The sequence below is a fragment of the Lissotriton helveticus genome, chromosome 10, assembly GCF_964261635.1.
Source record: "Lissotriton helveticus chromosome 10, aLisHel1.1, whole genome shotgun sequence".
In the NCBI taxonomy this organism is placed as follows: domain Eukaryota; kingdom Metazoa; phylum Chordata; class Amphibia; order Caudata; family Salamandridae; genus Lissotriton; species Lissotriton helveticus.
In genome coordinates this window covers 1,087,729,291-1,087,801,379 of record NC_136071.1, presented here as the reverse complement: position 1 = coordinate 1,087,801,379, position 72,089 = coordinate 1,087,729,291, and the positions used below count along the sequence as shown (strand labels likewise).

The window sequence follows — 72,089 nt, the reverse complement described above, 5'->3', positions numbered from 1 at the left end:
TCGTAGGTCATAACCTGTAAGACAAAAAACATGATGAGAAGGTGTGTCCTGCGCACATCAAAGGACAGAGAGAGAGCTAAGGAGAGAGAGAGAAGAAGAGAGAGAGAAGAAGAGAGGGGAGAGAGAGAGAGAAGAAGAGAGGGGGTGAGAGAGACAGAGAGAGAGAAGAAGAGAGGGGAAGAGAGAGAGAGAGAAGAAGAGAGGGGGAGAGAGAGAGATAAGAAGAAGAGAGGGGGAGAGAGGAAGAGAGGGAGAGAGAGAGAGAGAGAGAGAGAGAGAGAGAGAGAGAAGAAGAGAGGGGGAGAGATAGAGAAGAAGAGAGGGAGAGAGAGAGAGAGAGAAGAAGAAGAGAGGGAGAGAGAGAGAGAAGAGAGGGAGAGACAGAGAAGAAGAGAAGGGGAGGGAGAGAGAAGAAGAGAGGGGGAGAGAGACAGAGAGTGCTGCCCCTGCGCACCCAGGCCACACTGCTCACCTGCTGCCACTGGTGTGTCTCCAACCCCTTGCCGGTAGGTATAGCAGTACACCAGGTCACACATCAGAGTCAGAGCTGTCATCTGAAACAGAGTCCAGATACATAACTGGCACAGTACACACTTGCACAAGACAACATCGCCCGTCGGCCCATGCACATCCAGGCAGAGGCACCCCAGCACCTCCCGCCGCCCATCCGAGCATGCCCATCCATGCACACCCGGGCCTCACTGCTCACATTCCGCCACCGGCGTGTAGACAGGAGGTCCCACCACGTGCCACTGCAAGCCAAAAGCCCGGGCCCACAGACATGGCACCCTCCACACCATGCAGCCACGCAGCGCAGGCCACCAGGTCTCACGTCTGGTGCTAGGTCTTGATTACTCCATGGCGTAGGACATACTAGGGCACCCAGCACCATCGCAGGCTACACACCAGCTCAGCCCAATGGGTGCCATTAACTCTGTGATCCCGGAAGTGAGGCCAAGTGGTGGTAGGCCCGCGCTGCCCACTGGCTTGGCCTACAATGCAGTCCAGCAGGGCACACAAATCCTGAGCAGTCTGGACCCCCGGGATGGGGCATCATCGCAGGCTGCACACCCACTCAGCAGCTCAAGGTGCCAATGACTCAGTGCACCTAAAGTCACCGTCCCGTGGTGGGAGTGGCTGTGACATGCTGCCAACTAGGCCAGAGACCTGCACACCACCAGCGAGTACACCTGCGACGGGTAGCAATGAGTCCCCCCCTCGGAGCATTACCGGAGTGGCCTGACCTGCTGTACGCCGTAACAGTGCAGGGCTTGCATAAATGACTTGTGGGCACTGGGCGTGCTTCAGTCAATGTCCGGACTAGGAAGTGGCAGATGCGTGTGTCCCTGTGGTGGTGTCCATAGGACCCGTTACACGAATTGCTATGTAGCACCCTCTTACTGGCATCCCACAGGATGAGCATCATTGACGCAAGGGAAATCACTGTCCCTACATTCATCCACACATACATACATTAATGATGAAAGACATGACAAAGCCGTGCGTCACTGGATGTTTATTTCGCATCCAGTGCAGTTCTACAGCTGGAGCGGTACGTGCCAATGCAGAGCATACTACTCAATATGGGCCCATGGAGGGCCATCCTGAGTCGATTGGGATAACAATTACTGCGGAAGAGGAAGGGTACAGTCCGCAGTTTGATCACCGTGACATTGGTTATCAAACAGGATGTGGCAGTCCATGTCGTTGTCCAAGTTGAGTGCTTCTGAGTGAATCGGGGGTCAGTGGAAGGTCATGAGGCCATGTGTGGGACCAAGCAGAAACAGGCCAGGTGGTGGAAATGAAGGCTACTGAGTCCTTCTGATCACGGGCACATCTACGTCCTCATTCCCAGATGAGAACTCTGCCCCACCTGTGGGTGTTGCTGGGGTAAATTGTCGGCCGCACTTTGTCCCACTGACACATCAGGTGCCAAAGTGGGGAGGCAAGCCGCACTGGGAGGCAGAGACACACCAGGGGGTGGAGATGTGGATGGTGTGGGGGCAGCAGCATTCATCATCGCCACGCCTTGTGGCAACAATGACATGATGAGGATCTGCAGGGCATGGTAGATCTCAGCTACATTCCCCTGATGTACAACTGTGGCTGCCATCCTTCCCGCCTCCATCCGCACCATGTCCTCCAGTTCCTGGCATGTGTGCCAGCTCACGGCTGATATCGCTGGAGCCACTCTGAGTGGACAGGTGTTCTTCTCTCCGCGTCATAACTCCAGCGATGTCAGTCAGGGCTCGTTGGGGACCATGGAGCGGGCCTACTCACCCATGGATGGCGTCAAGGTGGGTTGCCATGATGCCGAAACCCAACTGCACCTGCTCTGCCGACTCCCTCTGGCACTCCAGTGCACGGCGTTGGAAGGTGTTGTTCTTGGGGGCTTGGGGGAGTGCCGGGGCTGTGGGTGCCTCCTGCTGGGTTCTTTGGGTAGTGAGCGGGGTCTCCTCGATGTGGCTGTGCTGCCCTGATCCTGGAGGTGAGTAGCAGATGGTGTCAATGATGTCTTCGTTGTATTGGGTGTTGATGCAGGTGTTGTCCTCCTCGTCATCAGTGAAGAGTGGCTGGGACTGCTCTGCAGGAGGTGTTGATGGTGCCCCTACAATGTGAAGGGGAGATGGTGTATTACAATGTGTCCACATGTATGTAGACGCATGTTACATGTTGACATTCAGACAGCATGGCATTGTACATTGTGACAGTCTGTGGATCTGGGTGAGGACCCAGAGTCATTGTGGGTGTGCACTGTGCTCTGCTTGATGGTGCATGTGTGCCATTGTGCCCATCTCCACCCGTCCCTCCAGTACCTGGTGGTCACTTACCCTGTTGTGGTTGGGTTATGTCCTGTCGAGCAGTGTGCAATCCTCCGACTTTGGCCACAGTCTCTACACTGATGACTGTCGACACCAGCTCCACCATGTCATTCAGCTCAAGCTGTGGCGCTGGGCCCCCACCTCCAGTCTGCGTTGCTGCCTTCTGGTTGGCGGAGAGTTTCTCCTTGGTCCGCCGCTTGATGCCATTCCATCGCCTCTTGACCTCATCCATTGCCCTCTTGTGCTCTTCGACGGCACCACCTTGTCCACGTTTGGTGCCCAATGACACGTTGGAGGTGATGAACAGTTGTTGATGGTGTTCCATCACCTCCCTGACTATGATCCTGTTTGCCTGCGGACTGAACAACGTCTTCCTCTTCTTCTTGTCCTTTCCTGTCCCTGAGGTCTTGGGCTGGTCCTCCGGGGTGTTTATGGGGTTTCGCTTGTCCACTGCACCTGTTCCAGCTGCCTCCATGGTGCTTGGGTGTTGGTCAGTTTGTGTTTGGGTGTTTTTTCTACTTTTATGGTGATTTTTCCCGCCGCAAAAACACATATTTACAAAAGAGGGTCCTAGGGATAAATTATTTAATGACCCAATAGTCTCCGATCCCCAATTGATACTCAAACAACAAAAGAGGGGACTATCCGTCAAAGAAACCAGAGACAGAGAAGATTAGATGAGGATAACTTGAACCAGAGAGCAATTCGTATTCAGCCTCACTGAATTGAGATGAATCCCATCAGTCCACCTCACTGGCGGAGCATCGTCATCTGGGAGTGGACAGGGTTATACGAATAAGTGCAGTTCCCACCTCTCAAAGCGGACCCAAACTGCACTCAATCCGCAACCAGTGATCAGGCCAGCCAAGATAAAATCTCGAACAGTGGTGCTGATGATTTGCAGTGCAAGGAAAAGTGAGAAGTTAAAAATTACTACTTGGACACACAATTGAATTTAATGAAAGCTATCCTAGTGTCAGGATTAAAAACAAGCTAATAGTTTGAAAAAATAACTATCTATAGCAATAGGACAAGGGTCGACATGTTTCAGCTTTATAGGGAGTACTAACCTAGCTTTCGTCAGGACCAAGAGAAATTAACGCTACTGAAATAATTGTTACAAATTTAAGTGAGAAAACAAGAGAAAAAGGGGGCAGCGATTTTTACGCTACACTTTACCAGAACCTGTAAAATACAGAGACATATTAGTGTTCTGTTTTCACCGGAAATGTATTGTTCTTCCCAGCTTTACGTGGGAGTACGCCTCACCTCACCCGGCAACTGCTCGGTAAATGAGGCCTCGCTCTCTCTGTCGGTACCTCCAGCAGCAATCGAGCCGAAGGGGAGGTGTTGCAGGCCTGGCGCTGCTTATCACTGATATACTCATCGCGCTTTGGCCCATCGCATTTTTTTTGGTGTTGTGGTTTGTGTTTTTGTCTCCTTCGAGGTGGTTGTATCTCTGACATTGTCCACTGTTTCGGCAGACTATCGCATGCTACCGCCACGTTGTGAATTCCATGTTGACACTGGGTTATTTTCCCGCGATAGGCTGCGATGTTGAAAGTTGTGTTACGCTAATGTTGCAGTAGTTATCACACGTGCTTGTGAATATACCCCCAAGTTTTCTGCCGTGGCAAAGCATCTTGCAAGGTCAAGGGGTCAAAAGTTCTCCTGTTTGAAGTTGTGGGACGAGCCAAACTTCCAGAAGTTTGTTTAAAAACGTTGCTAACTTTTTGTGGACAAAGTTTTCGAAATACATGTATAATGGTACTTTTGTGAGAGCATTTCCTGCAACAAAAAGTATTGGCTCTAAACAACTCTTTTTGAAACTGTCTTTGCCGGAAGATGTGTTACCCATCTAGCGTTTCCAGGATTGCACAGCCTTGGCACCTTATCCTAGTACAAACATTGTGCATTTCTTCGGTTCTAGGAAACTGCAACTTTGCACAACCCATATTTAGTGTATAATTGTGCACGTTATAAATGTAGTTCAATCATTTCCTTTCTATTCATTTTATTTATTAATATATGTATTTATGTCTGAATGTATGCATGTCTGTATGGACGTATGTATGTATATATTTATTCATTTAGTTTAGGTGTTTTTAGGTAAGTGGTTTACAGAGAACATGTTCAGATGCAAATAACACAAAGCAATTGAAACAAGGGTTTGCGAAGGTGAAGGAGGGGGTTCGACTGATAGAATAAAGGGGCATTTCGGCTTCATGCACTTTAATGAATTAGCATATTACATGTTGATTCCTTGATATGAATGGCTTGATTACTCTTTGAAGATTAGAAATTCTTTCTATTTGATACTGAGGGGGGAGAGGCCAAAGAAATGTGCATGATGTTTGCGCGAAAAACAGCCCTCGTTGAAGAAAAAATACATACATTTGCGCCCAGGGTTCGACGCACTCGTTTGAATTTAGATGTACCATGTTTCAAAGTCCGCAAATGTGTAACTGCCGCAGTTTTCTAGGTATTTTAATGGACAATGTCTCTGAATTAATATTTCCTCGCTGACGGAATCATGGCCGCTCGCACCATTATTCACGGAGAATACCCTGTGTGAAATTCACAGGGACATATTTTTGCCCTGTGTAGATACCTTAACCTTATCCCATACTCCACCAAGAGTTTGGTGGTGTACCCTTTTGTTTCACACCTAAAAAGGGATTTAGTCCTGCCCTTATTCGAAATCAATTTCTAACTCTTTCTGTGGTCAGAATGTTCTGGAAAGAAGTTCACAAGTATCCGTAAACATCTGAGTTCGTGAGTGTTCACAGACGCAAAAAGCTTTCCATGCCTGGAACACCCGCTCCCCGTCACAAAGTCATATCTAATCGCACACAACTATTTGTGCGAGCAAATGCACTTAGGAGTGCAGAAGTGACTTTCGAGAATTTCAGAAATAGTTTCGTTTTTAAAAATCCCTTTTGCATGCATAAACCAGGCGTAGACACAATAATAGCTATGGAAAGCGAGCCCGGTGAGTTAAAGCCGTTCTGAAACCTTATCATAAAAACCCAAAGAGAGTGGGATGGGGAGTATGGGGAAGTTAAATAAAGCTACTAACAGAAAAGTTGATGGTATCTATAAAAAGATAAACTTGCTCTCAGTGCACCTACTTTCATTTGTTATACTATCTCATATATTCGTCCTTTTCAGGGCTTTTTTCCTATTTGAGTTAGACATTCTAAATGTTTTAATGAAATAAAACGTTGAATTGTCAGCCCACTCTGAACAGTATTAAAGAATATTATAAAGTTAAAAAGAAATACATACTGTCAGCTTCAGAGTGATAGAACCACCGCAATGAAGCCTGGCGCGCTCTTGAACATTGATATGCCTATATTGCATGTCTCCCTTCACTTACAGGGCTACGCTGTGCCACGGACCATTGAAAGTAATAAAGTGAGATTGCCCATGCAATTCTGTTCAATTCATTGAGTCAATTGAAAGTCTTTTTTTATACCCTTAGAGAAATTAGAAAGATATGGATTTCATATAGCATCCTGAGACAATCAAGATGGCTCGCGGCACCTCCAGGAGACGAGATGAAAGCCTATCTGTGCGCCTGGGTTAACCTCTCGCGTTCAGCTTTGAGAGCAGAAATCCGGTAGTGAAACATATCCCATGGAGAATTTGTCTGAAGAGAATGGGCCGCAGTAATTGTGCCAGACAATCCCCGGCACCTATGCTAGTGGAAGCCCTTTCAATTTCGGACAATGAAAGCAATCAAGGAAGGACTTCCATTTCGGAAGTCCTAGGAAGCCACATTTTTCTCCTAGAACTGGGGTCAGGCTTTGAAGAAGACTTGATCCGATATTGACAAACATTGCAAAAACAAGTTTTAGGCTAGGTAAAGAATCAAGCAAAGCCAATCAAGTAGCACATGGAAAACTATTAAAAAAGAAATTACTGTAATAATAAATGTCAACTCGTTCTTACCAAGTGTGCAGATCAGAATCTCATTTCTTTTGTTAAAAAGTTCAGTGTTTTTTTTAATTCAGTTGCACATAAACTCATTCAGAATATTAGAAACATCCAAAATTACAAGGCAAAACATGACTATATTCTAAACACGTGTTTTAAGGACATATACAGGCTATTAGATTTGTTTTGAATGAAAAGTCTGCCTGTGCTGCATCGTTTTTTCAATGCTTCTTTTTTATTTTTGCACTTTTAATCTGGGAATTGTCAAGCAGAGCTTGTCTGGGTGCTGTCATCTTGTCAAGATCATGCAGTGAAAGTCAGCTACATTTTATATCACGAAATGAAATGCCATTGCATTTTCGCAAAGTCAGTGATAAACAGGCCTCTACAAAGTGAGAAAGACAAGTACTAAAATCTAGGGCCTGATTCCAGTTCCATAAACAAAACACTGATAAAAGCTCACTATATATATATGGAAAAGATTTGAAAATCTATCATTGCATTCCCTGTCTTTATCGAGTGTGGAGGTTACACAATGAGCTTCTCATCTGCAAATCAAGGCTTATTGTGATTTCTAGCGATGGGTGAAATTGTTTCTAATCTACAGTAAGTAGATGAGAAACTATAGGAAAAGTTGTAGTTTAAGCATCTGCCCCCCGATTGAAACAAGCATTGGCATAGCCAATAGGGCCTGCCTCTGGGACCTTGTAAGTGTTTAGCCAGAGCTATTGGCTTTGCCAGTGTTTTTAGCTATGCTGTAGGGCATTGTGGCTGTTGTGCAGCATGTTGAAAAGTTATATTAAAAAGTGTAATAAGCATTTTTATTGTCTTTTATATAATCAAAAAGACATTGTGTATACCTGAACGACCCAATTAAAAAAGAATAACTTTGAAAGATGTATTGTAGTTATTTTGTCCTTGCAATGCTGGAAACTTCTTCCTGTCTGTTCTAATGTTGAGTTGGTGCTAGTGATGCTGAGGTGGTGTTGAGTGTTTTTGTGATGGTTCTGAGTGATGCTGTGGTTGTGCTGAGTGATGCTGTGGTAGTGTTTAGGTGGTGCTAAGGTGGTGCGCTTTTCAGTTGGTGTTGTGTTGTGGTGACGCTTGTTTGATCCTGAGGGGATGTTGCACTGTAGGATATATTTTTTAAGAGATTGTATGAATTAGTCAATATATCATTTAAGCGCCGAAAGGCAAGCTCAAAAGAAAGCACCTTCTCCTCCTAAACCCTCTGTCTTGCAGAAAAACAGAAATGATTCTGAAAAACCTTAAAACGAATTTGCTTGCAAAACACCTATTTTTCGCTCAAGATCAACAACCCATAAAACATGCGATTTAAGCATGCTCGCTCAAAACAAACAGCATAACATTACAGGAAATAACGGGACAACTGTAGCTCTCTTCTTACTATGAAAGACTTCTATCCTATGCACCTATTCAACGCTCCCCTTCAAAAAATGTGTGGCGTTTTTCCCTTAGTTTTTCTGACAGTTTAGACAAGAACGTCATTTCTTTTAACCCCTTTGCCGCGGCCGCAATTTCGCGGCAGTGAGTCACTTCTGCAAAATGGGCGGGGCTGCGTCGGTCGTTGGCCGATGACAGCACTAGCAAGGTAGTGCTCCCATCGGCCAACAGCCGACGGCAGCACACAAGGGGTTAATATGGGTTTTTGTTGGCTGACCCATGCTACGCTCTGTGGTGTGGGGAAGGGGGTCATAAATGTGAATGAAACACTGCAGACCAATGAATGAAGAGACTGGGCAGAAAGACCCTATTACACTAATTAAAATCAAAAGGTTTGGTTAATGCCAGACCTAAAAACGAGGCAGGGAAGGTGGCTGTTGTCATTTCTAATTGCTTGCTCTATAGTTGTTAACATGAAAGAAAGACTACTCGAGGCAACCGTTAGTGCCATTGCTGCGTGCAATGAGGACCAACAAGTATCTCCTGTTGACAGATAGCAGAGCAACAGCTGCTTTAATGGCAAGGAAGGACCACCTTTAAACAAAATGGATGTTTCTGTATCCATTCACTGCAAGGGTAACACTCTTTTGGCAAAACACTTATATTTGATGTATACAGCTACTTCCTTCCAAAATGTTTCTTGAGAGATACACTTCAATGGTTTGCCCTACAAGGTGCTGAAGATCTAATATACAAAAGTGTTTATAAATAAAATAATCCTGAAAATGCATCCTCCTATTGATATCAGACTGGTTTATAAACTATGGATATCAAGAAAGGATCTTTTAGTTTATCCCTTCTACTTCTGAGGTCAGTATGACACACTCTTTACCACACAAACATTCAGATTGAACATGAAATCCAAGCTGCCTACTACACTCATATATCTTCCACTTAATGCCACAAGTAAGCTGTTGTTTGCTTATTATATCAAAATGTGGGAGTGTTACTTGTCAATCCAGGGGAAATTCTGAGGGACTTCAGCCAATGCACTATGGAATGCCATTTTTCAAACAATGGTAGTGTTAGATCTGGGGGTCTCTAGTTGGCAGAGGTGGGTACCAATGTCCAAATAGGGACCCTTGCTTATATTCAGGGTAAGGGGGATACACTCTTTAGATGACTCCTGCTTACCCCCTTGGTAGCTTGGCATGAGCAGACAGGCTTATCAAAAGCAATGTGTAAAGTATTTGTACCAACACTCACAGTAACACAGTGAAAACACCACAAATGGACTCAACACCAGTTTAGCAAAATATAGTTTCTTTATCTAAACTACACAAGACGAAATCGACAAAAATCCAACATACACTGTTCCAAAATAAGTCTTTGAAAAGAGTTCAAAGGTTGCACAAAAATAGTCCACAGTTGCGTCACTTTTTAGTCCAAAGTACCTGTAGATGCGCCAAAAGTTCCTAGCGGCAACTGCAGCGTCGAAAACAAGCGAGGCGTCACTCCTGAGACCCTGGGGAGGCGATGCAACAGCCCGCTGCACGCAGCGGGCGTGTTGCGATTAATCCGGTCTATATGGGGAGGGATGTGATACCTTGTATGGATTCCGAGGCGCAGGTTTCTCCGGTAGAAGCATCTCGCAAAGGCACGATGCGACGATCTTTGGGACGACAATGATCTTTGGTGAGGCGGCGATGCGCGGTGCAGCGTCGATCTTCTCTCTCGTGGCCCCTGGGTGCGTTGACTCTGCAATGAAGTTCGCAGCTACGGGATGCGGTCCGCAAGCAAACGGTGCACTGGTTTCTCACAGCGACGGCAGGCTCTGCGACGATACTCGCAGCAACAGGAATCTTACCGCACGGGGCGATGCGCTCCACAAGCGAACGGTGCGTCGGTTCTTGCAGCGGCAACAGGTGCTGCGACGATCTTTGTGGCAACGGGAAGTTTCTTGCACTGTTGACGATGCGCTCCGCAAGCGAGCGATGTGTGCAAATTGTAGATCTTCTTTTTTTCTTCTTGTCCAGCTCCCCAAACAGCAGGCAACAACTTCCAGAGGCCCCACAAATGGATCAAGCACTCTAGGAAGGGCAGAACTCATACAGCAGAGTTCAGGGGGAAGCTGGGGGTGAAGTCCTTTTGTTCCTGGTACTTCTTAACAGGAGGCCAGCTCTTCTCAGGCCCTTGGAGATCTATTCAATCAAGGGGACACAGCAATAGCAACCTCCTTCCCCTCTCCTTGGCAGCAAAGCAGCTGCAGGTCAGCCTCACACAGGTCAGTCCTTCTTCTTCAGTCTTCCAGCTTTCTCCTTGGCAGAGGTTCCTTCTTGATTCCAGGATGATCTAATTTTCTGAAGTCTGGGTAGTCCTTTTTATACCAGTTTTCCCTTTGTTCTCTGAGGGCAGAGAGCCCTTGGCGTAGTCAGAACCAATTTCTGTTCAGTCCTGGAGCACTTTGTTTACTTGACTTCTTTTTTCCTTTGAGAAGGAGAGGCAGGGTAGTCAGCCGCCCAGCAGGAGGTGGAGTCAGCATTGTGGAAGGCAGGCACATCCCTATTCAGGACCAGGTGCTATCCCCTCCCACCACTCAAGATACAGATGGAGCCATTCAGCCTAGGGATGACTCACTCTGCCTCTGGGAGCCACCCCAGCCCCTGTCTCTCACAAACCAGATAGTCAATTCACAAACAGGCCAAGGCACACAGACAAGAAAACAGTCACTTTCTAAAAGTGCTGTTTTCAAACACAGGATTTAAACAACATCCTTCCTAAAAGATGTGTTATTAAATTCTGAGTTCAGGGATACCAGACTTTAATTTTCCATCTTGGTCCTATGGGAAGATGTGCAGGTAAACATTATACACAGCATTCCTCATTATAGCCTATGGGCAAGATAGCCTTTCAATAGTGAAAAACGAAAATGGCCTTCCATAGGGGTGTCCAATGTGTACAGAAAGGGCAGGGTTAGGCCTGGCTAGTGTGGACACTGGTCAGGTCAGCATGGCAGTTAGCAGCTGCTCACAGGCACTTCAGTGGCAGGCCTGAAACAACATTTTAGGGTTACTCCTGTGGGTGGCACAATCAGTGCTGCAACTGGTTTGGACAGGGGTGAGTGCCCCTGAACACAAAGACTTCAACGACATTTAGGGGTATAACTATGAGAGCTGACGCCCCTGAATGTTGAAATGGATTAATCAAGACTGAAAAGGATTGAAACTACTTTGTGGTCAAGAGGAACCTCTGCCAAGGAAGAAACAGATGAAGAAACTGAAGGAAAGGACTGACCCTTGCTGTGTGCTCTGGGGCTGGCCTGCAGTTTGCTGCTGTAACCAAGGAGAGGCTAAAGGGACTTTGATGTGTGCTGTATCTCCCTGCTTGAAAGGACTTTGCTGTGTGCCGTGTCCTGAAGTAATTTATCCCCAAGGACCCGCGGAGAGCTGGCTCCCTGTTGTGGAAACTCAGGAACACAAAAGTTTCCAGGTGTGTCTGAGCGACATTGTGCGTGTGTGCTTTTTGCAGCCTGAGATCCTCGTTAGAATTGCTCTGTGATCATGGGCACCAGGAATCCAAGTGAGTCTCAGCGACACTGTGTGCGTGTGCTTTGTGCAGCCTGAGATCTTTGTGTGGATCATCCTTTGATCGCGCGCACCCGGAATCCAAGTGAGTCTCAGTGACGCTGTGTGCCCGTGCTTTGTGAAGCCTGAGACCTTCGTGAGGATTGCCCTGTGATTGTGTGCATCCGGAATGGTAAAACACCTTTACAACGCAACTCTAATTCCGTATACCTTGATTCCGCATACCATTACAACGAAAGTACCATTACTCCGCAATACTATTTTAACGCATGCCATTACATCTTATATGCTTTTACCACACATGCTTTTACAACGAAATTCGCTGTAAAAGCATGAATGGTAAAAGCATATGTTTTTAATATTTAGGTTTAAGGTAAGTATATGGTTTTAGTTTGGGGGTGTTCGGGTATATACTTTAGGGGTTCAGGAATATTTATGGGGTGGGTTTGGGTTATGGGATACAGGGGTATTTTTAGGGTTCAGGGATAGGTTTGGGTTTTTGGGTACAGGGGTATTTTAAGGGTTCAGGGATGGGTTTGGGTTTATGGGCACAGGGGTATTTTAAGGGTTCGGGGCTAGTTTTGGGATAAAGGGGTATTTTTAGAGTTAAGGGACAGATTTGGGTTTTGGGGAACAGGGGTATTTTTAGGGTTCAGGGCTAGAATTGGGTTTTAGGGTACAGGGGTATTTTTAGGGTTCAGAACTAGGTTTGGGTTTTGGGGTACAGGGGTATTTTTAGGGTTCAGTGCTAGGTTTGGGGTTTGGGGTACAGGGGTATTTTTAGGGTACAGGGCTAGGTTTGGGTTTTGGGGTACAATGGTATTTTTAGGGTTCAGGGCTAGGTTTGTGTTTTGGGGTACAGGGGTATTTTTAGGGTTCAGGGCTAGGTTTGTGTTTTGGGGTACAGGGGTATTTTTAGGGTTCAGGGCTAGGTTTGGGTTTTGGGGTATGGGGTATTTTTTGGGTTCAGGGCTTGGTTTGGGTTTTGGGGTACAGGGGTATTTTTAGGGTTCAGGGCTAAGTTTGGGTTTTGGGGTACAGGGGTATTTTTAGGGTTCAGGGCTAAGTTTGGGTTTTGGGGTACAGGGGTATTTTTAGGGTTCCGGGCTTGGTTTGGGTTTTGGGGTACAGGGTATTTTTAGGGTTCAGTGCTAGGTTTGGGTTTTGGGATACAGGGGTATTTTTAGGGTTCAGGGCTAGGTTTGGGTTTTGGGGTACAGGGGTATTTTTAGGGTTCCGTGCTTGGTTTGGGTTTTGGGGTACAGGGTATTTTTAGGGTTCAGGGCTAGGGTTGGGTTTTGGGATACAGGGGTATTTTTAGGGTTCAGGGCTAGGTTTGGGTTTTGAGGTCCAGGGGTATTTTTAGGGTTCAGGACTAGGTTTGGGTTATGGGGTACAGGGAGATTTTTAGGGTTAAGGGCTAGGTTTGAATTTTGGGGTACAGGGGGATTTTTAGGGTCAAGATGGGTTAGTGTTTAAGGGTGCGGTGGTATTTTAAGGAGTAAGGATGGGTTATGATTATCGGGTGCAGGGGTATTTAAAAGGACTAGGGTGGTATTAGTTTTTAGGGTGTAAAGGGAAATAAAAAAATTCAATAAATTAAATATATATACAAATATATATAGGTAATATTAATATATATATACATATAAATAGTACAATTTAAACAGTTTATTTTAACAATATATATGTATTACCTACTGGCAATAGCCAGTAGGTATATATAGTTAGGATTATTTTCCATAGGGAAATCGCAACATTCTATTGGGAATAACTTTGGCGCCGGTTGAGGAATCTTCCTGAAATTTTCCTTAACTTTGCCTCGCGGCGCTCCGCTCCTTCCCTGAAAGTTTGGGGGGATTCGTCAAGCGGAGGCCGAGATAAAAGGGGGGTCCCAAAACGTGTTTTCCCCATGTTAATTTCCATAGGGCGGTTGGACTCACTTTTAGCCCGAACGGCAGAATGGTTTTCCACCAAACTTGGCAAAATTGTAGGGACTGGTAGCCCGAGGTGCCTTTGCTATGTCTCAAGAAATGTGCTCCAGTGGTTTTTACGAAAATTAACTTTGAAAAGATATATATTGGGCTACATTGGGCTATATATATGTTAGAGCCCAAATGTAGCCCAATGTAGCCCAATGTAGCCCAAAGAGGGCCACCAGAGACAAAAAAAACAAATGTAGCCCAAATATCAGCCAGATGTAGCCCAACTATAGCCCAATGACAGAATGTCCCAGAGTGTTCTAAAGAACAACTAGAGCGCTAACAGTCTTACTTATCACAAAAGTATGGCACACCTGAAGTCATCTTGATTGGAATAAAGTGTTAACACTTAAAACATTTAATTTGCAAAGGAACAAAATGAGGGGGTTCATTTTGCCATAGAAATTATGATTAGTGCTGAAGAAAGAAAAATTAGGGCACATTTTGAGTGACTTCTCAAATCCTCTTATATTTCATTAAAACATTCTGATATGCAGTCTCCCAAGATGGCCACCAGAGACAAAAGAGCCCAAATGTAGTCCAAATATCAGCCAGATGTAGCCCAACTATAGCCCAATGACAGAATGTCCCAGAGTGTTCTAAAGAACAACTAGAACGCTAACAGTCTTACTTATGACAAAAGTATGGCACACCTGAAGTCATCTTGATTGGAATAAAGTGGTAACACTTAATACATTTAATTTGAAAAGGAACAAAATGAGGGGTTTCATTTTGCGATAGAAATTTTATATATATATATATTCACTGAAAAAACCATAGGTTACACACCAGTTATAGTTAGGCATTAGCATTTAAAAAACCTTTGAAATTCACTAAAAAAAACATAGGTTTCACACCAGTTATAGTTAGCTGGAAATTTTACTCGCATGAAACCATTGAAATTCCCACGTTATAGTTAGTTGGATTCACTATAACTTGCACATCTGCAATGCACTGCTGATGACATTACATATTACATCACTCATGCATATATTTAAATATTTAAACATTACTCGCTAATATATGTATTCACTAAGATACACTTAATAAGCCAGTTGACCAATCAATTTTTTTTTAAAAACACTGAAAAAACCATAGGTTTCAGGCCTTATATAGTTAGGAATTAGCATTTAAAAAACCTTTGAAATTCACTGAAAAAAACATAGGTTTCAGGCCTTATATAGTTAGGAATTAGCATTTAAAAAACCTTTGAAATTCAATGAAACAACCATAGGTTTCAGGCCTTATATAGTTAGGAACCAGCATTTAAAAAACCTTTGAAATTCACTGAAAAAACCAAAGGTTTCAGGCCTTATATAGTTAGGAATTAGTATTTAAAAAAACCTTTGAAATTCACTGAAAAAAACATAGGTTTCAGGAGTTATATAGTTAGGAATTAGTTTTTAAAAAACCTTTGAAATTCACTCAAAAAACTATAAGTTTTAGTGGTGTTATAGTTAGCTGGACATTTTACTCTTACAAAACCAATGAAATTGCTCCTATATAGTTAGTTGTACTAACTATATTTCGCGCACCCGCAATCCACTGCTGATGATGTCACATATTAGATCATTCATGACATGGTCAGTGACATCACTGATGACATCTCAAATGACATCACTGATGACATCACTGATGACATCATCCACGTGACAATCACATACACCTTTTCATACACTATTACAATTTTTCATCACTGTTTGTAAAATACAGAGTATCATATTTAAATCCATTGTCATAGCAATACAAGTATCTAAAAATCCACTCAGTGATTCATAGATGTATACACACATCTAATCACTTACCTATGGATTCACTCATACATGCTGTCAATGAACAATAGAACACTATCAAAAATACTTATACATCTATATCGACATTAAACAACAGCACGCATCCTATTCACATATGAAGTCATCCTACTCACTTATGCAAACAATGGATCATACTTACATATTTACTTAGCAAAACACTTATACAAACACCACTTCTTCTATTCATTTAGATAGTAAGTATACAGTTATCCATACAGTCACTCACACAATCATTGTGTCTTATGTATACTTATTTATATACAACAACTGACACATACACTGCCTTTTATTTTTCTAGTTTGTTGGACCTGTACCTTTGAGAAATATATTTGCTCATCACCACACCCATAAAGAGATTCCCTCACCCAAACTGTTAGAACATGTAGTTTTAACTTCATATATCTACTGAATCAACTATTCACACATCTTTGGACAGTCACACACCCCCCACCGAACCACACACACTTTCACACTCCCATACAAATACTCAGTTAACTAATCAATAAATAATATAGACTTTCACATAGCTAGTAACCAACTGTAGAATCAGTTTACACAACAACTGACAAAGTGATACAGATATTCACACAGTTTAGTCACTATCCACTATATTTAGTGAGACATTATAAATTGGTCAAGTAAACAGTCAATTACACTGCTACTAAATCCTCCATCCAAATATTTATTTATATATATCCACTCATTCTTCAATGTAAATTGCTATATATATAATGCATATTTAAATAACGAAGCAAACCACATTCACTGGATGATGTAATCAGTGATGTCATCAGTGATGTCATTTGAGATGTCATCAGTGATGTCACTGACCATGTCATGAATGATCTAATATGTGACATCATCAGCAGTGGATTGCGGGTGCGCGAAATATAGTTAGTACAACTAACTATATAGGAGCAATTTCATTGGTTTTGTAAGAGTAAAATGTCCTGCTAACTATAACACCACTAAAACTTATAGTTTTTTGAGTGAATTTCAAAGGTTTTTTAAAAACTAATTCCTAACTCTATAACTCCTGAAACCTATGGTTTTTTCAGTGAATATATATATATATATATATATATATATATATATATTCACTGAAAAAACCATAGGTTATAGACCATATATAGTTAGGAATTAGCATTTACAAAACCTTGAAAATTCACTGAAAAAACCATAGGTTATAGACCATATATAGTTAGGAATTAGCATTTAAAAAACCTTATTTTACTCACACAAAACCATTGAAATTCCATATATAGTTAGTTGCACTAACTATATATCGCGCACCTGCAATCCACTGCTGATGATGTCACATATTACATCATTCATGACATGGTCAGTGACATCACTGATGACATCACTGATGACATCTCAAATGACATCACTGATGACATCACTGATGACAACATCCAGTGACTGTATGTTTCTGTAAAGTTAAAATGTGTCTTACATATTGAAGAATGAGTGGAAGTATAAGTGTCTGGACAAAGGATTTAGTAGGTGCATGACTGAATGCATGAGTGAGTGATTAAATGTGTCTCACTGAGTGCATGGGTTAGTGACTAAAGTGTCTTAATTTGTGCATCATTATGTCTGTTGTTCTGTAAACTGCTGCATGTTTTGATCAGTAGCTATATGATTAACTATATGGGTTACTGATTGATTGTCCAAGTATTTGTATGGGAGACTGAGTGTGTGTGTGGCTGGCTGGGAGGTGTGTGACTCTGTGCAGATCAATGTGTACTTGTATCAATGATTGTATAACAAGGTAAGTATGTGTTAGTATATGTTTGAAAATGTAAGGTGCTCTATGTTTAACTGTATAGACAAGAAAATGGAAGTGTCATTGATTCTTTACAGGACTGACTAGGTGTGTGAGTAACTCCATGGATGAGTGGCAGACTGTGAGTGTCTGTATAGGTGTATGAGTGCATATGATAGTGTTGTAAAGATGAGTGATTGTATGTATGAATGATAGTATGGGTGAATGAGTGAAGGTGTGTGTAGACGTAGGAATCAGTGAGTGCGTATGTAGTAACTAGTATTGGTGTGTCAATGGTTTCAAAAATTATATTCTGTATTTAACACTGGGTGAAACAGAGGTTATATTAAAATGTGAGGAGATGCATTGTATTGTCACATGAATGATATCATCAGTGATGTGGTCATTGATGTCAAATGAGATGTCATCAGTGATGTCATCAGTGATGTCATTTGAGATGTCATCAGTGATGTCATCAGTGATGTCACTGACCATGTCATGAATGATGTAATATGTGACATCATCAGCAGTGGATTGCAGGTGCGCGATATATAGTTAGTGCAACTAACTATATATGGAATTTCAATGGTTTTGTGTGAGTAAAATAAGGTTTTTTAAATGCTAATTCCTAACTATATATGGTCTATAACCTATGGTTTTTTCAGTGAATTTTCAAGGTTTTGTAAATGCTAATTCCTAACTATATATGGTCTATAACCTATGGTTTTTTCAGTGAATTTCAATGGTTTTTTAATAGCAAATATCATAAGCTGTCGAATGTCAAGTACGTGGTAAGTGAAAACATTTTCGTGTTTATGCACACTGATCTGCTTTGAATGGTGCCCCCCCCCCTCATTTCTATTAGGAGTACTCTCTCTTTGCAGATAGTGAAAGGTAGTTAACGCAGGTCTTTGCCCCCATTGTAATCCGTCGTGCCTGCTTCTCTCTCCATTTGATTCATTGTTATCCAAGTATTTACTGTTTTAGAATTAGTTCTCTTTGGTTCATTCTCTATTTACAAACAAACACAGAGTCGCAATACTCTGTTTAGTCTTTGCAGATAACGAAAAATCGTGTAAAAAAAAAGAAAAGGAATCGAGCAAAATCAGTAGGCCACTAATGGGATCTCTTTTTGACCTCGCTAAAATAGAAACATTAGGAACAACCCCTCATGACAAATACAAAACTAGTGAGATGAACTGAACTCCACACAATGATGGCTGCAAAACAGCTCTGCTCCGCCACCCACCCCGCCCAAAATAACGATAAAGAACGGCTGCCATGATTGGTTGCGGAATGACCACGACGGAGCTACGAAATGGTGCTGCTCTCATGCTAACCCCAGCTTCAGTCTGAAACATCCAGAAACACTGTAGACTACCAATTCGATCAGTTCCGGTAGCGCCCCAATGTAACCCGGTAGAGAAGAACTAGCCCTCCCCTCTTTGACTGATGGTTCTTGTTGCCTGTCCCTTCTGTTGTCATTTAACAGAACTATTTAGCCTGCTGAAAGGGGTTGTGTTCCGACCGCTGGTTGGTGGAGACATTTTGACTATATTCTGTACCTGCGTTGTCGCGTAATGCGTCATATGACGCGCCGCGTTAGCGCATCCGGAAGTCATCCGGGGCGCGCAGCGCGTAACGTAAGCATAACAAGTCATGTGACTTGTTAATAAAACTTTTCATTGGTTCATTTTACTTTTCTTATTGTAATGATGAAAGGCTTGGTCATATGACCTAAAAATTACGCTTTTCATTACTTCCGAACATTATTTTTTCTTAAATATATGTTATAATGTTCCAGGCTAATGTACTTTCCCGGAAATTTTACAACTGTCCTGCAAGTAAAATATATTCTTTTTTCGAGAAAAAGAGCGTTTCTTCGTCCCATGACGGAGCCGTTGAGCAAAAGAGGGTCGACCTGCTGTCTTAGTCGCCGATACGCCTGAATATGAGATTCTTATCGATCACTTTATGTTGCAGGAATAGAAAACACAACAGCCCTTGACCATTTATCTTTACTGCGTTCCTTCGTATTATACCTTTTACCCTTCATGTAATTGGTCTGCTTTATTTCACTTGCCTTTTAATGATTCTAAAACAGTGACTATTATTAAAAACTTTACCAATGTATATACTACTACCATGTTTTCTTTTAAAAACCTTTATTGTGAAAATTTCATTATACAAATACGAGCCTATAACCACGTGGGCCGGCCACGGAGCAAACTGTAATCGTATATGATGAATAGACATTTACACTGTAGAGGAACGTAACGGGCGGGCCATTAGGTTGCAAGAACTAAGGTGTCTAACAGTTACGGAATCGGTGGACGTACATTTTATAATTAAAATACGACAGGGCCAGTTACAATAAAATTATCTAGATATACATTTGCGGGCAAGTACCATGGGTGACGTTAATTCGAACTTTCAACAGTACAGTAATCAATAACACATCAGAACTTAATATCAATAGGGATGTCGAAATATTCAATCAATTCTCGTCCCCGCCCGCCATGTGCTTCAAAACTGCATACGTATCTCGTGATTTCAAGGTTCTGCAACCAGTACACAACAAGGAGTTACGAGTCCCATTTATTCTGGCGCCATTTTGGGCGAGGACGGGCAGGTCCAGGATATAGTCAAAATGTCTCTACCAACCATCGACTATGATGATGTTCATATGCTGTATTTATTAGAGTAACACTCATCTGTCCACATGAAATAAATTTGCCACAATCTAAACATGTCATTTTAATCTTTCCAAAGTTCTTCTAAATATTTGGGACCGTTTCCCTTGCCTCTGAAGCTCTCAGTGCCACTTCTTTGATGAATGTACTAGCAGGTCAGGGGTTCTCCTCCAAATCTCTCTTTTATGCAGCACTATAATTAATTGGTGCCACCTCTCCATATGACGATGCATGGTATAGTTACCACAACTATATTTTTTTTCGGTTCCTCTAGAGAGTTCATCGTGGCAGATGAAGCGTGTAACGTACCGGGCATTTACCTTTTTTTGCATGTACAGGAAAGGAAAAAAAAATCGAGCGTCCGAGTTCTAAGGTGTCCCAGGGCCATTTTAGTGGACCAGGCCCAAATCCAAAGAACAGGCCGCCATTTTGAGAGTCCTGTTGCAGCCGCCTGTCGCTGTAGCATCAAGAGCAGCCGAAACTCAGCTGAATGGCAACTGAAACGGTAAAGGGGCGCCCCACTACAGCAGACGAGCCAGGCCCAAATCCAAAGAACTGCTATCTCACAGGCTAATGGGGCGACCCACGCCGAGTTTCAGCATTGTAGGATGACCACACAAGTACAGCAACTTGCTAGACATCACCTCGGTGCCATCCGGATCTCGGCGCCCCACTGCAGATGAAGTGCCTCTCAACTATGAAACCACCACGGTGACATCCGGATCTTGGCGCGTTGTGCTGCCTTCGGCCTATTCGCACATCGGTCCGCTACTGACGCCATCTCACAGGCTAATGGGGCGACCCACGCCGAGTTTCAGCATTGTAGGATGACCACACCAGTACAGCAACTTGCTAGACATCACCTCGGTGCCATCCGGATCTCGGCGCCCCACTGCAGATGAAGTGCCTCTCAACTATGAAACCACCACGGTGACATCCGGATCTTGGCGCGTTGTGCTGCCTTCGGCCTATTCGCACATCGGTCCGCTACTGACGCCATCTCACAGGCTAATGGGGCGACCCACGCCGAGTTTCAGCATTGTAGGATGACCACACCAGTACAGCAACTTGCTAGACATCACCTCGGTGCCATCCGGATCTCGGCGCCCCACTGCAGATGAAGTGCCTCTCAACTATGAAACCACCACGGTGACATCCGGATCTTGGCGCGTTGTGCTGCCTTCGGCCTATTCGCACATCGGTCCGCTACTGACGCCATCTCACAGGCTAATGGGGTGACCCACGCCGAGTTTCAGCATTGTAGGATGACCACACCAACTTGCTAGACATCACCTCAGTGCCATCCGAATCTTGGCATCTCAACGCCTAGTGGTATCTTCCATACAAAAAATATTGTTACGCTGCCTTTGGCCCCATTCGCACATCAGTCCGCAACTTAGACATCACCTCGGTGCCATCCGGATCTTGGCATCTCAGCGCCTTGTGGTGTCAGTCAGAAAATATTGTTGTGCTGCCTTCGGCCTATTCGCACATCGGTCCGCTACTGACGCCATCTCACAGGCCAACGGGGCGCCCCACGCCGACTTTCAGCATTGTAGGATGGCCACACCAGTGCGGCAACTTGCTACACACCACCTCGGTGCCATCCGGATCTTGGCATCTCAGCGCCTTGTGGTCTCTTCTACACCGGAAATATAGTAGAAAATATTGTTGCGCTGCCTTTGGCCCCATTCACACATCAGTCCGCTACTGACACCATCTCACAGGCCAACGGGGCGCCCCACGCCGACTTTCAACATTGTAGGATGGCCACAGAAGTGCGACAACTTACTAGACACCACCTCGGTGCCATCCGGATCTTGGCGCGTTGTGCTGCCTTCGGCCTATTCGCACATCGGTCCGCTACTGACGCAAACTCACAGGCCAACGGGGCGCCCCACGCCGACTTTCAGCATTGTAGGATGGCCACACCAGTGCGGCAACTTCCTACACACCACCTCGGTGCCATCCGGATCTTGGCGCGTAGTGAAGCTGCAGCAGCTGCAAATAAGCTTCAGACAGTGTTACAACCGCTGCTCAGAACTCTCAACTATGACACCACCTCGATGCCATCCGGATCTTGGCGCGTTGTATTGCCTTCGGCCTATTCGCACATCGGTCCGCTACTGACGCCGCCTCACGTGCCAACGTATTTTCTCCGCATTTTATACCCTATGCCGCATAACAGGTCATGTGACTTGTTTATAAAACTTTTCATTGGTTCATTTTACTTTTGGTTTCCTAATGATGGAAGGCTTGATCATATGACCTAAAAACAACACTTTTCATTGGATGAAAACTTTTTTTCCCCCCCAAACGATGAAAGCCCCACCTTGTTTCTGGATGTTTCAGACTGAAGCTGGCGTCACCATGAGAGCACCACCATCTCGTAGCTCCGTCGTGGTCATTCCGCGAGCAATCATGGCAGCCGCTCCCCACCAGAAGCCTGCAGGAGTCGGGGCCCCCAAAACTTTTGATGAATTCTCAAGGCGGAGGGGACGCTTTCGAGAATGGGGTCCAAGACCTAGCAGACAAGCGTCCGATTTCCAAGGTGTCCCAGGGCCATTTCAGTGGACCAGGCCCAAAAAGGAAACAGCCTGCCGCCATTTTGAGAGTCCTGTGACAGCCGCCTATCGCTGCACCGCAAGAGTGGGCGCAACTCAGCTGAATGGCGGATTTTGACACAGTGGACCAAAAGCGGACGGAATGGCAACTGAAACGGTAAAGGGGCGCCCCACTACAACAGACGAGACTCCACCTGGAGAGGCCCGTTCACGCCGCCTCCCCCGGGGCGCTCCACGCCGTTATTCGGAGCAGCATTGTAGGATACCAAAACCAGTGCGGCAACTTACTGGACATCACCTTGGTGCCATCGTTCTGCTGCCTTGGAACTATTCGCACAACAGTTTGCTACTGATGACCCACCCCCCGCGACGCCCCACGCCGTTATTTGCTGGGTGGCAACTTACTAGACATCACTTTTGTGTCATCTAGATTTCGGCGCGTTCTGCTGCCTTGGAACTATTCGCACAACAGTTTGCTACTGATCACCCACCCCCCGCGACGCCCCACGCCGGAAATCTGGACGTTGTGCTGCGTTGGGACTATTCGCACAGCCGACCGCTACTTCGTTGTTTTTCTCTAAAAATGTTTATATGTTATTACTATTTTTGTTTTCTTGTATATATTTATAAATTATTAAAGTTTTATAATCTTACTACTTTGTCGGAGTGCTATATATTTTTAATGTGACACATAATTGTAAAAACTTTGATGTACAAAGAGTCATCCCTGGAATCTTCCGCTTCACGCTCGGTCCCCTCCCCAATCACAATACAGAATGGTTTTCAGATAATAGCAACGCTTCTGCTGTGACGGATCTCATCGAGTGTGGGCCTTGATCTACTATAACTCCTTTGAAGACGGGTGATTCTTTACAGCTGTGGCCATAAACTACATCTGCAGGGCTAGCTGATAGCCTAGGACCGGCCTGGACAATCGGACACAGAGGAAAAGGAGTGTCAGAGGGTGCGGTAGTGAATAGGGCGAAAGGGAGGTGTCGGGCGGGCACAGGGTGTGATTCTCAGGGAAGAACAGCGCAGATGGGGGGAGGTTTATTACCCATGCATAAAACAGAGAGCGGGGGTGACCACTGCCTGGGGGAGATGCTTGCGAGGGTGGGGAGCCATGGTAAGGATCGACAGCGTTCACAGAGTGGATCTGGTCAAGGCATCTAAAATGGCTGCCGTGCACGACAAAAGTGTGGCATTTGAAAAAAGACAAGATGGCGCACACAATGTTTTTCAACAATTCCTGATTTCCTTCGAATCGAACGTTAACAGACGTTGGGGCATATTACCAAAGTTAAGCGATATTTATCCCTAACGATGCATTGCAAAGATTTTTTTACCGTCAGAAATTATCGCAGATAAACCTTGCTATTATCAAGGTTTATCGCAAATACGATAAAAAACGAGCGCAATGCATTAATGTCGCTGAAAACTCCGCGATATTCATGCATTACCGAGCTAATGCTCTTAGCCATGTTATCCACCTCCCATTGGATAACATGGCTAAGAACTGCTCAGGGCAGCTGTTACTTTTTGGAGATATTCGCGCTTATCTCGAATATTTCCAAAAGTTGATAATAGGAGATAGCGATGTTAGCGACTGTTTCCAGTCGCTAACATCTTGGCATGCCCACTTTGCATGTCATTAGTGATAAATATCACTCACATGCAAAGTGGGACCCAAGATGGTCGCTATCTCCTACTAGCCGTCGCTAACTGGTGTTAGCAACAGCTAGGTAATACACATATAATTTTATCTCCGCGAAGCGGAGCGCTGTTACAGATATATATCTTGTTTTTGAACGTTAATTTCTCAAAATGCACTGAAGCACATATATTGAGACATAGCAAAGGCACATCGGGCTACCAGTCCCTAATATTTTACCAAGTTTCGTGCAAATCCATTCAGCCGTTCGATTATTATTATTATTATTTTTTTTTGCCCCGCGGGGCCCTTTTAAAACCTCCACATCAAACCTAGGGGGTCAGCGAGGATCTACTATGCCCCCTTATGGTCATCAGCCGTTCGATTATTATTATTATTTTTTTTTTTGCCCCGCGGGGCCCTTTTAAAACCTCCACATCAAACCTAGGGGGTCAGCGAGGATCTACTATGCCCCCTTATGGTCATTTGCCCCTTCGCTTTGGCCTCCTCTTGTCTCTCGATCCTACCGAGAGACAAGATGGCGGCCGCTACGTACTGTTTGGAATGTTTACAGACACCGGAGAGCCAATCAGCTTCGCTTCGCAAAGCTCCGTAACGCGAAAAGTACGCGAAGCGGTGCGCTGTTACAGATATATATCTTTTTTTGAACGTTAATTTCTCAAAATCCACTGAAGCACATATATTGAGACCTAGCAAAGGCACATCGGGCTACCAGTCCCTACAATTTTGCCAAGTTTCGTGCAAATCCATTCAGCCGTTCGATTATTATTATTATTATTTTTTTTTGCCCCGCGGGGCCCTTTTAAAACCTCCACATCAAACCTAGGGGGTCAGCGAGGATCTACTATGCCCCCTTATAGTTATTTCCCCCTTTGTTTTGACCTCCTCTTGTCTCTCGATCCTACCGAGAGACAAGATGGCGGCCGCTACGGACTGTTTGGAATGTTGACAGACGCCGGAGAACCAATCAGCTTCGCTTCACAAAGCTCCGTTGCGCGAAAAGTACGCGTCCTGGAGCGCTGCCCGGTCCGCTGTTACAGATATATATCTTTTTTTAAACGTTAATTTCTCAAAATCCACTGTAGCACATATATTGAGACCTACAAAAGGCACATCGGGCTACCAGTCCCTACAATTTTGCCAAGTTTCGTGCAAATCCATTCAGCCGTTCGGGCTAAAAGTGAGGCCAACCGCCCTATGGAAAACTCAATGTTAAAAACACGTTTTGGGACCCCCCTTTTTTCTCGGCCCCCACTGGACGAACCCCCCCCAAATTTTCAAGGGCTGCTCAGAAACAAAATGTGCCATTTTCCTGAAATTTCAGCCGATTCCGTCCACAAACGCCAAAGTTATTAGACATAGAATTTTCAAAAATCCCATAGAGAAAAAATCCTAACTATATATACCTACTGGCGACCGCCAGTAGGTAATATATATATATATATATATATATATATATATATATATATATATATATATATATATATATATATATATATATATATATATATGTATAGGATCCAACTTGCCTCTAGAGTGCCTCGTGCACAGACAGGTACGCAGACAGCAATAATGACAAAATCGCCAGAGTCAGACTTCTTCTTTGAAGATGCTTTTATTTATGCATTAGAGTGGTGCATATCGTCAGACGCGTTTCGGGCACGTCCGTGCCCTTGCTCACTGATCATATATATATATATATATATATCCACAAACCTCCTGGTAATAACTCCTTACGTTGAGAAAAACCAGAGCCGAGGCCTCTATTAGTGCTCAGTGTATTTTATTGACACAAAAGGGAAACACCCTACGCGTTTCGAAGTTTCCTAACTTCTTTTTCACGGGTGAGGTTTACTTTGCGGCCATTCTTTTTTTAAAGGTACAGACATGTCATGACGTGCACGTGATCAACAAACATAAAAGAGTTAGACTGTTGCGTTGCCTGTTCGTCGTTACATTTTCAATAAAGATTGAGGTATTAATCATTTCAAAAGGTGCAATACTGAATGAAAATAATTTCAACATGTTTGTAAATCTCACCAACTTAAATACGAGCGAAACACCTTTTGTTTTCTTGTTTCAGAGAAATTATATATGCCACTGCATCATTTCCAAAATATTTCTCTATTCAACAAAAAAGCCCAAGTGGGCATAATGCCAGAACAAAATGAAATTTTATCGCAACCAAATAAAAACCAACAATTAGGCCCCAGTGGGCATATTCTACACAACGTGTCTTTTGTTATTATTTACAGTGCTACACCGAGCTATTTATTGCTGCAGATTTTATGAACTGTCGCCCAAGTGGGCAATCATCTTCTGCGGTAAATACATCTTTCTTTCTTCATATCTAGAAATAGAAAAAAGGGGCAACATTTTAATACATACATCATTTTCAGTGCTACTAACAATAAAAAACATTTAAAATCAAAGCATGTAATTCCTTGAACAGAGACAGCCTTCACCATATTACATCCATGTTCAGGTGCTTTACAGGTGAACTGAAAGCTCCTCATCCAAATTCAGACCAAATGGATGTGTGGTGTTATATTTAATAATAAATTTGGATTCAAGTTTTCTCAACTCCAACATTCTGTTGCCCCCCCTTTTCCTGTGTGGAATACAGTCAAGTACATAGAATTGTAACATATTTGGATTTTGATTGTGGGTAACTGCAAAGTGGCGTGCAATCGGATATTGTTGGTTTAGATTTTTGATTGCCCTCAAATGTTCAAGTGCTCTAAGTTTAGCCTTTTTTATTGTGCTGCCTATATAAAACTTATTACATGGGCATTTCAGTGCATAAACAGCATACTCTGTGTTGCACCCCTCGTGTTTCAATATTTTGTGTGGTGCTAGATCTGCTGATAATTTTAAGCTCTTGCAGTTTGCGCTGTTCTTGCAAGCTTTGCACTTGTTGCACATAAAAATCCCTTAATCTGATTAGTTGTTGCCTTCTCTTTGATCAGGCAGGTACTCAGTGTATCCTTCAGTGATCTCGCTTTCCTAAAGGTCGGAGAGGGACTTTCCCTACCAATTCTGTAAAATCTTTATCCATTGTATGGATACTCCAAAATTTCTTTAAACTCCTCCTCACTTCCCATGATTGACAACTATAATCTGTGATGAATCTAATCTGATCTTTGTGTTCTCTCTGTTTAGGAATCAACAGGTCATTCCTTATCAACTGCTCTACTTTCAACTCTGCCTGTTTAATCACATTTTTGCTGTATCCTCTTTCGAGATATCTTTGTGTCATTACTTTCTTTTCAGTTTCATACCCTAATTGTGAACTACAGTTTCTTTTCGCTCTTATGCGTTCACCAAAGGGAATGCTGCGGATTAAATTAGCCGGATGGCAACTGCCTGTATGCAACAGGCTATTGCGTGCAGTTTCCTTACGGAACAAAACACTTGTCAATTTATTATCTAATATAGTCAATCTGAGATCAAGGAAGTCTAGGCTTTTCCTATCCATGTGACTCATAAACTGTAAATTCAGTGAGTTATCATTGAGAAGGTTTTCAAATTCCCTCGCTTGCTCTTCTGTACCGTTCCAGATGCAGAAAATGTCGTCAATGTAGCGAACCCAGAGGACGACGTGGTCATTGAAGTGGGAGATGTCATTCACCACTTGCTTTTCCCACCAGCCCAGATATAAACCTGCGAAACTGGGGTCAAAGCAAGTTCCCATCGCCGTCCCCTGGGTGTGCCTGTACAGTAGACTGTTGAAGATGAAAAAAATATTCCTAAAACAGATCAAGATCATGTCTAGAATCATATTAGTATGCATCAGGAATGAAAGAGATCTGCTCTTCAGAAAATATTTACACATATTAGCACATATGAATTTTATCTTTTATCCTATGATGGAAATGTATCTACTTTTATGATACATTTTTATCGAATAAAGTATTACAACAGCATTACGAACTCCATAGCATTGCATTAGGACTGCATTGGATCATCTAGAATTGCTCATTAATACTGCAAGAACCTACAAGGGTTTGCTGGCCTAATAACCGGCAAGGGAAATTATTACAAATATGCATATGTTGGACTTTTATCGTGTGGTCTCATCGTATATCCTTTTATATAAACATACACTTGGTTTTTTTTTAAACTAGTGTGGAGTCCATTTGTGGTGTCATCATTGGGTTACTGAGAGCGGGGCTGCAAATACTTTACACACTTGCCTTGGAGATAAGCCTGGCTGCTCGTGCCAAGCTACCGCGAGGGTGAGCAGGGGCTATCTGAGAAGGTGTCCTTCGATTTCCCTGACTTAGAAGCAAGGGTCCCTATTTGGCCAAAGGTACCTATCTCAGCCAACTAGAGACCCCCAGTTCTAACAGTATACATTTCCCATATGGGAAATCAAAACATACCGATGAGACACCCTTGCCTGGTAAGACTGTAGAAAATAGAAACCTTCTCAGGGGTCCTACTGATACTTGGTCCTTTTAAACCAACAAAGAAGAAATTGGCACAGAAGCTGAAATATAAAAAGAATACATTTATTCACCTCAGATGAGGGAGACTACATCACACAGAAGCCTTAGCAACCAAATGAGGCAGTCTAAGGAGTACAGAAAACAGGGGCCTTATATATGCTTAAGGTTACAGAGTCAGCATAAGACCAAGGGGCAGTCCTGGCTCATGTAAGCATGCAAAAATGACTAATATGGGCATGCAAGATCTGCTTGCTCAACAAAGTGGGAGGAGAGTTACTTCTCCATACATCAGCAAAAATAGCCTGACAGTTATACTAGAGAAGCAGGTGCATTCTACTAGCTAGGCCCTTCTGAGCATGTGCGAAGGTGGAAGATGCTAAATATAGTTCATTTCTAGGCAGATTACAAGAGCAGTCAACACTGAGGGAGGACAGAGAACATGGTGAGCATGTGGCAGCACATGGCAAACAAGATGGCTGCCAGAAATACAAAATGGCTTTCAGCTCCTGCTAACAAATCCCTCCAATATTTAACAAGACTACTAAAAGTTTCACTTTTCTCTCTGCCACTGCATGCCATGACTGCATGCCATGACTGAGTAGAGAAGTGTGGCTCAATGGTTAGAGCGGCAGACCCTGATGCAGAGGTCTAGCCCGGGACCAGGGTTCAATTCCCGCCTCGTCGGGTCTTGGGCTCAACTTCCTTGGACCTGATAATTCTCGCCTCGGTGCCTATTCTAATCATGGGTCCCACCCTGCAACTCTGGGCAATAGCTTGCTTAATCTCCACAACGGCCCTAACAAAGCTAGGATGCCTGGCTTCACCTTGGGGGTGCCCAGGAGTGGGCACTTCACAGGGAAAGGCCAGGAAGGGTTCCTCAGCTGTATTTGTACAAGCGCCGAGATGCCTCATGGGTGATTCGTGCGCTATACAAGTACCACTACATTTGCATTTACATTTACTGCAAGAAGAACAACATTCCTCAAGTGTGACATGACTTTAAGTGAAATTGTTGCATGTGTACAATTTTACAATTGTATATAGGGTTACTTACTGTAAATCAGACATCCTTGCATACCAACTTAAAGTAAAGAATTTCTTTTCATCTGCCCTTTTGCATGAAATGATTAAAAAAATAATGCATCTTACAAAAGTATTAACACACTTCACATATGTAGCCTGAATTGTAAATGATGAATTATAGTACCTTCTACGCTCAGCATCTTGAGGGTCAGTCCCTAGTAAACTGGTGGTGAAAAAAGATGGAGCACCAACATCATATAGCTTCACTGTTTTCAGACATATGTGGACTTTCACCAAGACACCATGCACCAAGTTGGCAACCAGTCCCAGAAGAGGCTGCAAGATCTCCGGGAAAAATGTGGCAAAAGCAAAGTGGCCAGACTTGTCTCTTTGACCCCGCCCGTGACTTTCATAGAAACGCAGGTACACCCAATTTGACAGTGCCCCAATTCAGTAGGATACCGGCAGATTTCTCTCAATCAAAGTAGTTACTCGCAAGATAACCAGTATCAACAGTAGGAGCATTGGAACTACTTTCCTGCAAACATGTGGGGACTTCAGGGCGATGCTATCACCCATGGTTTGTTTGAGAGCCACCCTGACCCCTGCGAGAAACACCAGGACACCATGGATTTGGATATTAAACAGGTATGCCAGATTGAAAGTGACTATCTATGTTAGAAGGTATGAAAAAGCGCCCAAAATGGCCACAGATATTTTGACTACTGCAAAAAAAACAACTTAACAGTTCCAATGCTGCCCCCTGAGAGGTACCAGGATCTGGCTGGCTACCACCACTTTGTCCAGGCTCACATTTACATCCCAGATGTGCATTTCCACCACGCCATGTGTAATAAGTGTTTATATCCAGCAGTTGGGTGAGAAAAGGAATCTAGGGTAACCCTTAGTGTGGATACAGTGTCTACCCTGAAGGTGATCAAGTACAATAGAAGGACAGTAGCACAGATAAACTTTACCACTACACTTGTGATGGCCAGTACATCCAGGAAGTGCTGCTGAGCGATGGGGAGACATTGGTTCTTTGTTTTTCTTCTTAAAAATCAATGTACAAAAAAGGGTAAATGTAATTCGCTACAGCCAGCTTGGCAACTCTTAAAAAGTTCTAACAGACGGAGGTAGGATTTCTGGTGTTTTATCCTCTCACATGAATTACTGCCCCAATCCACGTTTTTGTATTACTCCACAATGAGGTTGTGTCTTCAGCTAGTTGCACACCTTCTCGGCCAAGTAAGATTGATTCTGTTTGGAGCGACCGCTGAGCCTGTAACCAGGCGAGGTCGCCCCCACACACCGCTGCTACCTGCCTGTACGTTTGCCGCTCCTGCCTCGCTTTTGCCGCTAGAGCCGCCGGACGCCCCAGCCACCGCTGAGCCGCCAACTTTCCCGCCGCCTACTTTCCTGCCGCTGCCTCCCTGCGGCCCGCCCCCCTCCAGCCCATTCGCCACCCCGCTCCCGCCACCCAGCTGCTCCTCCCTCCCGGCTCCTTACTTAAGGGGACCGCGTAGTGGTGCAGGGAGCGACTGCTGAGCCTGTAACCAGGCGAGGTCGCCCCCACACACCGCTGCTACCTGCCTGTACTTTTGCCGCTCCTGCCTCGCTTTTGCCGCTCCAGCCGCCGGACGCCCCAGCCGCCGCTGAGCCACCTACTTTCCCACCGCCTACTTTCCCACCGCTGCCTCCCTGCGGCCCGCCCCCCTCCATCCCATTCGCCACCCCGCTCCCGCCACCCAGCTGCTCCTCCCTCCCGGCTCCTACTTATGACGCGTACACGCAGCGGCCACGCGCAACGGCCACACGCAGCGGACGCGCCGATTGTGCGCCAAAGGCGTGCCAAAGGCAAGCCCGTCTGCGCCCGTCCACGCCTGGACCACGCCCAGCGCCAGGACCCCTGGTCCCCGCCGATGCAAGACCACCCGACGGACATGCGACGCCGTGGCCCTCAGCTCACTCAATGCCGCCGGAACCCCGTCTGCTACCGAGCCACCCCGAAATGCACCCACGGACCCTTCACCTGCAAAGCCTGCCGATTCACCTGCCTCCGAACCTGCACGCACCTGCCAAGACGAGCACCAGCAACAACCACCTCAAGTGCATCCTGCTCAACACCTGCTCCGTCCACAGACACGCCGTGGAACTCTGCAACCTCCTCGACACAACTTCACCAGACGTCGCTTTCCTCACGGAAACCTGGATGAACGCCTCCTCAGCCCCCGACATCGCCATCCCGGACGGATACAAGATCACCCGGAAGGACCGCGTCAACCTGACTGGAGGAGGCATCGCCATCGTACACAAGAACACCATCAGCATCACGACCAACTCCGACGACACCCTCACCGCCGCCGAACACCTCCACTTCCAGATACACACCGACCCCAAGATGACCCTCAGAGGCACCCTCATCTACAGACCCCCGGGACCACGCACACAATTCAGCGAAGACATCGCCGACTTCATCAGCCCGCACGCCCTCCCCTCCGCTGACTACATCCTCCTAGGGGACTTCAACTTCCACCTGGAGTACAACAACGACACCAACACCAACACCCTGCTGGACAACCTCGCCAACCTCGGACTCAAGCAACTGGTGAACACCCCCACCCCCTACGCCGGCCACACGCTTGACCCCGTCTTCTCCTCCAGCAAGCACATCTCCTTCAGCCACTCCACCGGACTTCATTGGACGGACCACAGCTGCGTCCACTTCAGCTTCAGAAGAACCATGACCCACCACCACCCGCAACAGGTTCCTCGCAGGAGCTGGAACAAGATCACCGCTGACCAGCTCACCACCTCCCTCAGCCAGAACCCTCCCGCCAGCACAACGGACCCCAACGAAGCAGCCAGCAACCTCACACAGTGGATCACCAACTGCGCTGACAACCTCGCACCACTGAAGACCCCTCCCAGCAGACCCGGCAGCAAGAAAGCCTCCTGTTTCACCGATGAACTCAAGAATTCCAAGAAGAACTGCCGTACCCTTGAGAAAGCCTGGAGCAACAACCAGACCACAGACAACATGACTGCCCTCAAGCACGCCACCCGCAAACACCACCAGCTGATCCGCACCACAAATAAGACAGCATTTAAGGAACAACTGGACAACAGCGCCCACAACAGCAAGGAACTCTTCAGCATCATCAAAGAGCTCACCAACCCCAGCGCTGGAAACAACAACATCACTCCCTCGCAAGACCTCTGCGACTCATTTGCCTCGTTCTTTCAAAGCAAGATCGCCGACATACACAACAGCTTCGGCGCACAGACCACGCACCCAACCACCGAGCCAATGCTCCCCACCACCATCCTCCGCGCCTGTACCCCGGTCAGCACCGAAGACACCACCCGCGTGATGAACACCATCCACTCCAGATCACCAACCGACCCCTGCCCCCACCACGTCTTCAACAAAGCCGACTCCATCATCGCACCCCAACTCCGGGACATCATCAACACCTCCTTCAACACCGCCACCTTCCCGGAGAGCTGGAAGCACGCCGAGCTCAGCGCCCTCCTGAAGAAACCTACAGCGGACCCCACCGACCTCAAGAACTCCCGTCCCATCTCGCTCCTCCCTTTTCCTGCCAAGGTCATCGAGAAGACCGTCAACAGACAGCTTGCCGCCTTCCTCGAGACGAATGGATCCCTCGACCAAGCATGGGTGCCTGTAAGGATGAGATAATGTCACATGTGAGAAGGATAAGGAGCTGTGAGGAAATATATGTCGTATCCTGGGAGGGCATCAACTATGTGTGGAATGTCAGATGGAATACCTAACAGCTTAGCAAGGGTGAAGTTCAGACTTACGAGACAGGTTACGGAAGGGCAGGTATTTGGATACATTTACAGAGTTGGGCTCTATGGGAAGGAATGCTTAAAGCCTGGGATCAGTACTTATGAGAAATATGCACATACTTTGAAGAGGTGTGGAAACGTCTGAGTAAAGTTGTAAAAAAACACCTGTGACGAAAAGTCAATAGAGCAGAAGGCTAGGGCAAGGGTCATTTATAAGACCAGCTGAAGCAGCCCAACATGCTACAGGGAAGTGCCAGTTAGAGCCCGAAGGAGGGGGTGTGTGAAACTCTGCCGCCTCCACCCTCCCAGATAGAGATGTGCGACTCAGAACCGTCACTCCCCCCTTGGTAGGGTTCACAGTCCATGCCCCGGTCCTTGGCATCACCTACCCCGAGAGCGCTAGCTGGGGTATGACAAGGCAGCTCACTGAAGAGGAGCATGTGAGGAGCAGTGCTAACTACCACAGGTGTCACAAATTCCCAAACAACACACAAAAACCCCTGGGTCACATGATACACCCTGCGCAAGCCAGCCAACTGTCACACGGTTCCAATCATCCCCAGGGGGTTGGTCCAGCCGTTCCCCTTGCGTGAAAAGGATGCATCTCTGTTGTGCAGCTGCATCTTCGGCTCACACAGAGAGGAGCTTTCTATAACATACCTTGCCTGGCAGTGACAGGCTCCCTTGTCCCAATCTGGCCACCTCCGCTGCAGCCTTATCTTGGTGCCTTCCGCTCTCTTAAATAACACATTTGAAGAGAACCAGAAAGAACCCTGAGGCTGCAATGGCAATACGGGAAGCGGGCCTGTTAGAACTTGGGGTCTCTAGTTGGCAGGGGTAGGTACCACTGTCCAAATAGGGACCCTTGCTTCTAGTCAGGGTAAGGAGGAAACCCTCTGAGATAACCCCTGCTCACCCTCTAGTTAGCTTGACACGAGCAGTCTAGGCTAACCAGAGGCAATGTGTAAAGTATTTGTACCAACACTCACAGTAACACAGTGAAAACACCACAAACTGACTCCACAACAGTTTAGTAAAATAAAGGTATTTAATCTAAACTACACAAGACCAAAACGACAAAAATCCAACATACACAGTTCAAGAATATGGTTTCAAAAAAGTTCTTAAGTTTAGCGATAAAAGTTCTTAAGGTTGCGATAGAATAATCCAGAGATGCGTGAAAAGTTCACAGTTGCGTCAAGTTTACTCACAGTACCTTTTAGTTGCGACAAAGTTCCAAAAGCAGAAGCTGGTGCGGTGGAAAACAAGCGATGCGTTGCACCTGAGACCCTGGGGAGCCGTTTGTGACAGCCCCGCTGCAGCAGCGGGCGTGTTGCGCCGAATCCGGTCTGTATGGGGAGGAAGGCAACTTGTATGGATTCCGGTGTGAAGGTTCCGTAGGAAGTTTGTTCTCGCAAAAGGCACGATGCGACGATCTCGTAGGGGCTGCGACGATCTCCGGGGCGACGATGCGCGGTCCAGCGGTGATCCTCTCTCTCGCAGCTCCTCGATGCGATGGTTCTGTGACGATGCTCGCAGCGACGTTATGCGGTCCGCAAACAAGCGGTGCGACGATCTCACCCAGCGACGACAGGCTCTGCGACAACACTCGCAGCGATGTTCGACTTTCCCGCACCGGTCTGGTGCGTCCCGCAAACGAAGGATGCGACGGCTCTGGCAGCGGCGTCAGGCGCTGCGACAATCTCGACCTCCGTAGCGGCGGGAAACTTCTCGCACTGTCGGGGTTGCGCTACGCAAGCGAGCGATGTGACACTTTTCGATTGCAAAAGTCTCTCAAGCTTAGTTTCAAGCTTCCCAGCTCAGGTACAACTTCCAGAGGCCCCACAACTGGATCAAGCACTCTAGGAAGTTCAGGGAAGCTGGGGGTGAAGTCCCTTTGTTCCTGGGACTTCGGAACAGGGAGCCAGCTCTTTTCAGGCCCTTCGAGATTCCTTCAAGACAGGGGACACAGCACACTAGCAAAGTCCTTCCCCTCTCCTTGGCAGCAAAGCAACAGCAGGTCAGTCAAGCAGAGCAACAGCAGGACAGTCTTCCTTCTTCAGTTTCAGCTTTTTCCTTGGCAGAGGTCCCTTGTTGATTCCAGGATGATCTATTTTTCTGTTGTCAGGGGTCCTGTACTTATACCCCTAAAAGTCTTTGTTCTCTTTGTGCAAGTGGGCCCTGAGCCCGGTCTGAACCAGTTCTGGGTGTCTCCTGAGTACTTTGTTTTCCTGGCTTCGCCTTTCCTTTCAGAGTGAGGGGCAGGGTCGTCAGCCGCCCAGCAGGAGGTGGAGCCAGCATTGTGGAGGGAAAGCACAGCCCTGGAGCGCTTTGTTGACATGATTCCTTCTCTCCTTTCATACTGCAGGGCAGAGACATCAGACGCACCACAGGGGGTGGAGCCAGCACTGTGGGGTGCGGGCACAGTCCTATTCAGGCCCAGGTGCTAACTCCTTCCACCACTCAAGTTGCAAATGTAGTCATTCAGCCTAGGGCTGACTCAGCCAGCCTCCTGGGGAATCCCCAGCCCCTGTCACTCTCAAACCAGACAGTCAATACACAAACAAGCCAAGGCACACAGAAGGGTCAGACAAGAGAACAGCAACTTTCTAAAAGTGCTGTTCTCAAACAAAGGATTTAAAAACAACCTTTCCTAAAAGATGTGTTATTAGATTCTGAGTTCAGGGATACTAGATACTTATGTCCCATCTTGTTCCTATGAGAAGAAATGCTGGAAGCCAGTGTTGCCAGCATCCCCCATGTTAATCAATGGAGCAAGATAGCCTTACAATTGTGAAAAACGAAAATGGCTGCCATTCACTATCAGAGCATGTCACCTGCACTAGTACATGCCATACCTTTTACATACACTGCACCCTGCCCAGGGGGGGGTACCTTGGGCCTTCCATAGGGGTGACTGATGTGCACAAAAAGGGAAGGGTTAGACCTGGTCAGTGGGAACACTGACCAGGAGGACATGGCAGTTTCTAAACTGCACACAGGCACTGCAGTGTCAGGCCTGAGACATCATTTTAGGGCTACTCCTGTGGGTGGCACAATCAGTGCTGCAGGCCCACTAGTAGTACAGAAAGGAGGGTCCCAGTGAACCGTTGTGTATTTTAGTTATTTTAATTCACAATAAAAATCCATCAAAGCACATTGCTAATTGATCACAATGGGCTAAACCAATTTCACATTAGAAAAACAATAATAATAATTTCGTCATAGTGCCCCAAGGAGAAAGAGAAGGGTAACGTGAAGTGGTGATAAAAAGAAGTTAGTGCAAAAGGCAAACAGTTAAAGTGATAAAGAAATTTTAACTTAGACATACAACAATAGATTGGCTTCAGATCCCTGAGCCAAAAAATGGGACAACTAATTTCACAAAATATTTTGGTCAATAATCTTGTGTATGACGCTGGTACTTAATATCCTAGTTAGGGGTGGCGTCAACTGATGTAGAAGAAAATAGCCATAGACGTTTCGACCCCAAAGCTACAACCGTAGGCGTAGTTGACACCTTACACCGGGGTCTTCATCAGGACAAAAACGTGAAACCCAAGGGTACACTGAGTATTCTACAAAAATAAATGGAGTCATATATTAATAAATACTGCTCTCATAATCGAATTTGAGAGAGATTGTGCAAAACCAGCTTAAAATCGTCGTGGCCACAGAAGATTAAATAAAGAATTTTACCATGGTGTGTGGAATGTATATTGTCCACAGATTTGCACCAGAAGTGTACAGCAGATCAATCCTACAGCTCCATTTGTCAAATAAACGCTTCAGTCGTCGTTAAATTTTCTGAAAAAATGGAGTCCCCAACGGGAACATTTAATCACACTTCCTCATTATCAACAGCGAAATCCATGCCTATCCCTTCCCAAGGTTCTTAATTTACATTAATAAAAGCGATTTAAACACCGCGCTACAGGACCAACAATAAACCTAAACTCTATCAACACAGTTACACAGTGGCACAGACATTAGTATCACTCCAAACTTGACAGAGTCGAAAATCCTATGACATTCTGTAATTTTACGTGACATTCCTAGTCTTCATTACTTCGTGAAGGAGCATCATTCACCGTTTGATAGGGGTTATAGACAGCGGATTGATGCATCCAGTGAGTAACCATATCTCGCCTGGGTATAGGGCCATTAGCGGCCCTCTAACACTCTATCATGTGTATATCCATACATCAACGTGCCAGTTACCACCCCAAGCCTGTTCACATGATATAGGGAAAGCAGTACCTTAGTCCTGGTTTTCTTTGAATCTAAACATTAGCGATTCCAAAACACCTATGCACCACCTCCGGACCTTGAAGGTAAATTGCAAGAAATTACCGATAAATAATGAAACAACTTGTCCTTTAACAAAACATGCATAGCATCCACTAAAACTACAAAAGACTACATACCCAATCATAAGGAAAAATTCACATCGGGTAATGCAGAGGTATGACCAGTTGTCACACGTCTCCGAACAACCCAGCCCTGTAAGGCAAAGGTCGCGTTATTCAGGCAATTGTAAACAGCCTGCGTACTTGATAGCCATGTTAAACTAATGATGCCTGGGATCGCGTATCAACATACCTTTCACGAGGGATAAATCTCACTATACGTCCACTAGTACACCAAACTTTTCGGGAAAAAATCACCGGAAGAATGCAGTGTTGGTTTGCATTTGGCATTACTGAAATAGAAATAGGAACCCTTTCTGGTCACGGGTAATCTTCACTTCCGGACGGGTCGCCGAACGAAACACTAATGATTTCACAACGTGGCTATAGAAAGAGGACAAAGCCCCGACTGTGACGGCGGGCTTGAAGGCAGTAAAATTAACATCGTTATCAACCAAGACACTAACGTTAGTAATACTGTAAAAGTTGTTCGTAAACAGTGAATATTTAAAAATTATGTAAAGAATGTTGTACAATTACCAGTGTCAACATAATTATATGTTACGTGCACAATCCATATAGTCATTATCAGACAAATATAAAGGTGAGAAAAGACACTGGTCAATAGAAATTTTTGTACAATTAACAGTGTCAACATAATTGTATGTTACGTGCACAATCGATATAGTCATTATCAGACATATAATATTGACAATTGTGAAGGTGAAAAAAGACACTGGTCAATAGGAATTCAATCTTTAGCTCCAATCCACAGGTCAGCCGCGCACCTCTCTGACAGGAGGGTGAAGGAGCATGCCTATCTTGGTACAGTAGGTAGTATTACAGATCATACCCAAGTGTAAAATCTAAAAATGACGCACCTCTCACACAGGAGGGTGAAGGTCTGAGCATAGCTGCTGTCCGCTTCATTTAACCCATAATGAAGTGGACAGCAGCTATGCTCAGTTGGCTAGATTCGGGCGCTGACACAATAATGTCTCCTAACTGAATGACCTTCACCCTCCTGTGTGAGTGGGCCCTGAGCAAGTTTGGTGTACTAGTGGACGTATAGTGAGATTTATCCCTCGTGAAAGGTATGTTGATACGCGATCCCGGGCATCATTAGTTAAACATGGCTATCGAGTACGCAGGCTGTTTACAATTGCCTGAATAACGCGACCTTTGCCTTACAGGGCTGGGTTGTTCGGAGACGTGCGACAACTGGTCATACCTCTGCATTACCCGATGTGAATTTTTCCTTATGATTGGGTATGTAGTCTTTTGTAGTTTTAGTGGATGCTATGCATGTTTTGTTAAAGGACAAGTTGTTTCATTATTTATCGGTAATTTCTTGCAATTTACCTTCAAGGTCCGGAGGTGGTGCATAGGTGTTTTGGAATCGCTAATGTTTAGATTCAAAGAAAACCAGGACTAAGGTACTGCTTTCCCTATATCATGTGAACAGGCTTGGGGTGGTAACTGGCACGTTGATGTATGGATATACACATGAAAGAGTGTTAGATGGCCGCTAATGGCCCTATACCCAGGCGAGATATGGTTACTCACTGGATGCATCAATCCGCTGTCTATAACCCCTATCAAACGGTGAATGATGCTCCTTCACGAAGTAATGAAGACTAGGAATGTCACGTAAAATTACAGAATGTCATAGGATTTTCGACTCTGTCAAGTTTGGAGTGATACTAATGTCTGTGCCACTGTGTAACTGTGTTGATAGAGTTTAGGTTTATTGTTGGTCCTGTAGCGCGGTGTTTAAATCGCTTTTAATAATGTAAATTAAGAACCTTGGGAAGGGATAGGCACGGATTTCGCTGTTGATAATGAGGAAGTGTGATTAAATGTTCCCGTTGGGGACTCCATTTTTTAAGAAAATTTAACGACGACTGAAGCGTTTATTTGACAAATGGAGCAGTTGGATTGATCTGCTGTACACTTCTGGTGCAAATCTGTGGACAATATACATTCCACACACCATGGTAAAATTCTATATTTAATCTTCTGTGGCCACGACGATTTTAAGCTGGTTTTGCACAATCTCTCTCAAATTCGATTATGAGAGCAGTATTTATTAATATATGACTCCATTTATTTTTGTAGAATACTCAGTGTACCCTTGGGTTTCACGTTTTTGTCCTGATGAAGACCCCGGTGTAAGGTGTCAACTACGCCTACGGTTGTAGCTTTGGGGTCGAAACGTCGACGGCTATTTTTTTCTACATCAGTTGACGCCACCCCTAACTAGGATATTAAGTACCAGCGTCATACACATGATTATTGACCAAAATATTTTGGGAAATTAGTTGTCCCATTTCTTGGCTCAGGGATCTGAAGCCAATCTATTGTTGTATGTCTAAGTTAAAATTTCTTTATCACTTTAACTGTTTGCCTTTTGCACTAACTTCTTTTTATCACCACTTCACGTTACCTTTCTCTTTCTCCTTGGGGCACTATAACGAAATTATTAATATTGTTTTTCTAATGTGAAATTGGTTTAGCCCATTGTGATCAATTAGCAATGTGCTTTGATGGATTTTTATTGTGAATTAAAATAACTAAAATACACAACGGTTCACTGGGACCCTCCTTTCTGTACTACTTAGCACCCAGGTCCCCAGTGACTAATTTGGGTAAAACCCCCCTTTATACTTACTGCAGGCCCACTAGTAGCATTTGTCATCACCAGCCCTGGCACACCCAGTGCACTTTACTAGGGACTTCATGGTGATACAAATATGCCAATCATGTATATCCAATCATGATAACAATTTACGCAGAGAGCATATGCACTTTAGCACTGATCAGCAGTGGTAAAGTGCGCAGAGTCCTATTTCCAACAGCCACAGGTCAGGAAAAATAAGGGAGGAAGAAACAAAAAGTTTGAGGATGACCCTGCAAGAAGGGCCAGGTCCAACAGGGCCATTGCATGCTGTGCCAGAAGCTGAATGTGTTTATCTAAAAATAATGTGAGCACACAAAGGCAATCTGAATACATGGCTCCACAACGAAAAAAATATATTTGCACAGCTATAAGTCTCACATTTACATTTAAATGCGAGACCTATGGCATTGCTAACAAATGGTTGTCATCATCCCGGCTGCTTTGAAAGTGAAAGCGTGCATTGCACGCTAAATGCAAGCAATGCACGTTGTCATGCCTAACATAGGAGAAACTCAATAAAGAAAATAGTTCACATACTGTGTAAACACCAAGTAAATGGGCCAGTAGGCCAGTAGCCTTGGGAGGATACATATCAAACACAAGGAGATGATGGACGGACCGCTGAAAAGTTTCACACACTCACCCCCAGTCACAGATCTGGGTTGAATCCATCATCATTCTTTAGCTCACTTGTTATGTTATGTTATGTTATTGCTTATTTGTAACGCGGCTATCACCGCCGGTCTCTAAGCGCTTAGAAACAGAACAACACAACACACTGTTAACCCAAGTCCCTCAGGCTACCCATCAACTATGCTGGAGTCATCGCCCTTTTAAATAGATGGGTTTTTAATTTCTTTCTGAAGGGCAGTAACTGCGATTCTTCCTTCAAAGTAGTCGGAAGTGCATTCCACTACTGTGGGAGAAGAACAGACAGGGCTCTGCCTCCTCTGGTTTTTAGCTTGAATCTGGGTTGAATCAGATTAGAGGTCTTCCTTGAGCGCAGAGGTCTACCGGGAACGTATCTCATGAGGCGTTGTTTTATGTACTCTGGTGCTTTACCAAAGAGAGCCTTGTGGGCCACACAGAGACATTTGAATTGTACTCTATACATGACCGGTAGCCAGTGCAACTTTTGGAGCAGGGGGATGGCGTGAGAGTTTCTAGGCAGGGAGTGGATCAGCCTTGTGACATCGTTCTGTACTACCTGCAGCTTCCTCAACAGCTTCTGTGGCAAGCCGAGGTAAAGTGCATTGCCGTAATCAAGTCTTGAAATGACTGTGGCAGATACAATCGATTGCAGGGTAGAGGCTGATAAGATGGGTACCAATTTCCGCAATTGCCTCAGTACACCCGTGCAAGAGCCAACCACGGCTGTGACTTGGGGAGCCATCAAGAGGTCTGCATCAATCCTCAGACCCAGAATTTTTACCACCTTACCAGGAGGGGGAGTGGAACCTAGCTCTGGGGGCCAGTATAGGTCACTCCAGGGGTTCCCTAGGTTACTGAGGACCAGCACCTCTGTTTTTTCGGCATTCACTTTCAACAGATTATTGGTCATCCAGTTGACCGTGAAGCTAAGCAGATTCCTCACTGATTCCTGGGCTTCAAAGGTGTCTTCCAGCTGAACCAGTACCTGGGTATCATCTGCGTAGTTAAAAACTTCGCATTTCCGGCTCATAAGCTCCTCAACCAGCGGCTGCAGGTAGATATTGAACAGCAGGGGGGATAGCGCTGACCCCTGGGGCACACCCCATGTTACATCACTAATCCCCGATAGCTGATCACCCAGCTGTACCCTTTGAGTACGACCTGATAGAAAAGACTCCAGCCACTTTAGCACTTGGCCTGTGATCCCCAGCTTCCCGATACGGTCCAGTAGGATGGTGTGGCTGACCGTGTCGAAAGCCGCCGACAGATCTAGGAGAATCAGGGCGCACGGCTGTTTATTGTCTGCCCTGACTCTCAGTTCGTCGGTGACCGCGGCCATTACTAGTTCCGTACTGTGTTGGGATCGGAACCCTGCTTGCCTCCCATGAAGGAGATGGTGTTCCTCCAGATAGCCGGCCAAAGTGCTTAGGATGTGCTTCTCCAAGAGCTTACTCAGGAAAGGAAGCTGCGAGATGGGCCTATAATTTTTCAAGGCCTTCGGGTCAGTGCCAACTTTTTTTAATAGTGGGGAGACCCTAGCTTCCTTCAACTGGACAGGAAGATACCCTGTTTCCAGTGAGTTATTAAGTAAACTCAACACCTGGGGCTGGATGCCTGGCAATGCCATTTTAAAAATTCTTGGGGGGCATGGGTCTATAGTGGAGCCAGATTTAGTCTGTCCAACAAGTTCCTCAAGGCGTGTGTCGTCGATAGGAGGAAAGATGCTTAACATCATGGGCGTCACCTGAGCCCCTAGCGTGGACAAAGTGGGAGTGCCTGAGCGAGCGTTGATATCAGTGATGATATCCTGTACTTTCTGGAGGAAAAAAGTTTGGAATGAGTCACAGTCTGGCTGATCATTCACAGAGATTATCCCTTTCTGTTGCGTGAGCTCTCTTAGGATCACAAAGGTTTCTCGCTGTAAATTAGTTGCTTCTCTAAGTCTTCCCTCGTTAACGCTGACTTTCTCTCCAGAATGTCTGCCTTATATTTCGCCAGCAGAGTTTTAAAAGTTTCTGCCTCCGTTTGATCGTAATTAAGTCTCCACCTTCTCTCAGCCTTCCGGAGAGCTTGCTTTTTCTCTTTCAATGAGGCGTCGAACCATAGTGCTCCCTTCTCTTTGGATCTGGTCCTCTCTATCTGCTCAGGAGCCAGTTGATCAAGAGCGGCGAGCAGCCAGGACATAAGCGCGGTGGCGTCTTTATCTAAATTTATGCCACTCAGTGTGGGAGGGGCGGCTGAGGACAGGGCGGCTATTAAAGAGTCAGCCTCCACCTTATTCCAGAGCCGGACTTTCCTCCATGCCTGATTAAATGCAGCCCGAACGGGGTCACCCGGAACCCAGCATCTGATCATAGAATGGTCCGACCAGATGCAGGGGCTGACCTCGGTAATTGCAGTATTAGGCATAGAAGACCATACCAGGTCTAGCGTGAGGCCCCTCACGTGGGTGGGGCCCACCACGAGCTGTTGGAGGTTTAGCGCTGAAAGATTAGCTTCAAACTCCAACTCGGTGGAGTCTCTAAGTAGCTTGTCCCAGTGGTAGTTAAAATCCCCTACCACCAGCAGGGATTTGTAACGTGAGGCCAAATCCGTCAGCAGTTCAAAGAAACTGTCATTGAAATCCGGTGAGCTCTGCGGTGGACGATAAGCTACCAGTATTACAAAGCAGGAGGATTTAAGTGAAATTTTTAATCCCCAACAACTCTGCTCCGGCGCAGTTTTCCGCTATGATCTGTTTCACTGTCAGGCTCTTTTTAAACAGCAACGCCACACCCCCACCCCTACACCACTTCACCACTTCAGTTCAGACCCAGCTATATGCAAATCAGTCTAGACCCTGTGCTTCATGGGAACAGTCCAGCCCGAACTGCCAAGCCAGATCTTCCCTGAACCAGAACCAAGCATCCTGGGACCTGTTTCTGACTACATGGCCGTACTAAGGAGGGACTAACAAGCTAATTACAGAATCAGAAGCCAGCCTTTATGAAGGACAAAAACAAAAGCCAAGAAAAAAATATGGGCGGGGGAGTGGGCGGGGCTTCTGAAAAATGCAGTGACAAACAAGAAAACCTTGTTCTACACCAAACGAAGAATGTGTGTGCTGACTGGAACTGTCAGAGGCTGGACAATGTAATTACCTTAATAGTAATTACAGTACAACGCTTACAATAGCTATTCTCTGACAGTGCTCTTCAAATCAACTTTTTCAGCAGGATAGCATGTGTGTGGTGCCTATTGAGGCCCCAGGATGACTGTACGGGCAGGCATGGCACACTGACCTGCCTGCTGGAATTGGGAAGTGCACTGTCAGGGCTCAAGCAATATGTTCTCTCAATCATTACAGTGCGTCTAAAAACAATTATGTTTTTGGCTTTTTTCCACCCACAGAGCAGCGGATCAGTCCCTATTCTGGTCAATGGGCAGCAAAAAAGCTCCCAGATTTTGCAGACCACTTTGAGCCTTCACCCACCTACTCTAACTGTGATGGATTTGCAATTGCTAAAATCGTGCTTTGTATTGTGTCTTACCAGTTTTTTTGTGCCATCTAAACACTATTTGAGTCATACATATATGCATTAATAAGATTGAGTTAGCTGGTATGTGCCCCCACATGACAGATATGTCGACCCATACAGTTGTGAGCTGCCCCTTTGCTTGCAGTTCACTCTTTCCTGCACCAGGGGAACAATACAAACACAGTGTTTCCCTGCACACTGATCTATGTCTGGGCTGTTTAATGTCGTCTGTCCCTTGTTATTACATCACGTCCATGGCGTGCGGTCCAATTCCCACTGTTCATATAGTCTGTACTTTACCATTCAGGAAGCTTTAATGCAGAAGCTGCAACTCTTACAGAATGCAGCTGCTAGACTGCTGTTGGGCATTCCTAAATATGCCTCAATAGCGGATGAGATTCGAAAATTACACTGGCTGCCACTCAGGAATCGCACCATGTTCAAGTCGATGTGTCTGGTACATAAGGCCCTTTACGGAGTAGGGTCGGCCTTTCTAAAAGAACGCCTTTATTGATATACGCCATGCAGGTTATTACGGTCATCAGATGCCAAATTGGTTAATGTGCCATTTGTCAGAAAAGCCACCTGGGGTGGTAAAAGCTTTGTGGCAAATGCAGCCAAAGCATGGAAGAAGCTTCCCCATCGGCTTAGAGCTATTTCTAAACGTTTTACCTTCCGAAAGGCATTAAAAACTTGGTTGTTTTCGAAATAGTTAATTAAGTATCTTTCTTGGCTTGGTTCCTCTGGAGAGATGTCATTTAGCGCCAGGACACCCATGGGTAACAGCGCGCTCTATAAATGTCAAAAAATAAAATAAATAAATAAATTCATGGCGAAATGTTTGTAAGCTTTGCTATATCCTATGACAATGCAATCATATACTATACATCATGTCACGAAATGTGGTGCTGTTCTGTTGTTTGTACTTGAAAATTATAAATAAAAAGGGGAAAAAAGAAATGACTATGATTCAAAGTATTCTGATTGAGGAATAATGTCATTTTCAATATGCTACAAACTATATATTTTATTGCAGGCCACTTAGCTCATAACGAGGTCTCTTATTTCATGCATTGTAGAATATTTTGTTGATTTGTAGTGCACTACATACAGCAATTGCGGGCAATGGTTGTATGTCAGAATGCAAAAGCCACAAAATATCGAACAACAGAAGTATCATCTGGTGAATATCAGATACCACTATATAGACATAGTAATTATATCTAGGAATAAGAAGTTTACTATTCCTAACTCCACAAATACGTATCATGGAGATATCAATATATTTTCAAGGTTTGTGCTGATGGTGACTGTTCACTTTGGCAAGAAGGCATAAAATACAGTCAGAATAATTGGAGAAAAGGTATTAAATAGCACCGAAAATATTGGATCTCATATAGCAGGTTAATATATGCAATAACTATTAAAATAACATATAATTACAAGTGTATAATAAATGACAATATATAAATATCTAACTGAAAAAGCAGATGCCCCAAGAAGAGCAGGAGACATAACCAATCTGATGGATACATACATGGCTGTTTGATTCGTTCTCCATAAACAGATCATTTGCAGACAGACAAGGATAGGATATTATGATGGGGGCTTATACATCGAGGTTAGGCCAAGGTCCCTCCAGGAGTTCTACAGTTAGGTAAAAAAGCAGGTCTCATTTATCCAGGTGAGGCAGGTAATTTATTCACAGATGGGAAGTAATGACAGAAAGGAAGAAACTTCAGCTCACGGTTGCATCTGGAGAGAGGTGATATTGTGTGAACCGATGGACAAATTGAGTTTCAGACTTTGGAACTGTTACCATTGACTGCTTTATTGAATTGTATTTTGTTGTAAATTGATGCTGGAGCCTGGTATCATGTAGGTTACTTTATTCAAGTCTTCAGGATATTAAATCAAGTTACAAAGAAGACCCACCAGGAGTGACTAGCTTGCCACTCAGCCTGCCTGGTTCCAACTGCCAGTTGTCACCAGGTCAAGCCCCAAACACTCCATGATGTCACCCAAGGTTCCAGTGGTGACATCATGTGAGTGACCATGAAATCCCCAGAGGTAGAAAGAAGACAGGCTAAATACAACACATCTCCTTTCTTTAGGGAAATCAACAAGATGGAAATACAAAAGATAAAATTAGCATGTGTGTACACATTCATATGAAAGTACACATAGCATCCATTCCATATATGGAGAACAAACTTATCCCAAACAGTTACAAACACAAGTTAACGACAACACATCACAAACACTAACGACAACACATCCCAAACACAACTAGTCCCAAGTCTCATCCCCTTTCCTTGGGAAACACAAACACAAGCTAAATTAAACAAAAATAATGGAGACCATTTTGCTCCGTAACGGGGTATATCACTTCCCGTGAACTACACTTTGGAGTAGCCATTGCTCCGTCCCCAACTTCTTAAATGGGGTACTCACCACTCTTAAATTTTAAAATTAGACTCTATACCGTAACGGGGTATAACTCTCCCCGCGAACCATAATTGGGATACATTCATAATCCCAAAAACCATAAAAGAGACAGGGTACACTTCTTTAAAAATATGAGTAAGAAGTTTATAACTCCCAACACACAACTACACATGCAAGCCATGTATACAAATTTGAAAAACAACTCCTCCTATAATAAACTGTACAAGGCCCTTTTGACCCCAAAAACAACAAGCCATAAATGCACACCACCCTGTAGGTGCACAATAATACGACACTTGCTACTCACACGCCACTTATGACACCTGAAAATATTCCATGTGGCTCACAGCAGTCCAAACGCAACACTACGCAGGTACTCATTGTATATGCCAACTTGCAACCAACTACGTTAAAAAGGAAACACACACTTCCCTGAAATATAGTGTATAAGGCACACTCCACCCCAAAATGAACAGTAATGAGACAAAAGAACTTCCACACACATTCACCAACCACCATTCCTGGAAAGCAAGAGACAAACATTACAAATGACCAGCAATAATAATGTTAAATAAAGTCTCATGCTCCGGTGAGCGGTTTCTCACCCGAGTTCTTCCTCAAATTTCTCTTCAGTAGTAGGAAACGCTGTAAATATGGCAAGATTCGCGACGTCTTCCACAAAAACAGCATTCCCATAGTACTTCCCTCATTGTCAGGGTTTAAAATCGACCATCAATAGTTCTTACCATTCCTTTGAAAAGTAGTTGTATAAGAGTTTTTATTTTCTTCGAAGGTATGTAAAATTGTCGGCAAATAATCTCTCTTCACCGATTTTAAGAACGTGTGGTGAAGAGACTCGCTAGTCTCATGGGTCGTTTCCATGGTGACACTCGGTGTACAGCTCTCATTAAATGGTGGCACGCACTCCACGCAGCGCTGGGTGGCTCTGGGCACGACTCTGCTCATAACGTGCGATTGCAGCAATAAACTTCGTCACAAGGAGCTGGAGCGAGAAGGTAGGCTTCACGCGTCCCTCGTGCCCTTCTCTTTTTAAAAGTATGACAGTTAAATATTCCAGACTGCGCAGCACTGTTCGTGTTATTACAAAAATTGTATCATAAACCGTCACTATCGCCTGTGATGTTAAAAACAAGGACAGTTAAAGAATCTATGGCGCACCTTCAGTCGTGCATTCCCATCAGTTGATCATGCTCATCTTACAAATATAGTCACGAGTAGCGCCTTTCCCATAGTACAATTCGAGTAATGTTGTAAAAAAAAAAACATCCGATAACATTCCCAAAGTACGTGTATGATTTTTTTTAGTTTATAAACATAAGCGCTGTGTGTTTTTCATTTTCACCGATCAAACTGCTTTTAACATAACAGCTGCGTGTTGTTTATTTTGAAATGTTCCAGGCACACGCTGTGACATCTCAAACTGCCGATGCTCGATCTTCATACTTACACCGTGTTTTCTCTTAGCTGCTCAATTACAGATAGCAATTACTTAGCAGAACAGCAGTCCCCTCAAAAAAACTTGGCTGAACAGTACACTTGTTGGATTAAATTAACGACAGTCTTTCAATGGTGATATGCAGGTAATGTTGATTACTGCTTTTCCACACACAAGCGAACTTCACCTAGTCTCACACAATATTATGCAGTTTTACACCCTGGGTTTGCAGGCCGTCCGATTACACAGGACACTGGTGGGACTTACCAGGGTGGATGTTTTGTTTTCTGCTTTAAACTTTCTTTAATTTATAAGTTCTTTCAATACACAGTCTCAAGTATTTTGAACAGTTCCTTAATACTTGCTTTTGCTTTGTGCTGAGGGTTCTTTTCTTCTTGTTCCCGTTGTCTGCACCTTGTAAATACGCTCCAAAATTTCTCAAAGCCGCCAAAAATGTTGTAAATTGATGCTGGAGCCTGGTATCATGTAGATTACTTTATTCATGTCTTCAGGATATTAAATCAAGTTACAAAGAAGACCCACCAGGAGTGACTAGCTTGCCACTCAGCCTGCCTGGTTCCAACTGCCAGTTGTCACCAGGTCAAGCCCCAAACACTCCATGATGTTACCCAAGGTTCCAGTGGTGACATCATGTGAGTGACCATGAAATCCCCAGAGGTAGAAAGAAGACAGGCTAAATACAACATATTTCTTTGTTAAAGAGAAGGGCTTCCAAATTTTGGTTATCTGTACAGAGTGGATATCATTACCAACTGAATAATTTACCTGTTCCAGGTAATGGGGTTCAAAAAGGTCAAGGGACGGCCATTCATTTTACAACTTCCATCAGATTTATTTCAGATAGAAAACATTTAATCTCTCTAATTTGTCTGTGCTGATATTGGGCCTTTTTGCCCTGTTTTTGTTTTGTGGCGGTGGAGATGCTTCTCTAAATTTAAGACAAGAAAAACGGATCTTTCAATAATTTTGTGTTTAGTGTCTAGGATGTTTGCTGCTCGAGCATTGTTTCTACAAGAAGGGTGACGAAAGGCAAAGTAATGAGTAAACACTCCGTTTTAAGGATGTATGTTTTAGATGATGCTGAGTCATCCACGTCTCAATAACAGGCACTCGATTTGTAACCAATATTGTCTGATCTAGAGACTTAGGTAAAGTTGAGTGTCATCAGCATAATGATGACATAATGTGAAGAAATTTGCTCAATAGAGGTACAAGTATTTTAAGATAGAACCCATTTGAGAGGAGCAAAGTGAGATGTGTAATCACCTTTAAATAGGCAAGTACGCTCGTTTATCGAACACAATTAATTACAATCATTACAAGCACAAAAATGGAAGAGTTTACTGAATTTTCCAACATTGAAAACAACATGATTTTCTTAAATGCAAAACTCAATAGATACGTATGCTGATGGTTCAGATACAAGTTAAAACAGAACAGTACAACATTCGACGAGTCTGTCCTAAGTATAAAGACAAAAGGTTGAAAACCACTTCAGAAGTTTATTAAGAAAAGTATGGGAGGGTTCTAAATATGATGTGTAAGAATTTAGCAATGCAACACAATTCTAATGTGATCCCAGTAATTAGACATGGATTATAATGCTACCGTGCATCACACAATTCTATTAGGAATATTGAATGTTTTTCTTTTTCATAATCACACAGTCTGCATCTTTGGTTGGTAATGAGTTGGTTATTCCATGATGACCTAGATTCTTTTATGGGGTATAACATCAAGCGCATACGGAGTACATTCTGGAAACCTTGTTCTTATTCTGGTTTTCTTAAGAAACGTTGAACAGACATAGAATTTTATGTCAAGAAGAGAGGCTCCTATTATGCCTTCTTTTCTTGCTTTATTTTGAATAGCAGCAAGATAAGCAACAAACTACAAATACCCAGAAGGCACAGCAGGAAAACTACTGGCCAATGGGGTTAGAGTAAACAAACAAAGGACCAATCATAACCAGTATATTATAAATGGCCAGCTCTCACCACACGAAGTCCTCTTTTCTTGCTGCTACGCAGTCAGATAAGTCGCATTTTCTATTACCTCTATTGAATTACTTGTTTTTCTGTGTTTATTTCATGGTTTATTGCATGGTTATTGTTTAAATCCTGCTTTGCTGGTTCCATACTCGTACATTGCCTCGAGCGTGTTCGCACTCGCTTTGCCGGTCTTTCCCCGGTCCCGTTTCAGGTACGGGCCCCCCCCTCGCGCGCTGCAGCGTGTAGTTCTTACCGCTGCGCGCGCGTCCCGCTCCCTGCTCTTCTCCGGCAGTTCGACTACGCTCTGTGCCTTCCTGCTGTTCGACTGCCTCTCGCTGTTTCCACACACGGTGCCCACCCCCAGGGGAGTGTCTCCCTGCCATTCCGGCCCGTTTACGCCCCTTTGTTCTCCTGGCCCTTTTAACCCCTTATTTACTGTTTTCCCTGTCATGGAGATTCCAAGCTCTCCCGAATTGGACAATGACGAAAGCGAGCCTTTCAAGACTGACCTGAGTCATTTTATTAATAACTCTGTGGAGACTGCTGTCGAGGCATCAATGACTCGTGTTTCTAAACACATGGAGAATTCCCTTTTGAGCCTCATGACCAAAGCTTTGGCCCATTCTGCGGGGGATAGCAGAAAACGCAAACTGGTTCCTTCCACTTCTCATTCAAAAAATGTGTCACTGATAGTTCGCGAGTCCTCCTCGCATTCGACTGAGGACGTAGTTCCTCCCAGGCCTCCCACCAAGGAGGGGATAAAGATTTCTTTGTCTAAAAGTACAACTAAGACAAAAAACGTGGAGGTTCCTAGGAAGCTGGTCATTAATACTATTCCTAACACAGATGATGACGATGATTTGGGTGACACAGATGATTTAGCAGATTTCTTTCAGCTGGTTGACCCCCCTTCCCCCAAGAAAGCGAGATTGGATGCTTTTGCATCTCAGCCTGTGTTGGATTCCGAGGGCAATCCTATGTTTGACCCCGCTTCTATCAGACACCCTAATTCTACAGAGTGGTTCCCCACTCCTCATGTGGGAGAGTACATCTCCTCCAATCTCCGTCTGCCTTTGGACAAGTCTGTTAGGGCAAAACTCAAGTCTGAGTGTCCCAAACCTTCCCTTCCATGTCATGTTACTGTTACTCCTTCTATAGATCAGCCGCTTCTTACCTTCTTCTCGAAGTTTGGCAAAGATCCTCGCAGGGGTGTGGATAAGGCCTGGTCCACTTGCCAGGACAAGCTTTTGGATGTCGTGGGTCCTTTGGCTCGGGTTTTGGACATGGTGGAGACAGCCCGCTTGGACGGTTCGGAGCTTAATCCAGAAGAAATCTCTTTGTGGCTCCAAAGATCCTTTTGCCTGTTAGGTAATGCTAATGCGGCAATAATTCATGAGCACCGTAAGGGCCTGTTGATCAAATTGGACCCGAAGTTGGCCAACTTGGCTACTCAGGATCCGGGTGTCAAGGCTGACGGTCTGTTGTTTGGTGATTCCCTCGTCAAGGATCTCAGCCGTTACGTGTCCACTTTTGCTTCTTTGGACAAGGCCCAATTTTCAATCAAAAAAGTGTTTGCCCCTCGGGTTTTTGGCAGGGCCGGCAGAGGCAGGAACCGCTCTTCCGGCCGCGGTTATCCGAACCAAGGTTCCAGAGGAGCAGCCAATTCCGGCTATCAAGAATTCAAGCCGCAGTTTTACCCCCAAAGAGGACGTGGCTTCCGGGGCCGAGGACAGAAAGGTTTCCGTGCCAACAACAACAACGCCAACAACCAAGGTGAGCCCTCCCCCTCCTATCGGAGGTCGTCGTGCTCTATTTCTTCACAGGTGGCGCGCGCTCACGGCAGACCCCTGGGTCCTTAATTCTGTACAAGGCTATCTCATAGAGTTTTACGCTCAGCCTTCCCAGGCTATTTTTCCTCCTCCGTTGGTTTTTTCCGCAGACGTAGCTCTGCTCGTCTCTCAAGAGATTCAAAATCTGCTCCAAAAACAAGCCATTCTTGTCGCTCCCTTCGATCCCTCAGGTTTTCTAAGCTCCCTCTTTTTAGTTCGAAAAAAGAACAAAAAAGTTCGTCCTGTCATCAATCTCAAGTGGTTCAACCAGTTCGTGGTTTATCGCCACTTCAAGATGGAGACCATTCTCCATCTCAGGGATACCTTGCGCCAATCCGATTGGATGGTCAGACTCGATCTTCAAGATGCATATCTTTCAATTCCAATACACGAGTCCCACACAAAATATCTACAATTTCAGTGGTCCGGTGTCACTTACCGGTTTTGTTTGCTTCCTTTCGGACTTTCTTCCACTCCTTGGTGCTTCACCAAGCCTGTGGTTTCCTATCTACGCTCCCTAGGTATTCGTCTCATCATTTATCTGGACGATATCTTGATCATGCACTCAGACAAGCAGACTCTTCTTTCCCATCTCGATGTCGCTCAGTCTCTCCTACTAGATCTGGGTTTCCTCATCAATTCCGAGAAGTCCATGTTAGTCCCTTCTCAGAGTGTAGAATTTCTAGGCTTCCGCGTGGACTCTTCCACCGCATCTCTTTCTCTTCCAAAATCAAGGTTTCAGCCATTCGGTCAGAGTTCTGTCAAATTCTTCGCCTTTCTGAGGTGTCTCTACGTTCTCTTGCAAGAGTCGTAGGCCTTTTGTCAGCCTCCATCCAAGCGATTTTTCCCGGGCCTCTGCACTATCGAGCCCTGCAGCGCTTAAAGATTTGTCATTTTTGCCAAGGCTTGGCGTATTCAGATCTTATCCAATTAGATCTGGAGTCCCGTCTCGGGCTACAATGGTGGATAGACCATTTAGATGCGTGGAACGGGAGGACGATCTTTGCAACGGCCCCAGATGCCAGCCTGTCGGGTTGGGGCGCCCGATGTGGTTCAATCTCGACTGGAGGTACATGGTCTCCAGAGGAGTTGTCATTGCACATAAACTGTTTAGAGATGCTGGCAGGCTCCTTTGCAATCCGCAGTCTGGCAAAGAACAAGGCAAGTTGTTCCATTCTCCTTCGGATGGACAATGTTTCTGCGGTCCGCTACATAAACCATCTAGGTGGCACAAAGTCAAAACCTCTAGCGGAACTAGCAAAGAGTCTTTGGGAATTCTGTCTTCAACACAAACTATCTCTTCGAGCGGAATATCTTCCGGGCAGTCTCAATGCCATAGCGGATTGGCACTCTCGATACCTTCGAGATTCAAGCGATTGGAAGCTGCTTCCCTCCGGCTTTCTTTCTCTCTCCCAGAAATGGGGTCCCTTTTCTATCGACCTTTTTGCTTCCCGTCTCAATTCCCAACGTCCCGTTTTTTTCAGCTCCTTTAAGCCTCATGGTCAATTTCTTGGCTTCTGAAGCCAGTGCGGGTAAATCCTATCGCACTGTTAATCTGTACAGATCTGCTATCTCTTTGAATCGTTGCCCTATTGACAATAAACCTGTAGGTTCCCATCCTTTGGTGTGTCGGCTACTTCGTGGAGTTCGATTCTCAAAACCTCCGTTGGCTAAGTATTCCTGTTTTGTGGGATGTTAATTTGGTGTTCAAATTGTTTATTTCATGGCCTGACAATGATGCTCTTTCTCTCAAAATGCTTTCAGCCAAACTCACCATGTTGTTATGTTTAATTTCAATCAAACGTGTCTCTGATGTCAAAGCTTTGGATTTGTCTTCCAGACAGTTTTCACCTTCTGGTGTTTTGTTTCAGGTTCACAGGCGTACCAAAACTAATTTACAATCTGTGTTTTATCCTTACTTTCCTTCACAACCTCAACTTTGTGTTGGACAATGTTTAAAGAGTTATGAACAAAAAACTGCTGATCTCAGGTCTTCCTCTCATTCGCAATTGCTTATTTCTTTTCGCAAACCCCATCATCCTGTGTCCTCTGCCACTTTAGCCCGTTGGGTGCGGTGGACCATGTCCCTTGCGGGCATTGATGTTACTGCTTTTGGTGCGCACTCCGCCAGGGGTGCTATGGCCTCTAAAGCCTTTTGGGCAGGCTCTCGTTTGGAGGATATCCTGAAATCAGCAGATTGGTCTAATGATGCTATTTTCAAAACGTTTTATTGCAAACCTGTTGTTACTGCTTCTTCTGTTGTTGTTGATATGCTTTGAACAAGCATAATAGGAACCTCCGTTCTTGACATAAAATGTAGATTTTCCTAGTATTTATGACGGAAAGTCTTAATTTTATTAAGGACACGGAGGCGAGTATTATCCCACCTCTATTCTACTAATTTTCTCTGTTTTTCCCACCCTTAGGGACTCCGGCTTTACCACCAGCCTCCAACTAACTCTGCATCTGTTCCCGTGGATGGACTTCCCTCATCTGGCGCTTCACTTTGTTTCAATAGGAGTTTCCTCCAATGCTATCCTGCAGTCCTGGGTTTCCTGCAGGATCTTCTGGCTTGGATTATGACTTTTTGCATTTTATTGTCCATATTTCCATTGTTTATGCATTCTGGTTGACTTCTCGCACAAGAAAAGAGGACTTTGTGTGGTCAGAGCTGGCCATTTATACTATACTGGTTATGTTTGGTCCTTTGTTTGTTTACTCTAACCCCATTGGCCAGTAGTTTTCCTGCTGTGCCTTCTGGGTATTTGTAGTTTGTTGCTTATCTTGCTGCTATTCAAAATAAAGCAAGAAAAGAGGGCATAATACTCGCCTCCGTGTCTCTAATAAAATTAAGACTTTCCTAGGAAAATCTACATTATATACGTCAATAATTAGACTAGCAAGTATGAATTTGGTCAGCCTGTGACCTTCACAGCACAGCTGACAAGTATCAATTGAGGCTTTATTTATGTCTTGAAGACCATTCTTGACCAAATGGTATCTACTGCAAATTCATTGATTGCATCAGATAAATACTTAGGCCATGGGGAGTTACTGGAGCTACTTTCCTCTAAAATTGGCCTTAAGACACGCTTCCAAAATCGCTGCTTTGCATTTGTTACTAGATGGCAGTATTATAAAAAAAAAGTTAGATTTACCTGTTTCATCCTTCCTGTACAGGCGGAACTTAAGATGCATGTTTGTGCTGTGTGTACTATGAGATAGATGAAAGAGTTTCCTGATACTATTGCACTATTCAGTTCCGATTTTGAAGTGAAGTGCCTATGAAATGCTTGATAAACATATTCCACTCTATATATTGCGTGAGCTGACGGACTCTGTAATTTAGCATTGAGTGTGCACAGTGCAAATGCTAAGGAAGTGCCTCTGTGCTTTATGGTTGATAGAGGATACTTCAGTCTGTAGAAGTTCTCTTGTTCACAATCCCAGATCTTTGTATACAGAGATATAGCACAGAAAGGAATATTTTTGTTTTTACCAAAATTCATGACTTTTGAAATATTTCCGTTTACTTTCAACTTATGCTGCTGTAGGTTGTAAGCATGTAACTCACTTAGTGCTCTCTGCAGGACAATATAAAAGTAATGTAGCCGACACATATTGACAGATTATTGCAAGATTTGTAGCCACTTATTTATAATTCTTAGCAGAAATGATTTGTCCCTACGAAGTGCTGAGCCAATGTCGGGTGTTTAAAGACTGAACAACTGGAGGGCTAGTACAAACCCATGTTTGAACTCACTGTAAGAGTTGGGAAGTCCCCAATCTGATCATTTGTTTCCATAATATGTGACAATCGGCTCCTTCGAAAGCGATGGATTAGTGAATAGATAACACAAGCAAAGAGAGGGCCACATTTTTTGGTGACCACCTGGTGAGCTAGAAATGACAAAGCAAGAACAATACAATTGGGTCTAATTCCTGTTTGAAAAAAAATAATTATCTGCTTTTTCCCAGCCCATGTTTCGAGTTTATTTAATAAAATTCTAGTATAAGATTCACCATCAATAGCTAAGAGGCCAATAACAGTCTTTTAAAAAGGGCATAACATGGAGCCCCACCATTTAAAAGTTACAGTGGGCATTAGGACTTATGCTCTGTACTCAGGCGACAGCCTATTTTCCCGGTAGTCTATATCTAATTTAATCAGTGTTCCTGGAATTTCATTAGTTTCATGTGATCCATACGATTTGCCTAGTTTTAGTGCAATTTCAGTGCTCTCTAAACCAATTATGGTCCAGGGTTCATTGCACATCAGGATCTAGCTAATGTTCCAAATTTGTCTTTTTATCATCATATGCATACCCTGGGCTGGATGTGAGTGTCTTTTCTGGTGTAAAGATACTGAATGTGTTTCTTCCACTCCAGGACTCCTGCTCCATGTCTCAGCAGTGGTGGTGTCTTCTAGCCTATTGAGTTAGTCCCTGAACATGTTTCGATCTCTTAATATTTTGAAGACAGTAAAGAACTTTAGCACTTTCCTTTTTTCTACCATCTCCATCTTGTATTGATCTTTTACTTGCATTAAATTCAGCAGAAATTCTAGCTCATAGCCATTTTATTATACTTTCTTTATGAAGATCTAAATTCACTATTTCAAAGCTTTAGATCATGTGTATACCATCTTGTATTAAGGATATCATTTGGGACAGAAGTGCTAGAATGAGAATTGCCCTTTGCCAACATGTACTATGATTAATTAATAACCCGTGGCTAAATTGATAAGGGGTAGGGTGAACAGTGTAACTCAGAAGTGTGTTTTTTATTTTATTATTTATTTGATCAAATTTTCCATTCACTTGGCATTTCTATATTGACAACATTCCTTCTGTGGCCCTTTCTGTTGTCACAGGCCATTGCAATTCCATATATGTGGTAACTTTTCTGCTCGTGATAAAAGTAAATGGAAAGCAATTGCTGCTGGAAATGACCACTTTGAAGAACCGAACAGTCAGCGCATATTGAAAAGAGAAGTGGTGAGGCATGTGTATAATCTAAAATATCCTGTCTTCCATGGCAGAGATGGGTGTTGTATTCTGGTAAGAGAAGCAAGGGATATAGCATTAAAACTATTGTCGACATATTTTTCTAATGCATCCTATAATTCAATTGAGGCTTTCTGCAATTCATTCAACATATTTCCACTTAGAGAAGGGATTTTGTATGATATCTGATTGGCAGGATTAAATGTAATCCACTAGTAACAATAAATTAATGACAAGAATAGGATTAGATTAGGTTGTCAGTTTCTTTACAAAAGTGTTTAACTAGGATTTTCTGATTCTTCTTTTGTGTATTTAGGTCCAAATGGATTAATATAATACTATACAGCTTGTTGTGTATCAGAAGCTTGTCCTAGACTGCTGATTCTAACACTTTACACAATAGACAAAGTGGAATTACTTTAACTCTAATGGCTGTTTAGACATCGATGGCCAGAACACTTGAAGATACAAGGGGGCTTATTTATGAGCCCCTGCATCACTTTTGCGCCACCAGTCCATCACTTTTTGTGACGCACCAGTGGCGTAAAAAATGCGCCGTGTTGCACCATATTTACGAAGTGACGCATCTAGGTAGATGCGTCACTTCGTAAGCCCCTGCGCTACATTATACCTGCGCCAGGTATAATGTATACAGGGTGGGGTTTCCCCCGCAAGAAAGGGTCGTATGAGTGGTGCATCGAAATCTATGAGATTTCGCTGCACCTCTTCTAGGCCGCCAATGCGCCAAAACCTTACGCCTGCCTCATGGCAGGCGTAAGGGTGACACAGACCCTTTCATATGGGGCTTGCCCCATGTGAAAGGAACATTGCTGGAGTTGCGTCAGGCTTCTGAAACAACTCCAGCAATGCGCCACCTTTTGCGCCATAAGATACGTCAGTTATACTGATGTATCTGTCATTCCTTGCAACATGATGCGTCATACTGTAAATATAACGCATCAATGGTATCGCAAGGAGGGTCCACTGAGAAGTGGCGCATCGATACTTTCACGCAGTGATGCGCCAATTCTAGTAAATGAGGCCCAAAATTTCTGGCAAAAATGGAATTGCAATGGGCTTGTACCCCAGGTTTCTGGTAGCCAGAAAGTGTACTATTTTTGAAGAAATATAATCACATCAGCGTTCTGCAATAGTTTATTGATTCGGGCTTCTAAATCATGTTCCAAGGTGTGAGAAATAGATTATTTGGTTGTGTGGCGCGTTAACCCTGCTCAAGCAACAGCCAAAATCTCTGTCACGGTGAAGTACAAAAGTCACTAAATTAAACAACTGCTGACATCCAGTCTTGCGAGACTGCGTCAGAATAAACAAATATGGCTAACAGTAATGGAGCGTGTGCCATGTACAAAATTGGGTTGGACCCGATTGGTGCTAACCTTTGGAATCCAAAGTCTCTGAGAAGGTGTAAGTTCAGCAGCTTAAGCCTGCAGAGGGTGTCTGGTGGGGAGACGTTGTTGTCAGGGAGCCGCTGGATGGAGTCACAATGAAGATTTCTATGGTCGGACGTTCAGAGCCTCTTTTTTGGAAGTTGAAAATCTCCATCAGGACAAACCTGGGAACTGTAGCCAATGAAAGTTCTACAAGAGTTCCTGCTGCAGCGAAGAACGTAGCAGGAGCTGCTGTGGCTGGGAATGCGCCTTGGGTGGATGGATGAAGAGGTTAGTCCCAGTCTCTTCTCGGTTCTCACAGCAATTGTTAGCACAAGTTTTGGATTTTGCCTGTCTTGGCACCTTCAACACCACCAGCAAGAGCCCAGGACTAGAGAGTCACTACTTAGGAAATTAGGGCTCACTCAGTCTGGGTCCAGTTGCGGGTTTGAGATGGCTGGAGCCTTTTCTGTCCCTGAGCCTCTGATCAGGAAGCCAGACAACTAGCCCTTGCAGTCACTCTAGCAGTCCTGGTTCAAGAAGTGGAACAGGGCTAAAGGCAGGTTTCAGGCGGCAAAGTAGCCCTTCAAGGTGAGGCAAAGTAGTGTCTCAAGTACACAGCAGGCTACAACAGAAGATAGTTTTCTCAGAGTGCCTTCCCAGGTCCAGAGAGTGAACTGAAGAGTAGGTTTTAGTGTCCTATTTTTAGGTCGAGCCTAGAGTAAGCGCGCAAGCGCTACTCTAGGGAAGATCTGCGGTAGTTCACTACATGAGGGAAGCCCCACCCACTGCCCGCACATTTTTTTATTGGCTTATGTCTTTGTCCTTCGTAAATGCTGTGTTCCGATTGATTGTGAGGCTTGTCAGTCCCTCGTTATTATGACCATGTCTTCATTTGTACCCTCCCATGGCTACTGTCCCCTTTACTTCGAGTGTTACACAGTATGGTATGTGTTATTTAGACTGTGAGCACTATTTTTTTCCATGCCTTCTCACCCCCGCCCGCACTCCAGTTGTCCGTGCCTTCTTGCCCCCTTCTCCCCTTCCCTCCGCCCGCACTCCCGTTGTCCATGCCTTCTCGCCCCCTTCCCCCCTCACCCTCTACCCCCCACCCACACTCCTGTTGTCCGTACCTCCTCCCCCTTCCCCGTCCGCACTCCCATTGTCCATGCCTCCCTCCCATTGTCCGGAATGCGATGTACTAGGTCTCGCATAAATGCGAGTCCTATTGCATTGCAAATGCTTGTTCGTTAGGTTCACGTGTTGCTTTAAAGGAGCCGGCATTTGCTAATTTTCTAGGTAGAAACTTAATTCTTACCTTATGTTGGAATGACAACAGTCAGCAAAAGCAAGTGGTATGACCAGGGAGACTTCCTGTCAGATGCTATTCCTTCTTCCACCACCTCCCCATGTACCTTGTGAGGCTGTTTCACATGTTGACTGTTGGTAATATTGAAGGGTGTTGTTTGGCATTTTTAATGGTCCATTTTAGGACGCTGGAGATATCCAGCGGGGCGCTCGGGGCTCCATCCAGGTCAGGGAGATCTCGGACACCTGTATTTACAGCCGCTTGGTGCTTTTAAAAAATGTAATTATGGTTATTAGATGTGTTTTCCGACTGTGTGGGGATCCTGTCTCTGCCCTCCAACTCATGTCCACCTCCGTCCTTCCTGCAAGCAGAATAGCAGATTCGTAACATTTGCCCTTAGTCAGATGCAATGTGTGTTGAAGTGGTTGTTGTCAGTTCTGCTAGGAGACTTCAGGGATCTGTTCTCTCTCAGGCAACACCGCCTGAGTCCTGTAAGTTTATAGTTTGTAGGGTGTTTTGGTGGGTGGCATCTGTCATGCTTTGCCATTATTCGGCAGCCCGACCTCCCAAGGATACCACGCTTCCTCATCTCTCAAGGACGGCATCCTAAAACAAACACGGATTAAAAGTGTGCTGAGTAAAGTTCTTACACCGCGCAGTAGCTATTGGCACACATCTAATTACCTTGCAGAAAATGTTCTAAAGTGCATGAACGAATTTCACAAATCCGTGTGAGGTGCAATTCTGCATAGTCACCCACTTTTTGCATTATGGAAACCCTTGTTGCCAAGTTGCAAGCAATTTATTCTGGTTCTAGTTGCCTGGATATGTCTTTTTGAAGAAAAAGACAAGCAGTTTAGTGAAAGAGCTGGAAATAAAAAAATTCTGCCTGTTCTTCACTATGTTAATATGTGAAATGTAAATAGCAAGCTATCTGCCCAGATAGTTTTATAGTGGCATTTCTTTCTGTTTCACCAGTTTTGACTGGTTAACACACTACTTTATCTGCAGAACCATATGATTGAGTCAGGAAAATGTTATATATCTGACAAGATCAGTGTCCTTCTTAGAACTGGTTATTGGTTACAGCTGGTGTTTTTATCTAACTAACACATGTCTTCTGTTCTTTCTCATATACAGTTCAACTCATTTCGAAAGCCATATTCCTCTAAGGGATTCTGTAGAAACCATTTGTAGCTGGTGATGTGGAATTTACAGCAGAGTAGTACACTTTTAATTTTATTTACCAAGCCTACTTATTGTTTGCATCATCTCAGAGAGCATCTGGGAGTGAAATAGGGAGGGAGATACAAGTAAAAAAAAAAAAAAAAAATCTTGTGTAATGTAAGTAGTGCTCATGTAAAGCACTGCAATCCCTTCCGTGCTATATAAAACTGCATAAAAACCTATGTATCTTGTTAATGATGACGACACCAAGCTTTGTCCGGAGAATGTTTTGCTTCATTGCGCCTCTGTCTGGTACAGGAGAGACCCTTCAGGCCCGCTGTCTCCACTTGCCCCCCACCTGGTATAGCAATTACCTTCAGTGGCAGGGCACCTTTCACTGCAACTTAAACATGTCAAGTAGAGACCAACCCAAGCTCCTTTTGCTGGCAAGCATTCCTAAAGTGCTTTCGCACAGTCATGCCACGTGTGTCCTCTACACCATTAAGTTTGTCCAGTGTTACTGCTTTCCGCCCATGTGCCTATGTAAATAATAAAAATCCAAATCAAATTCAGTGGATATTTGTGGCACAGCAAATAAAAAGGTATGGACTGGCAATTCCCATTGCAGGTATCAAAGAGGACACCATTTCAACACTTGTTCAATACATTGAAACCTTTAAAAGGCTTTCCTATATCTGTACCTCTGAACTGTGAATGCCCAGTGACACCCATTGTGGTATAAATCAAAAAACTGTTTGCAATCAAATTTAATGGTTGTTTCCAATTTCCACCCATCTCCTGGAATGCTTTATAGTTTTTTACAACTTCTACTTTATTTTAATCCACATATCTTCATATAATTAGCCTTTCATCTTTCATTTTCTTTGTTTAAAAAAATTCATGTAACTCATATACTGCACATAACTCTCTCTCATACTCACTCACACCAGTATCTCGCTCTCACACACATTAATCCAGCATATATACTATTAGTTCACTTCATATCTTTCTACACACTTCCAATACCATAACTTTCAAATAATAACAACAAACACACTCTCTCCTTCTCTTCTTTCACTCTCGTGACATACACAAACACAGCCTCTTTATACACTCTCTCCCCTTCTATCTTTCTTTCTCACACAGTATTTATACTATGTTGTCTACAGTTCTTTTTACCACTTCATACACAAACTACCCATCCCTCTCATTCTTACTTTCTAATGTATACACCTCTCACCCATATCTATTCACTATACCACATGTTTACAATACACAAATACACTACACACCACACAATCCCAACCCACACAATTCCACAACTAACAATTCCAATTCAAAGTGCATAATTCCACAACAAATAACATACATCAGCTCCACTGCAAAAAACAAAACATAAATAAGAAACAAAATAATTTTAAAAACTCAAAATTTACAAATGCGAGACTGATTGCATTGCAAATGCTTGTTATAGCTGGTACCTTCTTTGAATTAGAAGACGTTTCTAGAGACTTCTCTTTGAAGTTCTTGAAGTTTCCTGCCTTCTTTGCCCTGGCTCCAAGTTGGCTGCATGCACAATACAGTGGTGACAAGTGCTTTAAGTAAAGGCTGGGCACAAAGTCCATCTGTCAACGACACCCAGGCATGTGACTGAGTAACAATCTGCAGTCACCAAATAGAGCAGAAAAATCCAGACTTTTTAAAAGTGCTGCAGAAAACAAATGATGAACAGAATGCTGAATGAATCAAACATTAACCCCCTAGTCAAAAGACCTGAATAAAATTAGTCATTATGTTGCTCACTATGCCACCCCAGTTTGGTCCTAGCCATATGCAAATCAGTCTTGACCCTGCTTCTCATGCGAACAGTCCAGCATGAACAGCCAAGTTGGGTCCTCCCCAGATCGAAAACAAGCATCCTTGTTGGGGTCCCACACCTTTGACTAATATTGAGTGAGACCACAAGTAGGGGATCCATCTCATACCTGGGAACTCCAGCCAGTAATCTACCAGCAACAATAACCCAAAAGGGACGTAATAATTTAAATGTTTCTAGGCCTCCAGATTGCGGCCATAAAACAATAGCTGCAGAGTTCTGGCTTCAGAGAGGAGCCTTGATCCCTTGGAGTCTGCTGGTTTCTTGGACTTTCAAGTCTATGCTGAGTGTTGGCTGTCAAATGGGCTTCAGACCAATGCGGTCATTATTTTCATAAAGGGAGTCCTGGATGATCAATCTTGCTGTAGGCCAATGAGAGTTATGCATACACATTAAACTTCATGAAAATTATTTTTAGAATGATAGTCAAATGTATTATGGACACAGAGATTATCACACCTTCTCAGTATGGTTCTCAGATAGAAACTAACACAAATGACCATATATGAAATTTGTACCTTCTGCGGCCCAGCAAGGTTCACTTACAAAAACAAATTCTAATTCTCACTTTAATGAAGTAGCAAGAAATAGGATTTACAGCTCACATTTTGTAGGCTGTAGATACTACTCTGTTAAAATTGTATTCTATATTATATGGCAATGAGTCCTAGAAGACAAGATCAAACAGCAGAGGACTACCATGTCAGAAATGGCACAACAAACACATTTTATTTGCCACAATGTTGCCTAGCTAATATATTAACAAAAGGTGTAGTTAATATATCAGCTAGGAAACAGCTATATAATAACTGTAGATAAGATGCTACACATGTACATATGTATCTGAAAAACATATACAGGCCTATATTTGGGAATATGCTGATATTTGCTTGCTTATTTCTATTGTCTATTATTTTTTTTAACTAGAATGGAGGATGCCAAAGGCTGATGGATTGTTGTACTATATAAAAGTAGAAAAACAATTACACATTAAGAAAAAAATTAAAACAAGAACACGCATTGGCATCAGCTATAATACACATGACAAAGCAAATAACTGTAACAGAACCCGAAAAAAACAACCTTCCAAACACATTTTTAGCTGCTTTATAAGATTGTAAAAAGTAGATATGATTTAAATTATGCTGTAAGAGCACAGGTGCAGCAGATGAAAAAGCTTGATTGGCAGTCAATGATTTGTAAAGAGAGGAAGATCAAGGTGAGCAAGAGACTTGTGGGCACATTTAATATTAATTCATACAACGTGTAGCATGAAAGGGAGAGAACAGACAACCGTGCACAATAGGGTTGGAGTCCTGCTCATGGGGGAGGAGTCTGTGAAGAGCAGGGAAAGCGTCATGGATGGTCATCGCTGTAGTGCAAAAAGCATGCCAGAGATCGCAGATGGTCATCGCTGTGGTGCAAAAATCCTTTACAAGTGTCAATATGAGACAAGATCATTGATTAGAATGTTGTTGTAAAGCCCAGCACATGGGCAAAAATAATGTCTCATAAGAGAGAGAGCGGTTAGCGTTTATTTGTACTTGTATTTACACATGCCAGGCGTAGAATCACCAAGGAGAGAAGCTGGAGATCTAGCTGAATCACTTACCATGGGTAGAGAACCCTTAAAAATAAGCTCTTGAATATAAGTTCAGTAGAATAGAATTGCTTTGTGGAATTCAATTTTCCTAAATCATGAATGGGCTGTTGTTCTTGCACCTGTATTTACAGGGTGCAGGAACAACAGACTTGATTTGTCTGGCCAGAAAATGCATAAATAAAATTACCCTGAATATGAGTCGCAGTGCTGCTAAGCCCCATTCTTTGGTCCACACTTGACTCCCTTCCACCCTTCCAAAGTACAGTGGAATGAGAATATGTAATGCTGCACCCTTCCAAGGAACGATCTTTTCTTTCTACTCCCATCTTACCACCTTCTTCACTGACCACCGACACCAACCTCCCCCTCACACTTAGCACTTACTCATAACAGGAGATTCATTTAGGCATTATCCCCACAGTTGAAGGTATACCATGAAGATATATTCCCTGTAAAATTGTTTCCTCAAAGTTTCCCTCCGTCAGCATACTGCCCGCCATCCTTATCTGGTGGGTGGAGAATGGCCTTATGATGGCGGTGAACCCGCCACTGGCAGGCTAAGGGTGCGGGGTTCACCACCATCGTAATCAGACCCATAGTTTGGAAAGCCTGAAAATTAGATTTTAATTTTTGCAAAAGACAAAGATTCACATTTAGTCATGTTTGAATTACATTTAAATCTGATTTTCACCATACAAGATTTGACAACCTGAAGGGAGTGCTAAAGGCATAAGATTTCAGCCTGAGATTAAACTAGTAAGTATATATTTAGGAGTCATCCACCAAATCTTCCCCGAGCTCTAATTAAATGATGTTGGTGAAAGTATAGAATCTTGCGGTACTTCACAATATAGGACCTGGATGTGTACATCTGGATGCATTGAGAATGGCCTGACAGAATGCATGAAAAACAGTCTATAACTCATCCACTCTTACCGGCAAGAAAGTACCACTTTTAGTGTGGGCAAATACATTTTATGTGGATTGATGCTGCTAGGTTTTGAACTATTCAAACTCGGGAACTGCTATCCAAACCCCAGTGTATGTGCTCTGACCCCTACCATGACAGAACTGCATAACTGCAAACTGGTATGTTAAAACTTTCCAGTAAGGTGATAGTGTATAGTGCAGGTAAATACACCCAGGGCATGGAAATTTAAATGCCACCTGTGGACTGCAGCACATGCTTTGATATACAGTAAAAAAGAGAACATGGCTTCAGGCCTACCTATGCAGCCTTACTGCTTCAGCTTTTAAACCCAGAGGCAAATCTGTCAAAGTAATCTTTTTTAATAGGAAAGAACTATTATTTTAAAAATTAAATGAGTCTGATATCAATAGCTCTTTCATCCTTGCCATGATTATGAAAGATAATAACCATTTCATATGTATTTTCATAGACAAGGCTATTAACAAGGGGGAAAAACCTTTATTTTACAGAACTTCAAGTACCATGATCCTTTGCCCGGACCATGCTGGGCTTCTCCTGTATATAAGTTGCACACACCCAGTTACTAACGATTACTATTTGAAAAATCCCTCGCTGGACGGAGAGGAGAAGTGCTCGCTCTCTGACTTTCAATTGACAAACTTATGGAACCTTGGAATGAGAGTTTGTATGCTCTCAGCAATCAGACTCCTCATGTGGCCTAGTCGCTCATAAATCAGCCGAGTGAATCGGGCCTCTGTTAAACCATTGTGATGTGTGGTAAGTAGCTCTGTGGAAGCACGTTTGTTATGGAGAAATCATAGTTTTATCGTTGAAATACCTGATTTCTGTTCTCTGAGTACGGGATGAATGCATTTGTCTTTCTTGGCAGTGAATGCTGTTGACTGCATTCAGTTTCAAATGTTAAAAGACTTTTATCAACAATTATCGCTTATGAGAAAAATAAAGCTCACTCTGTATATCAAGAAACTCAAGGAAAGTGCATTCATCTTGTTTGGCAGTGAATGCTGTTAACTGTATTCAGTTTCAAAAGTTAAAAGAATGTAATCAACAACTTACTCTTCCAAGAAAAATAAGACTCACCTTGTTTATCAGGAAGCTCGAGGAATGTGTAATTGTTGAGGTTGGCAGTGAACCCTTTTAACTGCATTCAGTTTCAAATTTAACTGCATTCAGTTTCAAAAGTTAAAAGACTTTTTTCTAACAGTTAACTCCCTTCAAGAAAAATAAGACCCTTTGTTAAGAAGCTCTAGGAAAGTGCAAGGATTCATTGTTTACAAAGGTGAACTCAACGAATATACATAGTCTCTTGGCAAATACTAACTCAGATAAAAGTATCATTGAAATTGCAATTTAACTTAGCAAGTGCTGAGGAAAGCGCAATTCAGGTAAACTATAACACTATTAATGAAGCATTAAGCGCTAAGAAAAAGCACAGTTGTTTTGGAGTTTCAAAGACAAAAAGAATTCACAAATGCTGGTGTAAGCGCAGTCTTGGGAAGAATTTCAAACATAACTATTTGATAATGCAGAGGAAAGTGCACTCAAATGTGAGAAGGCAATCATGAGATGTGATCATAGCTAGAAGGTGAAAGTTATGTGTTATTTTTTGATATGGGAAGACATTGCGGAAAAAGAACAATTGTATTACACCTCTCCTCTTTCTATGTTTCCTGAAAGATAAATAAGGACCATATTAGGATAACCAATTCCCCTGTGGAAAGATAGATGTTCAAGACATTTATTGAAGGTACCAGTGGCATAATAAGTGCATACAAATACATATGAAGATTGAATTTAAGACATACACATACTATGTTAATATGTTTTTCATTTGTCATTTCAGACCTCTTTCCCAGCAGTCCCTTTCCCTCCTCATTCCCCTCATCTGGCATCTCATGAATCCTGTGTTAGTTTTGTTCAGTAATCCAGTTCTGCCTGGAGGTAGGTCCATTCTTTGCATCTTGGCATTCCTGAGCAGCGTTAGATTCTTTATTGACAGACCAGACAAGCCTACTGGGCAGGACATCTCTTATTTAAAAGTGATGCATGCCAGAATTTAGTGTTAGCATTTACCTAGCAAGACAAGTCTTCAAAAGCTATCTTCACTGTAAAAGGCTGCAGCGGTCCTACGAGAAAAACTGAAGTGCATAATAAAATACTATTTCTGCCAACTAGGGGTTAGAATAACCTGCCAGAATGATTAAACCACTATTTTTTATTTTATAAATCCAATTTACTGGTGAAGTTGGATTTTGGATAAACATTTGGAAAAAGTAACTTGGAAGAGGTTAGATTTTCTCTGCCTGAACCTCCAGTTGGCTAATTAGAAATATAGGCCTTTTGACAGGAATAGCTGGGTGTGGGGTATGTGACTCCTCTCAGCTCAGGTAGAGCAGCCAGGAAGGGTCCAGGAAGTTCATTAACTTAACTTAAGTGTAAGGAAAGACCTGGAGAAAAAGCCTTGTTCCCTGGGACAACTGTAGCCAGCTTAGAACCAGCTCTGTTGAGTGGGAGCTGTTCCAGAACTGGTTTGGTGGGGATGAGAATAGAATGTATCCCCTCATTTCCTAAACACCCTCCTGACTGGAACATCAGAACCCTCCAATTGCCGATGCAGGATGCCATGATGGATTTAACTCAGACTAATGCATTGTGGGATAGCTAGTATTGAGGCTAACAGGATGTCCTGGAAAAGGTGGAAAGGTTATCCAGGGAACTTTATCTCATTGATTAGGGGTTTCCAGAGTTTCCAGAGTCACTCTCACACACTGGATAGTGAATCCCATAAAGTGGAATCTCACCCACAGCTAATCGTCTGGACCTGTCGAAGAACAGAGGAGACTTGCTGTCTTTGACTTGTGTGGAGACCTGAGGGGGTGTAGCTGCTACCAATTGTACAGAGAACTAAGAAGTGGACTCAAGGGGTCAGTTAACTGACATGCTGAGGCTAAGGAGCACAATAATCTACAATAATCTATAAGAGGCCCTTTTCCAAGTGACTTGCTGACCTGTATCAACTGGCTCTGCACCGGACCTCACAGGTAGCTTCTGCTGGAGTAAATATTGGCCCTTAAGTGCTGTACCAGAGGTCCTGGGATCCTTAGAGAAACTTCTCCAGACAGTCTGATAAGGTGGAACTTGCAAAAGTTTCTGGAACTTTAGAGGAACCCCACACCAAAGGTGCTTGATTCCAAGAGGACTTAGTCAGCAACAGCTTCCATGTTTCCCTAGATGGAGGATTTGGAGCCCCAAAAAGAGACTAAGGGAGTCATTTTGAAATTTTCAGAGAGGGTACTAAGTTGCATATGTGCGTGAGTAGCCTGTTGTGAAGCTGATGATCTGCCCATACTATTTAGGCTTAAGAGAACTGTCAGATTTCTTTTTATAGAATCACTGTTGGCTGTGTTAACAGAAAATTACCTCCGACAGCCTAACGAACTAGGGGTTGTCAGAGTAAAGCCATCACACTACCCACTCTATTTAGCATGAAATGTCTGATTTGTTTTCTGTCACCTTCAGGAAAAATCTAGTGTTGAGGTGCCTCACTTCAAAAAGAGAAGGAGTGAACTCCCTGAAATTAACAGGCAAAAAGAGCTTTCCCTACCTCATCTCAACAAGAAGAACCCAGCTGATCACCTTCCATAGGACTTGAAAGGATTTGGCCAGGTGCATTGTGGGAACTGTAGTCCCAACTTCCAAACAGCAACTCAGGAATTCTGGAACCGTGCAATTTGTTCGTGGACACTTTGAACCACCGAAAAGAACTTCAGGAAGCGCCTCCTAAAATTTGGAGAACTTTTGAGAAGTCTTGTGAAAAAGCTCCATATGGTGACCGACCCAAATGTCGAGAGTCAAATGACTACATCACACCGGGACCCAGCCTGAATTTCAGGTTCATCCTGCTGAAAGCCCTGGGATCCTTAGAGACACTTCTCCAGACAGTCTGATAAGGTGGAACTTGCAAAAGTTTCTGGAACTTTAGAGGAACCTCACACCAAAGGTGCCTGATTCCAAGAGGACTTTGTCAGCAACAGCTTCCATGCGTGCCCAGATGGAGGATTTGGAGCCCAAAAAAAGACTAAGGGAGTCATTTTGAAATTTTCAGAGAGGGTACTAAGTTGCATACATGCGTGAGTTGCCTGTTGTGAAGCTGATGGTCTGCCCATACTATTTAGGCTTAAGAGACTTTCAGATTTCTTTTTATAGAATCACTGTTGGCTGTGTTAACAGAAAACTACCTCTGACAGCCTGACGAACTAGGGGTTGTCAGAGTAAAGCCATCACACTACCCACTCTATTTAGCATGAATGTCTGATTTGTTTTCTGTCACCTTCAGGAAAAACCTAGTGTTGAGGTGCCTCACTTTAAAAAGAGAAGGAGTGAACTCCCTGAAATTAACAGGCAAAAAGAGCTTTCCCTGCCTCATCTCAACAAGAAGAACCCAGCTGATCACCTTCCACACGACTTGAAAGGATTTGGCCAGGTGCATTGTGGGAACTGTAGTCCCAACTTCCAAGGAGCAACTCAGGAATTCTGGGACCTTGGAATTTGTTTGTGAACACTTTGAACCACCCAAAAGAACTTCAGGAAGCACCTCCTAAAATTTGGAGAACTTTTGATAAGACTTGTGAAAAATCTCCATATGGTGACCGACCCAAATGTCGAGAGTCAAATGACTACATCAAACCGGGACCCAGCCTGAATGTCAGGTTCATCCTGCCCGAAGCTCTGGAGCCTTAAGACTTACAGAAGTTGACCGGGGGTTGCCACTGAGCCGAGACGATTGATTGATTGATTGATTTATTGTTAATTGTTCGATTATTTAAAACCATTACAGTAAAAAGCTAAAAGTAGAACCCAGCCACTCTTGCCCACCCACCCGTTCCAACCCCTCCCCAGACCTCCTGTGAGATTTTTTATTTTTTTAAACCAGTTTCCGACAATCAATCTTGTGTTGCAGGGTCCTTTCGGCTTTCAATCCGGGAACTTAATTTTGATGCGGCAATGATCCAGTCAAAGCACTTGAAGCGGCGAGCAAGCTCTTCTTTGCCCATGGATGTTACGGAAACTCCTTGTTGGTTAATTAATCTGACTCTGAATTTCAAGAGCTTGAGGAAAATCATTTATAAACTAGCTTCAAGAGCTTGTCCGATCTGGTAAATGAATTTTGCCGCTCTTGCAAGGTGTTGTGTTTTTATTTCCAAGAGGCACCTGTCTGATGCCTCCCTGCATATTCTGATGCCAAGGTCTCTTAAAACGGGGCAAAGCAGCCCCTGTCGTTCACTGGTAAATTTAGGGCAGCAACATAATAAATAAAGCCAAGATTCCCGTTGGTAGCTGCATAGGCGGCATGAGATGCCTCCGTCTACTCGTGCCCATGCTGGATTGAAGTCTGCATTTCAAAGGGTAGTTAGCCTCATGAAAAGGATTTTCTTGCGTGTCTGGGCCCCTAGTGCTTCCCTTAGGTATGGTTGGGCTTTCCCCAAGGTGTAAGATTCATCCAATGCCTTTGTGTAGGTGTTATGTCGGAGTCGGTTAAATCCTTTTCATACGAAATGGAGTGGACCTGCAGTCTCATGATGTTCGTACCGGCCTTCTGAGGGATGTCTGTTAGGGACAGACTATTGGGTTCTATGTTTAGGGTCTCTATTGCTTTGCCCAGCTTAGTGTGCCAGGGGGAGTCCTCTTCTCCCAAAATTGTTACAAGATGATGTTTGAGAGAGTTATGAAGTGCTTTAAGGACTCTATTATAATACTTTATTAGATTCCCCTGGAGGTCCATTTCGGGTCTGCTGAGCCCTAATTCCAGCCGTAATCTCGTGTTCATTGCATTCCTGGGTACTTGCAGCACCATCTTGTGAGCTTTGACCTGCGCTGCTGCTATAGGTTTGTCTAAAGCTCCTGGAAAAGCCAAGTGACCGTAGTTAATGGCCGGAATTAGTTTTGCCCTAAGAACCTTCAGCATGGGGTCTGCTGTGGGACTGGTCAAACGTTGACTTAGGTGTCTCATTGATTGGATTACACTGTTGCTTTTAGCAGTTAGATGTTTTGTATGAGCTGCCGATGTTGCCCTCTCATGTAGCCAAAACCCCAGATAGTTATAGGCTGTGGTGGTCCCAATTTGGTGATCTCCATAATTACAGACTGCTTGTTTTTTGCGCGGGTATCTGCCAAATATTATCTTTGTTTTGCCTTGGTTAACTGTCAGATAATTTTCCTTGTTGTACTTCCCCAGCTCTTTTAGTGCTGTTTG

The 72,089-nt window shown here is 44.0% G+C and overlaps 1 protein-coding gene, 2 long non-coding RNA genes and 1 pseudogene across 3 annotated transcripts; 2 read left to right on the top strand and 2 right to left on the bottom strand.

The window, feature by feature from the left end:
• Nucleotides 1-26,008: 26,008 nt before the first annotated feature.
• LOC144785617 (uncharacterized) lies at nt 26,009-38,279 on the bottom strand. The gene is made up of 5 exons (XR_013601991.1): nt 38,135-38,279; nt 37,960-38,035; nt 37,793-37,859; nt 28,628-28,734; nt 26,009-26,592 (listed from the first exon to the last, which is right to left on the bottom strand). It is a non-coding gene; the product is annotated as an uncharacterized LOC144785617 (long non-coding RNA).
• Nucleotides 28,826-37,598, bottom strand: LOC144785287 (transmembrane protein 115 pseudogene; annotated as a pseudogene).
• An 864-nt stretch (nt 38,280-39,143) lies between the features above and the next one.
• On the top strand, nt 39,144-55,634 carry LOC144785616 (uncharacterized). Its single transcript, XR_013601990.1, has 3 exons — nt 39,144-39,210; nt 39,311-39,377; nt 54,962-55,634. It is a non-coding gene; the product is annotated as an uncharacterized LOC144785616 (long non-coding RNA).
• Nucleotides 51,219-52,565, top strand: LOC144785284 (uncharacterized). Its single transcript, XM_078664267.1, has one exon. The coding sequence runs from the start codon at nt 51,264-51,266 to the stop codon at nt 52,563-52,565; it is 1,302 nt and encodes a 433-aa protein (XP_078520393.1). The 5' UTR covers nt 51,219-51,263.
• Nucleotides 55,635-72,089: the final 16,455 nt, after the last annotated feature.

Bases quoted from the DNA above. Each gene is read 5' to 3' on its own strand.
- LOC144785284 (XM_078664267.1), top strand. From the start codon at position 51,264: ATGACTCGTGTTTCTAAACACATGGAGAATTCCCTTTTGAGCCTCATG.